The following is a 54,058-nucleotide window of genomic DNA, read 5'->3' as shown; positions in this document are numbered from 1 at the left end:
GGAATCTCAGCTGAAGAATTTCTGCTGAAAAACCCCCCAGGGAGGAGAATCCACCGGATGTTTGTGAAATTATACACAGCAAGGAGGAAAGCTTCCCTCCCTCTCTTGCCACACGAAAACTCGTGGGAATCCCATGAAGGTGGAAGATTCGGGAGAGAAAAGGCAGTCGCCCCTCACACAACGGCAGAGTTAATCTGTGGAACTCCCTCCTACAGGAGGCGGGGAGCCCACCACACCTGGAGGCCATTAGAAGAGGGTTGGACACCTTCATGGGGAATTTGTGGCGAGGGTCTGGCGCATCCAGTCCAGCCTCGTCTTCTCCCAGGGGCTCACGATGGGAAACCTGTAAGCGGGATTCGAACACAGGGGCAGCTTTCTCCGCCTTGGGTTTCCAGCAACTGCAATGCACAGCATTTGCTCCTTCCAACTTTGGAGGCAGAGCACAGGCGAAGGGTGGCAGAACAACAACAACAACAATAATAATAATGGTGGCTAGTCCGTAGCCTTCTCCCTCTCCATGAATTTGTTCCATTGAAGCCATGTTGGTGGAGGAGATGGCAATCAAAGGCTTCTGGCCCGGAGTTGGTCTTGTGTTCGAATCCTGCTCGCTGGTTTCCCAGAAGAGGCACCTGGTCTGTCTGAGAGCAGGCAGGAGGCGGGAACAGAGGGGCCCCCTTTGGCCTGATCCTGTGCTCAGGCTCTTCTGATGTTTGTGTGGCACCTCCAGGGCCAGGGGCAGTCTATCTGGACCCCGAGGTTCTGACTGGACTGGATACGCCACCAGCCGGACCCAGCACAGCCCCCCTCCCCATGAATGCTGCCCTGAGCCCCCCCAGGCAGAACACCCAAGGGTGACACTGGAGAGGGGAGAGGCAAAGCAAGTCTCCCCCCACCCAGGGGGAACACACAGACCCCTCTTCTGGCTGCCCCAGGAAGGAGGGGAGGGAGGCCCCCTGCCCAGAGAGTGGGGCTGGGGGGGGTCGCAATACAGATGAGAGAAAGAAAGAGAAAGAGAAGAAGAGCTTTATAGGAGTCATCAAAGAGTCACAGGGTGAGACAGATGTCCGATTCCTCCAGGGCTGCTCAGGGGCCCCCCTAGAGGGTGCTGGGGGGCAGGGAAAGGGGGCGGAAAGAGGAAGGGGAGGGAACCGGGGCCAGCCCCCCCCCCGCCCCAATATCCCAAATGGTCCCGTGAGGATTGCAGCACCAGCAGTTCCAGCAGGGGGACTGGTACACTGGCGGGGGGGGGGGAGGCTGCATGCACCCCCCACCCTTTGGCCACACCAGACACACGCAGACGCCGGCCCCTTAGGGGGGGCAGAAATCCGTGAAGTAGGGGTGCTGGAGGGCATCCTCTGCCGAGATCCGGTGCACGGGGTTGCACTTCAGCAGGTTCTGGAGAGGCAAAGAAAGCGGGGGAGCTCAGAGTCGTGGCACCCCCAGAGGTCATCCATTCCAGCCCCCTGCAATGCGGGAATCTTGGCTGAAGGATCCCCGAGGGACGGCCGTCCAACTACTGTGGAAAGCCCTAGGTGGAAGGAGAGGCCGGCGCCACCCTCTGAGGAAGCGTGGAATTGGAAAGGGCCCCCCCAAGGTCATCCAGTCCAACCCCCTCAAAGCAGGAGCTCAAGGATCCCTGATGGAGGGCCCTTGGCAGAAAAGCCTGCAAGGAAGGTGAACAGAGATGCCAGTGGGAGAGACCCCCTTCCAGCCCCCTGCAGGGAGCTCCCCTCATGGGGGGGCAAGGGGGGGAGAAGCACTCACCTGGAGCAGGTCCCGTCCAGTTGTGTTCAGCTTGGGAACCACGTTGACAAGGGAAGTCGTCGCAGGATACATGGGGTATGGCTGGGGGGGGGAGAGAAGGTGGGTGAGGTGTGCAAGGGGTGTGTGGACCCCCACCCAGGAGGGCGATGGAGCAGGGGTCTCATTTTGGGAGAGGGGAAGGGTCTTCTCACCTTGTAGTCTGGGAGCTTGGTCATCCCCGGCCACTGCTCCTCAGTCGGAGTCCCCAGCAGCGTGGAGGGAGAAGAGTTAAGGACCCCTTGACAACTGGGAGACCCCTCCGCATCTCCCCCCAGCCAACTCAGCCATGTACCCCTCCCAACGCCAAATCACTGAATGGTAGAACTGGAAGGGACCCAGGGGTCATCTAGTCCAACCCGCTGCAGTGCAGCAACCTCAGCGCAAAGGCCTGCGTGTCCAGCACTCTGCGCTTGCTCAAAGGAAAGGAAGAGGGGCGGGGCTTCTGTTTGACGCGTCCCAGATGGGGGGAGGTTGCAGGGGGTTGGACTAGATGACCCTCGGAGACCCTCCCAACTCCAGGATTCTGCAAAACCCTCCCCTGCTTGCTCCTGAGGCCAAGAAACAGGCGCCCAGGGCAAGAGGGCTGGATCCCAGTAGAGATGGGTCCCCAGCTGGCCAATCACAGCTTTGCTGGGCTTTCCCCTTTATTTTATTTTCCGATCCCTCGTAGCTGAGTAAGATTGTCTTCCATGAACACAGTTTTAACATTGAGTCCACAAGTGACTGTGGAGGCCAATTCTGGATCCACACATCCTTCCACAGTGGGGACATAGATTTCCGGGCGGGAGCTGATCGCGGTTTGGATCTGCCAAGTGTGCCTTCTTCTTAGCACGTTTCTCCCTTGCGTCCTGAGTTCGAGAGTCTTCAAAGTCCATTACACCTTTGGTAAAGGCTGTTCTCCAAATGGAGCGCTTGCAGGCCAGTGTTTTCCAGTTGTTGGTGCTTATACTACATTTTTAAAGATTTGCCTTAAGAGAGTTTTTAAACCTCTTTTGTTGAACACCAACATTACGCTTTCCATTTTGAAGTTTGGGATGGAGTAGTTGTTTTGCGAGACGATAACCAGGCATCTGATCAACATGACCAGTCCAACAAAATTGATGTTGAAGAATTGTTGCTTTGATATTGGTGATCTTTGCTTCTTCCAGGACACTGGCATTACCATATTTTTTGCTCTATAAGACACACCAGACCATAAGACGCACCTAGTTTTTGGAAGAGGAAAAGAAAAAAAATATTATGAATCGCAGAAGCCAGGACAGCCAGGCTGGCTGTCCTGGCTTATAGGATATCCGCGGGCAGCCTCTCCCGGGCAAGAGGAGCCTTCATCCCCTGCCCGGGAGAGGTTGCTCATGGCTGAGGCTCCCTCAAGAGCCGCGCTCCCTTTAAAGAGTGTGCGGAGTGTGTGTGTGGCTCTTGGGGGCTTTTCCCCGAGGAGGGAGAAGGGCTCGGGGGAAACCCCCAAGAGCCACCCCCTCTTTAAAGGGAGCGCTGAGCAGAGCCTCCCACCTGCATTCGCTCCATAAAATGCGCACACATTCCCCTTACTTTTTAGGAGGGGAAAAGTTCGTCTTATAGAGCAAAAAATACAGTAATTCGCCTGTCTTCCCAAGTGATGTGTAAGATTTTTCAGAGACCCTGTTGATGGAATCTTTCAAGGAGTTGGAAATGGCATTTATAAGTGGTCCATGTTTCACAAGCAGAAAGCAAGGTTGGTAGTACAATAGCTTTGTAAACAAGCATTTTGGTTTCCCTGCCAATGTCCCAGTCCTCAAACACTCTGCACTTCAATCGGTAGAAAGCCACACTTGCAGAGCTCAGGTGATGCTGGATTTCAGCCTCAATGTCGGCCCTTATGGAAAGGTATCTGCCCAGGTGGGAGAAGTGATCAACATTTTCCAACGTTACACCATTGAGTTGGATTTGTGGCGCTGCAGAGGGGATATTTTGCACTTGTTGGTGCAGCACTTTGGTTTTTTGGATGCTGAGCGATGGGCCAAGCTTTTCGTAAGCTTCTGCAAAGATATTTAGGGTGGTTTGGAGGCCATCCTCTGAGCGTGCAAACACTACATTGTCATCAGTATACTGAAGCTCTAGGACGGAAGTTACGGTAACCTCACTCTTTGCTTTCAGCCTGCTCAGACTGAAGAGCTTTCCATCTGTTCCATATGTGATTTCTACTCCGGTGGGGAATTTCCGTAATCATAGACCCATAGAATCAGAGTTGGAAGGGATCCCCAGGGGTCATCTAGTCCAACCCCCTGAATTCAGTCCCAACTGGCCCCCCTCCACCCCCCCAATGCCAAGCACCAAGGATATCGGAAGATCCGCTTCAGCTGGTCATCCACGTCATTTCCTGGGAAGAGGGGGCGCCCAGCGTTGGCCAGCTCTGGGTTGTTGGGGGGGGCGGAGAGAGAGAGGAAGAGGTCAGTGGCACCCCAGAGCCCTTGCCCACCCCCTCTGCCCACCCCCAGTGCCAAAGCACCCCCCTTACCTGCAAAGATGCAGCCAGCAGACCACATGTCTATGGAGGTGGAGTAGAGTTTGGCCCCGAAGAGGACGTCTGGGGGGCGGTACCAGAGCGTCACCACCTGTGGGGCAGCAGGGAGAATCAAAGGATTGGAAGGGACCCCCAAGTGACATTTAGTCCAACCCCCTGCAATGCAGGAATCAGGGGTGGAAGGAAAATCAGAGAAGACTGGGAGCGGCCGCTGAGACCACATAACACCAGTCTTGAAAGACCTACATTGGCTCCCAGGACGTTTCCGAGCACAATTCAAAGTGTTGGTGCTGACCTTTAAAGCCCTAAACGGCCTCAAAGGCCCAGTATACCTGAAGGAGCATCTCCACCCCCATCATTCAGCCCAGACACTGAGGTCCAGAGCTGAGGGCCTTCTGGTGGTTCCCTCCCTGCGAGAAGCCAAGTTACAGGGAACCAGGCAGAGGGCCTTCTCGGTGGTGGCGCCCACCCTGTGGAACGCCTTCCCACCAGATGACAAAGGAAATAAAAAACTATCTGACTTTTAGAAGACAGCCCTGTTTAGGGAAGCTTTTAATATCTAAGGACTATTATATTTTAATATTGTGTTGGAAGCCGCCCAAAGTGGCTGGGGAAACCCAGACAGATGGGTGGGGTATAAATAATAAGTTATTATTACTATTACTATTACTATTATTAGGCCGCAGGTTAATTGGTTTCTGCAGGCTGGGTTGGGGAAGAAAGACCAGAGCCATACCTTCCAACATTTCTCTGATGAAAATAGGGACGTCCTATTCCATAATGATAATTTTACTATTTTTACCCCACACTTCTTCCTGGGTTTCTCCAGCCAGTCTGAGCGTCTTCCAACATATATAAAAACATAATAAAACATTAAACACGAAATAAATTTCCCTATACAGGACTGCCTTCAGATGGGGTTAGATAACTCCCTCCCCTCCAACATTTCTCCAATGAAAACATGGGTGTCCTAAGGAAAAGTGGGACATTGTGGGATCAGATCAGAAACCGGGACGGCTTCTCTAAATGAGGGACGTCCCTGGAAAAGAGGGACAGTTGGAGGCTCTGCAGAGCGAGTGGCCCAGAGGAGGGGTGAGGAAGGGAGGGAAGGGGGCAGGTCCCACAGTTCCCTGTGCCCGCCCAGCCCTGCTCCTCACCTCGGCCGAGTAGCAGCGCACGGGGATCCCAAAGGCTCTCGCCAGCCCAAAGTCTGCCAGCTTCAGCTCCCCGTTCTGTTGGCAAAGGCAGGTGGTCAGCGGAGGAAAAAGAGCCAGCCCAGGGGCAACGCTGCCCACGCCCCAGGGAAGGAAGGGGAAATCCCCTTGGTGTCCACACCGACAATGTTCCCTAGACCTGGAGACTCCCTGGAAGTCCCTTGCAGCTTGACGCCCCCCCCCCTACGCTGTGTACCCTGACACCCCCCTAAATCACGTGGGATCGCGGGCAGATCTGGCCCCTTCGCTGCTCATCCCAAACCTCCTATTTTTTATGAACACATTAGAAAGCACCAGTCCTGGGGCTTTTTGCTTTCTTCCCTTGGGAGATGTGGGAAGGGACCCCAGGGGGTCACCTAGCCCAACCCCCTGCCGTGCAGGGAAAACAGCTAAGGTGGCAACCCATAATAAGCAGACCGAGGGAGACCTTTGGGCAATCCAAGGGCACAGCCCCTCCCAGGTCTCCCCCATCTCTGGAAAGGTGAAACAGGCGGGTCTTTGCAGGAGCCACACTGGGTCTTGGCCCCCTAAACTCCCCCCGCCTGCCCAATGTGGCCCCCCAGCACTCACCCGGTTGATCAGGAGGTTCTGGGGCTTGAGGTCCCTGTGCAGGACGTTCCGACTGTGGCAGAACCCCAAACCTTTCAGCAGCTGGTACATGAAGGACTGCGGAGAGGGGGGGGAGGCTGGTGTGAGAACCCCAAGCCTGGCCATGGGGGGTGGGCGGAGCACCAGCTGCCCCCCACAAGGACGCCTGTCCCCACCCCTCCCGCCAGCCCCTCGCCAGGGCCACCCTGTGCCCTCCTCACCTTAACAATCTCGGGGTCCAGATCCCCATTGCAGCTGTCGAAGTACTTCTTCAGGTCCTGGGGGGAGCAGAAAGCAGGAGGGGGAGGCAGGGGGTCAGCAGCAGGGCCAGGAGACCCCCAAAGAGCCTGGTCTCCCAAGAAGAGGCACCCCCACATTTTCAGGATGCAGAGGGGACCCCCAGATGCCCAGGTCCAGCTCCCCCTGCTGCCCCTCTATGGCCACACAGGAGAACCAAGGGAGAGCTCACAGGATCCTGCCCCCTGCCCCCTGCTCCTGGTCTTCCCTGGGGGGCACCTGGCCATCCACTGTGGGAACAGGACGGAGCCAGCCCTGCAGGGCTCCTCCTGCAAAATCTGAGCCCAGCCACCCGCTCCTTCCCTCCTTACCTGGTCACAGAACTCAAAGACCAGAGTGAGCTTCTTGTCACTGTGGAGGACGTCGTGCAACCTGGGGGGGGGGCAGAGAAAACAGGGGCTCCAGTGAATGGTGCGAACTCAGCCGACTCACTTACTCTCAGCCTGGCCTAGCTCACAGGAATGTTGTGGGGGTTAAATGAGGAGGGGGAGCAGAACCACGGAGACCACCTGCAGCTGCTTGGATGAAGAGGGTGGGGAATAAAGGCAGAATGGAGGACACCTGGCTCGTTTTTTGTTTGTTGTTTAGTGGTGTCTGCCTCTTTGTGACCCCCTGGACCAGAGCACGCCAGGCCCTCCTGTCTTCCACTGCCTCCCGCAGTTTGGTCAAACTCATGCTGGTCGCTTCGAGAACACTGTCCCACCATCTCGTCCTCTGTTTTCCCCTTCTCCTTGTGCCCTCCATCTTTCCCAACATCAGGGTCTTTTCCAGGGAATCTTCTCTTCTCATGAGGTGGCCAAAGTCTTGGAGCCTCAGCTTCAGGATCTGTCCTTCCAGTGAGCACTCAGGGCTGATTTCCTTCCGAATGGAGAGGTTGGATCTTCTTGCAGTCCATGGGACTCTCCAGAGTCTCCTCCAGCCCCAGAATTCAAAAGCATCCATTCTTTGGCGATCAGCCTTCTTTATGGTCCAGCTCTCACTTCCATACATCACGACTGGGAAAACCAGAGCTTGAACTATACAGACCTTGACACCTGGCTTATCACCTGTGAAAAGGATCTAGGGGGTCTTAGTGGACCACAAGTTTAACTTGAGTCCACAGTGTGATGCAGCAGCAGCAAAAAAAAACAAACCCTAATGCTATTCTGGGCTGCATCCACAGAAGTCTAGTGTCCAGATCAAGGGAAGTCATAGTCCGGCTCTCTTCTCCCTTGGTCAGGCAAACACCTGGAATCCTGTGTCCAGTTCTGGGCTCACAATTTAAGAAGGATGTTGACCAGCTGGAATGTGGGCAGAGGAGGGAGACTAAGATGATCAAGGGCCTGGAAACTAAGCCTGATGAGGAGTGGTTGAAGGAGCTGGGTATGTTTAGCCTGGAAAAGAGGAGACTGAGAGGAGATATGAGAACCACCTTCAAATATCTCAAGGGCTGTCACAAGGAAGATGGAGCAAGCTTGTTTTCTCCTGCTCTGGAGGGCAGGACTCGAACCCGTGGCTTCAAGTTGCAGGAAAGGAGATTTGGACTAGACATACAGAAAAACCTTCTGACCGTCAGAGCTGTTTGTCAGGGAAATGGTCTCCCTGGGGAAGTGGTGGACTCTGCTTCCTTGGAGGTTTCTAAGCATCTGTCCTCATGGAGGCTTCAGCTGAGAGTCCTGCCTTGCAGGGGGTGGACTAGATGACCCCTGGAGTCCCTTCCAACAATTCAATGCTTCTCTTTGTGACTGGCGTAAGTGACACAGGCAGGATTCCATGTGGGATATGGGTGGGAAATGATCAGCTCACTCCCTCTAAGAGACGCAGCCGGGGTCTCAGGCCCCACGTTCGCCCCCCACCCACCCACCCACAGACACCCAGAACTTCAAGCCCAGAGTTGAGTCAGCCCTGGAAGCTTTTTTCTTCCTAAAAAGTAAGGGGAAATGTCTGTGCGTCTTATGGAGCGAATGTGTGGTCCCTGGTGCCGAATTGCCCAGGGGAGAAAAGCAGATTGTGCTCTTTTTTTTTTTTTTGAAAGAGGGAAGGGGGTGTTGAAACAAAGCCGCTGATCAGCAAGCAATTGGAAGCGAGATAAGGGATGCAAGCAAGAAAGGAGGCTGCCTGGGAGGGGGGAGGGAAAGACAGAAAACTTGCAAGGAGAGGAGTCAGGGAGACTAAATCAATGAGGAGAGAAATTAGAAGAAAAGGAGGAGCAAAAAAACTGCTCCAGCTAAGAAAAAGACACTAAGGCAAACAAGAGGGAAGGGGGTGTTGAAAGGAAGCAGCTGAGCAGCTGGTCAGCAAGCGATCCGGAGGGAGATAAGGGACTCTAGAGATAAAGGAGGCTGCCTGGGAGGGGGGAGGTAAAAGCCCATGGATCCTCAGGATTTTTGCATTGGGCTACCCCAAACTCACCGTCAAATCACATGTCTGTGGCCACAGCATGAACCACAAAAATCATACATGTTTAGTTCAGAATATTTTTTTTCTTGCTTTCCTCCTCTAAAAACTAGGTGCGTCTTATAGTCAGGTGCGTCTTGCGGAGCGAAAAATACAGTAAATGAGCAGGAGATCCATTTGCACCACCCGGGGGCTTTTGGGAGAGGAAAAGGTGGTCTTTAAGTGCGAGGAATAAGCTCTGAAACACCCCCCTGCCCTTCTCCACCCCACGACGTGTCCCAGAGCTGAGCCTCCGCCCCCCAAGCGGCTCACCTGACGATGTTCTTGTGTTTCAGCTCCTTCAGGAGGCAGATCTCCCGCAGGGCAGAGCTGGGGACCCCCTGAAAGAGGAGGAGGGGGAGGGAGGGGAAAGGGTCAGGGGGCCACTGCCAGCCTCAACCCCCACCCCCAATTCATTCACAATGGGCAAGCAAGCGGGGGGGGGGGGAAGGACTCACTGGAAGACAGGGAATCCCCCCACCCACCAGAAGTGGCTGAGGAACATCTTACTTCCCTGTCCTATGGATCCCAACCAGGGGAGTTTGGGAACTAACAAGGGAACAGGGAACTCTTCTCAGAAACCTGCCCCAAACCTGGGAGGGCGAGACTGCTCTGCCAAGGGCAATGTGTGTGGGGTCGCCTGCCAAACAGCAGCAGGCTCTGCCCCCCCCCCAGCCCCACCCCAACATCTTTTCTGGTGAGCATTTGGGATGCTATTGGGGTGCTCAAACGTGACCCCCAAGCCCAGTGCTCTTTGCCTTCTCGGTAGTGGTGCCCGCCCTGTGGAACTCCCTCCCACCAGATGTCAAAGAGAATAACAACTGCCAGACTTTTAGAAGACATCTGAAGGCAGCCCTCTTTAGGGAAGCTCTTAATGTTTGATAGGTTATTGTATTTCAGTGTTCTGTTGGAAGCTGCCCAGAGTGGCTGGGGAATAAATAAATTATTATTATTATTATTATTATTATTATTATTATTATTATTATTATTACTATTATTATTATTATTATTACTGCTCCTGCAAATATTCCGGGGTTCTGCTTCCTTTCCAGTCAAGGAACTTCCTGCAACTTATTGCAGAGGCTCCTTTTTATCCTCCCTTGCCCCCCCCCCCGCTGTCACTGGGCTACGGGGCAAAGCACCACCGAACCACCAGCCAAGCAGAAGGATGTGCGGACAGCCCAGGCTAAACCCACCGCGGAGGCCCCATTATTGCAGAATGCCGCTGCCCAGGAGGGGGTCCCTTGGCATGCAAATCCCAGGAGTCGGGGGCGCTTTGCCCCCCCCCAGCACCCCACTCTCCTTTCGGGGGGGGGACAGCAGCTGCTCGGCATGCAGAAGGACCGAGGCGCCGTCCCCCCCCCCGCCAGCAGCTGCAAGGAGGGCGCAGAGCATCCCCTCCCGAAAGGGGCGGCGGGACTACAACTCCCACAATCCCCCGCCCTTGGCCAGGCGGGCCGGGCATGATGGGAGCTGTGGTCCCGGCTTCCAGGGGCGGCGCAGGCGAGACGGAGCCGGGGGGGGGGGTCGCGGGGGTCCCCACCTCGTCGTCGTCGTCCAGCCGCACCCTCTTCAGCGCCACGATCTCGTGCGTCTCCCGGTTCTTGGCCTTGAACACCGTCCCGTAGGTGCCTTTTTTGGAGGCGGGGGGGGAAGAGAAACACAAAAGGGTCTCGCTGATTCCTGGGTTTTGCAGGGCCCCCCCACCCCTGCCCTGCAGAGGAGTCCCCCTGGCCAGGATGGGGGCGCAGCTGCCACGCCTTCCTGCCGCCGGACCCCCAGCCTGCACCAAACACCCCCCAATTCCCTCCAGGGCTTTTTTTTCGGGGGGGCTGCATTGCATGCGTGCAGAGGCCGCCACCCCCAGGCTCAAAGCAGTCCTCTCCTCGCCCCACCAGCAGCACAGATCGCGGGGTGGGGGGGGAGAAGCAGCCCCCCACCCAAACCTCCAAGGAGAAGCCCCCAGCATCGCCATCTCCTGCTCCCGGTTGCACGCCCCCCCCCTTCCCGCTTGCATGCATGCATGCACCCCCCCCCGGCTGCGCGCCCCCCTGCGCCATTGCGCACCCTCCCCGATCTTCTCCAGCTTCTCGTATTTCTGCATGGCGCTCCGTCTGGGACCCCCGCGGGGCTGGAGGCAGCAGCCGCCCTCCTTCCTCTGAGACTACAGCTCCCAGAATGCCCCCCTGCAAGCGCGCGCCCGCCCGCGCCTCCCCGCTCGTGCCCGCGGACGGACTGCAGTTCCCGCCTGGCGCCGCTCCGTGCGCAAGAGCGCGGGCAGAAAGGCGCCCCCGGGGCGGGAGGGGGGGGAGGCTTGGAAGGGACCCCCGGGGGTCATCTAGCCCAACCCGCTCCTTCGGACAGCAGGACGGGGCGAGCGCAAGAGCAGCTGCCATATCCTGCGCCGGGCAGCAGCGAGTGGGGCTCAGGAGCGGGAAGAGAGTGCCTCTAGGCGCGGGCAAAGTGCTGGACCGCCTTGCCCAACCGGGCGCCCTCCCCCTGCTGCAGATTCCCAACTCCAGGGATGGGGTGGCGGCTGGAGCCCAGCTAGCAGGGGGGCACCTGGCTGGCTCCCCACCCGCAGGGCCAGTGGGGATCGAGGGGTGGCTGAAAAGGCTCCGCACTCTGCACATGCTCCGGAGCCGCCCTTCGCTGGGCCTTGGCATTGTTTCTGGGTTTAAGCTTTTGGTCTTTTCCCAGGTAGGGGGAAGCTGCCAGGTAACGCAGGGCAGGTGTTTCCTGGGGCAGGTGAGTGGATGAGGGTCCTTCTTCTCCCTCTCCAAGCATCCTCAGCCGCCTGCCTGCCCTTGGCACCCAGCTGAACTGGGCACGCCGCTTCCCCCCCTCTGCTTGGCACGAGGAGCTGCTGCCAAGGGGGCCGGGGGGGGAATCTGAAGTTTTTACATGGGTGATTATTCCTGTGGCTGGCATCATTGGATGCCCAAGGAGGCTGAGCTGGTTGCCAGTCTTTCTCTGGACCCAAAATGAATGCCCTCCTCTGGCTGCGCGCCCGGGAGGGAGAGGCGCACGGCTTGGCAAGGGTTAAGAGGAACGGAGCAGCCTTCCTAGAGGGGACAGGAAGTCAAGGCGGGGGGGCAGGTCCTCCAAAGCAACAGCCCCTCCCTTCCAGCCAAGTCCCTTTTTGCAAGGGGGGGGGGGCGGTTGGTTTGTCTCCTCTGCAAAGGAGGCGCCTCCTCCGGGGATCCGGTGAGTCTTCTCTCTGCTCCCCCTTTGGGTGCATTGGGGAGAAGGGAGGGGGGGTCCCAGGGGAAGATGCATGGCGGGGGGGGGGCGTCCATCTCATGGATGGGGAGACCCCCAAGTCAGGGGCAGCAGATCGGCCAGCCTCGTCTGCCTGGGAATCGAGAAAGAGGCTGCTTCTGGCCCCTTGGGGGAGGGATCTTGGGAGGGGGGAGAGGATAACGGCAGGCAAAGGAAGCCCCTTCAGAAATAGGCTGGGCAAACTCAGCCAGATGGGCGGGGGATAAATAAATTATTGTTATTATTATTATTATTATTATTATTATTGGCATCGTCACATTTATGAACGGACATAAAATATATGCAAGAATAAAAGCCCCTGTGCAGTCAGTCGAGAAAGGCTCTTGGAAGATGGAGGGCAGAGAACAGAAAGAGCTTCTTCCTTTAGGGCAGAGTTAAACCTTTGGAACTCCCTCCCACAGGAGGCAGGGAGATGGAGGGGGAAAGGGCGACTTGGGGGTCTGCTAGGCACAAGGGCCAGGCTCTGCCAGGGGATGGGAAGGAAGCGCGTGGGGGGGGAGAGGGGGGCTCTTGCACTCCAGTCCTGCTGGGGGGCTTCCCAGAAGAGGCCCCTGTAAGAACAGGAGGGGGCACGCAAGAGGGGGCCCCTTTGGCCTGATCCTGTAGGGCTCATGTTCTGATGCAGAGTTCCTCCGGTTGTAAGCAAACCCTCCCTTGTCCTCCAGTTAGAAGGAAAGCTTTCCCCACCCCCCACCCCCGTTCATCAGGCAGGGGTCTTATCCAGACTCCTGGCTGACCCAGGTGCGCCCGTTCAGACATGCAGCCTCTCAGGTGTCCAAATGATCTTCTGAGACTGACCAGAAAGCCCTGAACAGAGAACCACCAGAGGTCTCCCCACCCAAGGAATCCAAGACCTGCTGGGAAGGGAGGGAACCTTGGGAGGGATGGGGGTGAAAGAGGCAGCCCCCCCCCCAGTGCTGAGAGTTACTGGGAGACCCTCTTCTCACCAGCTGTAATTCCTGAGTTCCCTGGCAAGGAGGACGGTTGCCTAGCCACTCCAAGGGAACCTCTCCTAGCAGCGCTCAGCACCCTTTACAAACTATGGACTCTTTAAAGGGGTCTCATCCTGCTTTGCAGATGCAGCCCGGGGGGGGGGGCTGGGAGTGTGTGTTGTCCTTTTGGAATAACTTAATTGAGTTTTATTGCAAGGTTCATGGGAATAATGACAAATGAAGGATACAAAGAAATCTTGTCATTTGTACATCACAGAAATAGCACAATAGGTTTATGGGAATATCTGCAACATATAGTCAGTGTCTGAGTTCCTGGTTCATGAATAGGTTTAAGCAAAAGCGGAGAAAGGGCCAACAGGACAGAGCAATTAACAGATAACACTGAGCATTGCATAACCAAACACCTGGGGCTTTATTTATTTTCTTCCATGCTTGAGGCTTTATGTTGTTATTATTATTATTATTGTTTGTTGGTATTTTTACTACTATTACCGCTGTTCCAGAGCAGAGTGCAACCATTTTTAATTATTTTATAAAGTCAAAACAAATAACAATCAGAGGAATAGGCTGGGTCCTCTGTTGTCAGAGGCCTTGGGAAAGAGAGGGAGGTGCCTGTGTGGGGAGGGAATCCCCCAAGGGGGGGGTCTGCCCCCAGGATGCCCTCTCTTGGGCCACCCCCACCCAAGACCCTCGAGGGGGTGACGCTACCAAGAGGGCCCCCTCTGCCAAATTTCACAGCCAAGAGGGTCTGTGGGGAAGAAGGTGGTTCTTCACATATTGGGGGGGGGGCTAAGTGAACCCCTCCTGAAGGCAGCCCTGTTCAGGGCAGTTTTAATGTTTAATGCTGTACTGTGTTTTTAATATTTGGTTGGGAGCCTCCCAGAGGGGCTGGGGAAATCCAGCCAGATGGGTGGGGGGTAAATAATAAATTCCTATTATTATATTATACTCCTGTGAGAACTTTGAATTGGACCTGGAAATGAAGGGACAACCAATGCCGCTGTTTTAAAACAGGAATTACTGTATTTTTCGCACCATAGGATGCACTTTTCCCCTCCTAAAAAGCAAGGGGAAATGTGTGTGCGTCCTATGGAGCGAATGCAGGGGGGAGGCAGGCGGGAAAAGCCCTCAAGAGCCGCACACAAGCTTCGTGCGCTCTTGCGGGCTTTTCTCCAGGAGGGAGAAGGGACTGACTGGCCGCATCAGTCCCTTCTCCCTCCGGGGGGAAAAGCCCCCAAGAGTGGCACCCTCTTTAAAGGCTGCGCGGCTCCTGCGGGCTTTTCTACGAGGTGGGGGAATCCCCCCACCTCCCAGAAAAGCCAGGAGAAGCCGCGCAGCCCCTTTAAAGAGCGCGCGGCTTCTGCGGGAGGTGGAGGAAGCTGCAGCAGATTCCCTCCTCCCGGGCTCCCTTTGAAGCGGCAATGTGGGAGGGGAGCAGCTTACACTCGTGTAAGCAGCTCCTCTCCCACTTTCCTGCTTCAAAGCAACTACAGAGGAGGGAAGGAAGGGGACCATGGATCCTCTGCTGGCAAATGCAGCAGATTCCCTCCTCCCGGGCTCCCTTTGAAGCGGCATTGTGGGAGGGGAGCAGCTTACACTCATGTAAGCAGCTCCTCTCCCACTTTCCTGCTTCAAAGTGGAGGGAATCCACTGCAGTTGCGAGCAGAGGATCCATGGCTCCGCTTCCTTCCCTCGAAGCAGGGTGCGGGGGTGCAGGGGGAAAGAGGGCAGGAAATAGATGCCGGGCAGGAAGACACAACCACACTTTGACCACTGAAAGTCCACCCCAGCCTCCCCAGATTTCCACTGAGACGGCCAGGCTAATCTCGATGGCCATAAGTCAGGCTTAGCAATATTAACTGGACTTAGATAAGCCAAGGTTCCCCTTCCTACCCTCCTCTGAGGCTCAGTTTAAAGCAGCAAAGCGGACAGGAGCCGCCCGCTTTGCTCCTTTAAATAGTTTAGTGCAACATTTGATTCAGAATATTTTTTTCCGTATTTTCCTCCTCTAAAAACTAGGTGCGCCCTATGGTCAGGTGCGCCCTATGGAGCGAAAAATACGGTAAATGTGTTCTCAGGGGTTGTAATGGGGGTGGGATTCAGTGAGGAGGGGGAGACCCATGGGTGCTCCTTGGAGAAAAAGGGGGGAAAGACATGCCCTTCATAAAGAAAGGGAACCCAGCCAAGGGGACTGGCTGGCAAAGGAGCCGGAGTTGGAATGGGCACTTGCAACCCCAGGGGGAATGTGAGCCCCTTATGCGCTCACTTTTTGGCCTGGCCCACGTGGCCCTCGGGGGCTTGTTATCTGGCCCTCAGAGTAGGGATGCCACACCAGTAGTGTGTTTTGAATGTGCTGGAGATTCCCAGGGCTAGAAAATGAGACGGAAGCAGGAAAGAGATGAGCCTTCAAGATCCCCCTGTGGATCTCACCTTCAGAAGCATTGGCAGTTAAGAAAAAGAATATGGAAGGAGAATGGCCCACATACCGGTTGTTATTATTATTAGAAGGACAGCAGGACGAGCCTGCGTTGAAAAAACATGAAGAAATTAAAGGGTATCTGACGAATTGGCTGCAATATTTTCAAATACATCAAAGATTAATCATGGATAAATAAACAGGTCTTACAAAAGAAACATCAAAATTTGAAAAAGAATTGATACCAAGTAAAGGAAGATACATCTCACAGATATATGATCTCCTATTAGAATGGGAGGTAAAGGAAGAACAAGTGAAAGCCGTAATGGTGAGATGGGCACCAGACCTGGGCTATAATATTTACATGGAACAATGGGTAAAATTATAGGGGGGGGGAGATATAAAATTTACGGCCTGTTATAATCTCAGGGAGAATATAACGAAGATGATGTAGAGATGGCACCAAACTCCAGAAAAACTTGCTAAAATGTACAAGAATAGATCACCTATACGTTGGAGATGTAATAGAGAAATTGGGTCTTACATGCATATGTGGTAGAAGTGTACAGACATCTGTGTATTTTGGAATAATATACCGTATTTTTCGCCCTATAGGACGCACTTTTCCCCCTCCAAAAATGAAGGGGAAATGTGTGTGCGTCCTATGGGGTGAATGCAGGCTTTCACTGAAGCCTGGAGAGAGAGAGGGGTTGGTGCGCACCGACCCCTCTCGCTCTCCAGGCTTCAGGAGAGCCCCAGCGCCAGCCCCACAAGGTCGGGGGACAGAGGGAGGTGGAACGCCGCCATCCCGCTGTCTCCCGAAGTGGTTTGGAGGCTGATGGCGGGGAGAAGAGCGCTTCTCCCCGCTGCCTCCCCCACAAGCTCCGGGGACAGCAGGGAGACGCAGCGCGTCTCCAGGCTGTCCCCGGACCTGATCTGAAGGCGGGCGGCGGGGAGAAGAGCGCTTCTCCCTGCTGCCTGCCCCACAAGCGCCTGGGGGGGGGGATAATTTTTTCCCCCTTTATTTCCCCCCCAAAAAACTTGATGCGTCCTATGGGCCGGTACGTCCTATGGGGCGAAAAATACGGTATATGAAGAACTTCGAAAATTATTCAAATTTACATTTTAAAAAATGCCAGAAATATTTCTATTAAGTATTTTGCCAAAAGAAATGGGGAAATCGAAAAGAACTTTGTTCATGTATGGGATAACAGTGGCCAGAATCTTAGTAGCAAGAAATTGGAAGAATACAGCAATACCTAACACGGCGGATTGGCAAATCCTAATGGTAGAATACCTGCAGCTGGCAAAGATGACAGGAAGGGTAAGCGGCCAAACAAAACAAATAGTCTATAAGGATTGGAGAATTTTTAAAGAATACTTAAAAAAATTACGGTATAAAAGGAAACTTCTTGGCAGAATTAGACTGAAGCTTGCATTGTATAAATATAAGTTTGTAGGGAAGTTAACCGAAACTACTGTGCAGTATAAGATAATCAACAGACAAAGTACAGCAAGACTAAAGTCATTTTCAATTTTTTGTTTTACAAGCTTTACAATCGTTCACATCATTAGGAGTACAAAGGATGTTAGTTATAAGAATTGTGTTGTTTCATATATTGCTACTGTCTGTCAATTTATAGTTTGTTTATTTGATTGTATGTTTGATTGTTGGTTTGTTTGCTTTCCTGGCATAAATGCATCTGTTTTAAAACAATAAAGATATTTAAAAGAAAAGAAAAGAAATGAGCCTCCAAGTGGGAGTGGGAGGGAGAGCAGCCCTAGAGGACTCCAGGGTTAGGACCCCCACTCTTGCCCAGTGTCCTGTACATCCTGTACAAATGACTCACTTGTCAATCACAGTTCTGACCTCTTTCATTGACAGAAAACACCGAAAGGCAGGAGCAACCAGGCGGATTCATCGGACAGAAATTCCCTATGTTTGCTGCACATTTTGCATAGTGACTTTCCTTCCAAGAGAGCTAGATGCTGGCTTCTCCCTTTTTAAAAAGGAAAGCTCAGAGTCTGGCTTGTGTTGCAGCCCAGCCCTGGTTCCTAGCGAGACTCATCCACGCTTGCTCAAAGAACCTCTTTTTTCTCCTGACCGTGTTTCAATTTCACATGTATTTGCTTTGTAGGATTTGCAAAGCCCTCTACTTAGGACAGACAGAACTGGGCAGAAGAACAAGGGCTTTCTTCTGATCTCTTGGAGGCTTCCTGAGAGCCAGGATGGGTGAGCAAGACTCAGCCGGCCCTGAAGCAGGAAGAGACCATGTCATCAATACTGGGAGCAGTGAGGGATGCTGGGAAAGCTCTGTGAAGAAGATCCTGGGTGAGGAGGACACCTTCAGCTCAGATGCGCAGAGGCAAAAGTTCAGGCAGTTCTGCTACCAGGAGGCCAAAGGACCCCGAGAGGTTTGCAGCCGCCTCTACTGCCTTGACTGTCAGTGGCTGAAGCCAGAAAGGTATACAAAAGCCGAGATGCTGGACTTGGTGATCTTGGAGCAGTTCCTGGCTGTCCTTCCACTGGAGATGGAGAGCTGGGTGAAGGAATGTGGAGCGGAGACCAGTTCCCAGGCGGTGGCCCTGGCCGAAGGATTCCTCCTGAGTCAGGCAGAGGAGAGGAAGCAGGCAGAGCAGCAGGTGAGAGAAACTTTCCTCAGGATACCCTCAAGGGGCTCTGAACAGAATGGAGAGTATCCTGTGAATATCCCAAAATCCTCTACTAATTTTTGGAAAGCATCCAAGGAATGATACCTGATAACTCTAAAGTGCTTGCCTCTGCCATTCCTTTTTTCATCTTTCTCCCTGTTCTCTGTTTTGCATCCTTGTTTCTCTTTCAGGGAACGGATCTGTTTGCAGAATTGGGCCTGGATTCCTCTGAGGCAGAGAAGACTCCGTTGGACGCCAGAGAGAGGCCACTTGGTAAGGAAGAAGGAGGGTTTTTTTCTCAGTTTGGTCACATTCTGTGGATTTGGAAACTAATCCCTGGATTACTCTTTGGTGAGAAGGCCCTCGGGGCCAAGAGCCCAGAGGAATCCCACAAGATGTACTTTTGCACAACTATAATGTGGATGGCTGGTGCATCTGCTCCCGTTCAGACATGCAGCCTGGCAGGTGTCCAGAGGATCTTCTGAAAGTGAGCAGAAAGCCCCTCTGAGAACCCCTGGAGGCCTCACCATCCAAGGGAGACCCTGGTGGGAAGGAAGCAAAGCTGTACTGCAGGGGGGGGGGAGAGGGGAGAGGCAGCCCCCTCTGCCCAGAGTTCCCTGACAAGGAGGATGGATTGCTCACCCACTCGGGGGGGGGATTTCTCCTGGAGTTGTTTGCATCCTTAGGTAAAGGTAAAGGGACCCCTGACCATTAGCTCCAGTCATGACCAGCTCTGGGGTTGCGGCGCTCATCTCGCTTTATTGGCCAAGGGAGCCGGCGTACAGCTTCCGGGTCATGTGGCCAGCATGACTAAGCCGCTTCTGGTGAACCAGAGCAGCGCACAGAAACGCCATTTACCTTCCCGCTGGAGCGGTACCTATTTATCTACTTGCACTTTGACATGCTTTCGAACTGCTAGATTGGCAGGAGCAGGGACCGAGCAGCGGGAGATTCGAACCACCGACCTTCTGATCGGCAAGCCCAGGAGGCTCAGTGGTTTAGACCACAGCGCCACCTGCGTCCCTTGTTTGCATCCTCAACGAGCTACAATTCCGTGGCTCGTTAAAGCGAGTGGATCCTGTTTTGCAGATGCAGGGCAGATGTGGCCCGGGGGGGTGTCTGTCTTCTTTTTTTCTTTTCAGAAAAAACCCCCACACTTTTTACTGGGTTTTATAAACAAGGGTCATAAGACGAATAAAGCAGACCAATAAATAGACTGAGTCTTCTCGTGTCATTTGTAGATCACTAGAAGAGCATAATAATTTGGTTATTATGCTAAAGCCAATTTGTTTGCCAGTAAAGGAAGGCGACTCCTGATGTACTTGCTTTGGAGCGTTGTCCTTTGGCCCCGCCCACTTGGCCCTCAGGGGGTTGGCCAGATATTGAATATATAGCCCTCAGAATAAAGAAAAAGAGGCCTCACCCCAGTAGTGTACATTGAGAATGTTGGGGATTCCAAGTGCGAGGAAATGAAACGGAAGCAGGAAAGAAATGGTCCTTGGAGTGGGGGGGGGAGGGAGAGCACAATCGGTGCAAATGTCTAACTCGTCAATCACTCGACTTCATTCACTGATTGAAAACACTGAAAGCAGGAGCAACGAGGCTGTGTCACCTCACAGAAATCCCTTCAGTTGCCTCTACGTTTTGCATTATAAATTCCCTTCTAAGTCTCCTCCTCCTCCTCCTCTTCTTCTTCTTGGCTGTGGTGCAGTCCATCCCTGGTCCTTCAAGACTCATCCATTCTTCTTGAGAGAACGCTTTTCTTCTCCTGACCATGTACCGATTTTATAACAGAACAATGTATTTGCTTTGTAGGATTTGGTAGCACATCTCCTTTGGACAAGCAGAACTTGGCAGAAGACGAAAGGGATTCCTTCCGATCTCTTGGAGGCTTCATGGATGAGCAAGACTCAGCTGGCCCTGAAGCAGGAAGAGGCCAGGCCATCCAAAATGGGGGATTCTGGAAAACCTCAGTGCAGAAGATCCTGGATGAGGAGGACACCCACAGCTCAGATTTCCAGAGCCAGCAGTTCAGGCAGTTCTGCTACCAGGAGACTGAAGGACCCCAAGAAGTTTGCAAAAGACTCTACCGCCTTTACCATCAGTGGCTGAAGCCAGAAAGGCACACGAAAGCTGAGATGCTGGATCTTGTGATCTTGGAGCAGTTCCTGGCTGTCCTTCCACCAGAGATGGAGAGCTGGGTGAAGGAATGTGGAGCGGAGACCAGTTCCCAGGCGGTGGCCCTGGCCGAAGGATTCCTCCTGAGTCAGGCAGAGGAGAGGAAGCAGGCAGAGAGAAAGCAGGTGAGAGAGACTTTCCTCTGGATATTCCCAAGGGGCTCCGAACAGGATGGAGAACATCGCAACACTCTCTACTATTGGCTCATCCATTTTTTGGAAAGCATCCAATGAGTGTTATTGGGTACCCCTAAAAGATTTTGCCTCTGCTGTTCCTTTTCTAATCCTTCTCCCCATTCTCTGTTTTGAACCCTTGTTGCTCTTTCAGGGAAAGGACTCATCTGAGGTAGAGAGGACTCCATCTGACGACAGAGAGAGGCCATTGGGTAAGGAGAAATCAGGGTGTCCCAGCCCCCTGGTTTGGTCACATTCTGTGGCTTTTGAAACTAATCCGCGGGTTCTTTTAATCATTTGTGGAAGAAGCTTGGGACCAAGAGCCCAAAGGAGGTGAGAGCTAGTTTTGCCCAACTAAAATATGAAGTGGGTGCAAACCTCACAATGCACTCAACAGGGGAGACTTTTTCTAAGGGGCATCTGAAGTGAGAGAGACACAGATTCAGGGCTCTCCACTTACCTTGCTCTCTCGCAGGTGACAGAAGGATGCCAGCAAGACCTCCAAGTCCGTCTTCTCATGGCAGCAGAGAGGAGGCAGCAGCTGTGGAAACAGATCAGGTAGCGGGAAGGAGCCTTGCGGGGAAAGAGGCCGGGGGGGCTGCCAGGGGGAACGAATCTCTCTCCTCCTCTTGGCTTCTGCCAAAAATGCCCCCAACGAAGGAGGAAAACGCCATTTGAGAAGGTTTCTGTGCTGAGAATAAGGAAGAGAATTGGGATTCCAGATTCCCCTCACGGGGCTTCCCCCGCTATCCTCCCTCTGCCTGTGTCCCCGTGATTCCTTGGAAGTTGGCTTTAGGGAATTGGGAGGGTCCCCCCTTCCAAAAACAGGGGGGATCTTTCTGCCCAGCAATGCTTCCGCAGGCAGAATGATTTGAAGAAGGCAATGGGGAGTTGCACCCATTTACACAAAAGTTAGTAAAGGTAAGGGGACCCCTGACCGTTAGGTCCAGTTGTGACTAACTCTGGGGTTGCAGCACTCATCTCGCTTTACTGGCCGAGGGAGCCAGCGTACAGCTTCCGGGTCATGTGGCCAGCATGACTAAGCCGCTTCTGGCAAACCAGAGCAGCGCACGGAAACGCCGTTTACCTTCCCGCCGGAGTGGTACCTATTTATCTACTTGCACTTTGAGGTGCTTTCGAACTGCTAGGTGGGCAGGAGCAGGGACTGAGCAACGGGAGCTCAGCCTGTCGTGGGGATTCGAACTGCCGACCTTCTGATTGGCAAGCCTTAGGCTCTGTGGTTTAACCCACAGCGCCTCCCGTGTCCCACAAAGGATAATACCCATCATTAAAACACACAGTAAATGAATTCCATTAAGACAGCAAGAGCTGATGGACAGCGGACTGCTCTCCCTCGGGAGGCTTTTCAGCAGAGGTTGGCTGGCCGTCTGTCAATGATGCTTGAGCTGAGATGCCTGCATTGCAGGGGGTGGACTAGATGACCCCTGGGGGTCGCTTCTGACTCTCTGATTTTATAATTCTAAGACAGGGGTCGGCAACATGCAGCCCATGGGCCGGATGCGGCTCATGAAGACCGTTTTACCAGCCCACGAGCCACCCCTAAACGGAGCTGCCTGCTTGGTGAGTCCACCGCACACTGCACTAAACCAGCGCGGCACAGGGACTCGCCAAGCACACTGGAAATTGCGTCTGCGCACGTGTAGATACTAGATATCACATCTGCGCATGTCCAGACGCCGAAAATCACTTCTGTGCAGGCGCAATGTCTGGCGTCATGCGCCAGTCCAGCCCACAGACGATCTCTGTGGGAGTGATCCAGCCCCTGGCCGGTGAACCTTGCCGACCCCTGCCCTAAGACATTGAGCATAATTGAAATGCGAAGCAATCCCATGAAAACAACAGAGCAATGATCAGGCAGAAAACAGCCATATGTAGTCGATAATTGGTGTGCTGCTAAGAGGAAGATCCTTTTCCTTTTCCTCGAAGGGCCCGGTGTGCTTTGAAGACGTAGCTGTCCATTTCACAGAGGAGGAGTGGGCGTTGCTGGATCCTGACCAGAGAGCTCTGCATGAGGAAGTCATGGAGGAACATCATGGGATCCTGGACTCTCTGGGTAAGGCCCCCTCATGGGTCACAATACCCGCTTTGAAATTCCATACATATCTCTAGATGATGAACTCCCCAGATTTTGCTGGAGCTCCACAGTGCCCCCTGTTCGAATCTGGGATGCTGACACCCCCACATCAAACCTTGAATGGAGGGGTATCCACTCTTTGGTCAGTGCAGATTCTTCCTCCAGTTTTGCCTTTTTAAACCATGATCAGGCTGGTCTGTACTGCCCAGGCCTTTTTAAAGATAGGCCTCAGGGCGGGGAGGGAACTTGAAGCAGCTTCTGTCTGGTTTTCTGGGTTTGCTTCTTCTTCTGCCAGTTTTTTGGTTGGCCAAAGACATGACTGATATTGGAGATGGCTTGGATTCCATGACTGGGCCAAACAAAATCCATCCCAGATAAGAGCCAGGCTTTTCAAATCTCAGTTTCCCATAGATATGCCTGTTAATGCCAGTCAACGAAGGCCGTCAACCCTGTAGAAAGACTCTGCATCTAACTCCTTTGTTCTTCCTCTATCACAATTCATGTTAATAAGCATTGTTCAGTGATATGGGGCTCCATGTTTTCCTCTTTTTAAATTGTATTTTTTATAATTTTCATCTTTCGGTTTTTCAAAAATTCACAGACATAGAGATTGTTGTTGAGTCGGTTAGTCGTGTCCGCCTGTTTGTGACCCCCTGGACCAGAGCACACCAGACACTCCCGTCTTCCACCGCCTCCTGCAGTTTGGTCAAACTCATGCTGGTAGCTTCGAGAACACTGTCCCACCATCTTGTCCTCTGTCGTCCCCTTCTCCTTGCGCCCTCCATCTTTCCCAACATCAGGGTCTTTTCCAGGGAGTCTTCTCTTCTCAGGAGTTGGCCAAAGTCTTGGAGCCTCAGCTTCAGGATCTGTCCTTCCAGTGAGCACTCAGGGCTGATTTCCTTCAGAATGGAGAGGTTGGATCTTCTTGCAGTCCATGGGACTCTCAAGAGTCTCCTCCAGCACCAGAATTCAAAAGCATCAATTCTTCGGCAATCAGCCTTCTTTATGGTCCAGCTCTCACTTCCATACATCACTACTGGGAAAAACCATGGCTTGAACTATAACGGACAAAACACAAATCGCATACATTTCCAATATGCATATATTTGACTTCTCTCCTCCCCCTTTGTGGTTCCTTTTTACTTTTAATATTGCATTTTCCACATTACTCCATTTTTTTGTTATTCTTTATTTTCTCCTAATATGTTTAACTGCCTGTATTGCGATAACCCCAATCTTTAATAAAAACCTTGCTATTTTGGCATAATCCATTAATTCAGCCAGCCCCTCTTTCTCGGCTGGCACTTCAGCTTCTTTCCATCTCTGAGCAAAAACCATTCTAGCTGCAGTTGCGACATACAGAAACAATTTTTTTTGGCCTTTGGGAATCTTAGTGCCTACAACCCCTAGAAGCATAGCTGTCAAGTGTCCCTTATTTGAAGGGACAGTCCCTTATTCCAGCGCCATGTCCCGCTGCTGTCCCTTATTGATAGATGTCCCTTAAATGTCCCTTAAATGATGTCCCTTAAATTTCAAAGGAAGCAGCTCCTCTCCCTCCCTCCCTGCCGGCCAGGGAGGAGGGAGGCTTATGTTGCTTGGCTGTGTTGCTTGGCTGTGTTGCTCACCCAATAAGGAATCTAAGAATGACTGGGGGGTGGAGCTTGCATGCCTTGTGTGTGGCTAGTTAATGCAAGCTGAGGGGTTTTTTGAATGCTGGACGGCTGGGGAGCCATGTTAAGTTGAGGCTGCATAGGCCTTGTGGTGCATGTGATTCAGATTCTATTCAGTTGAACCTCTGATTACAAAGTTGGTTGGATAGTGTTCTTGAAGCTACCAGGATGAGTTTGACCAGACTGCAGGAGGACAGGAAGACTGGAGTGCCTGGAACGAGTGAGACTGCAGGTCCCTTATTTTGGCTGCTGGTTCCTTATTTTCAAGGCTGCTGGTCCCTTATTTTCAAGGCTACTGGTCCCTTATTTTCAAATCTGTAAGTTGACAGCTGTGCCTAGAAGAAAAGCAGCTGGGTTTTTATTAAAAGTTATCTTAAACATTTTTTTCAATTTAAGCTTTTACTCTCTTACAAGACCCCCACATATGGTAAAAGTACCTTCATTTTCTTTACTTTTCCAGCATGAGTTTTTGTATTTATACATCTTTGCCAATCTACTAGGAGTTAAATGGAAGATTTACCGCTGCCGCATAGAGCTCAAGGCTGGAGTTTTGGAGTTTTGGTGCTGCCTTGTGTCTGCGGCTCGATCTCAGCCCACCCCCGGCTTCTTTCGGAACTGAGAAACAGGAGAGAGAGCTTGCATCCAATGCTGGACCCTTCGGAACCCAAATAAATCCTTTGGGTGATTATGGGATGCCCAGTGCCCCAGTGCGTTTCCCAACACTCTCGCGGCAAGTGAGCTGCTTAGGAGAAAGCAAAAGCGCCATCCATCGCCATTACGCGGTAAACCGGAAGTTCAGGGCTCCTTGTCTTCCTGAGGTTTTAATCCATTTCTCTCTTCGTTGCAGGTGGTGATGAATTAGAAATTAAGAACGAGGAAGACGATGACAAAGTCCACACAGTGGAGGAGACATATCAATATTCAGAGTGTGAAGTCAGCTTCAGTCAGAGCTCTGATTCCACTTCCCATCAAAATCTCATTGAGGATAAACCCTACCAGTGCTTCGAATGTGGAAAGAGCTTCAGTCACAGCCACCATCTCACTTCCCATCAAAGAATTCATACCGGGGAGAAACCATATCAGTGCGTGGAATGTGGAAAGAGCTTTGGCCAGTGTGCCCACCTCGCTGCCCATCAAAGAATTCATACGGGGGAGAAATCGTATCAGTGCTTGGCATGTGGAAAGAACTTCAGTCAGAGTTCCCATCTCACTGCCCATCAAAGAATTCATACAGGAGAGAGACCGTATCAGTGCCTGGAATGTGGAAAGAGCTTCAGTCACAGCACCCATCTCACTGCCCATCAGATAATTCATACAGGGGAGAAACCGTATCATTGCTTGGTATGTGGAAAGAGCTTCAGTCAAAGCGGCCATCTCACTGCCCATCAAAGAATTCATACTGGGGAGAAACCATATCAGTGCTTGGAATGTGGGAAGAACTTTGGTCAGAAAGCCCATCTTCTTTCCCACCAAAGAATCCATACAGGGGGAAAACCATATCAGTGCGTGGAATGTGGGAAGAGCTTCGGTCAGAGGTCCAATCTCGCTGCGCATCAGATAATCCATACAGGGGAGAAACCCTACAAGTGCTTGGAATGTGGGAAGAGCTTCAATCGGAGCGCCACTCTCTCTGACCATCAAAGAACTCACAGCAAGGAAGAATTGTATAAATGCTTGGAATGTGGAAGGACCTTCACCTGGAAGCAAAGTCTCATTACCCATCAGAGAATTCATACAGGAGAGAAACCGTATCAGTGCTTGGAATGTGGAAAGAGCTTCAGTCACAGCACCGGACTCTCTTTCCACCAAAGAATTCATACCGGGGAGAAACCCTATCAGTGCTCAGTTTGCGAAAAGAGCTTCAGTCAGAGCAGCCATCTCACTTCCCATCAAAGAATTCATACAGGGGGGAGACCCTACCAGTGCTCCGTTTGTGAAAAGAGCTTCAGTCAGAGCAGCCAACTCACTTCCCATCAAAGAATTCATACAGGGGAGAAGCCCTATCAGTGCTCAGAATGTGGAAAGAGCTTCAATCGCAGTCACCATCTTGCTTGCCATCAAACCATTCATACCGGAGAGAAACCATATCAATGCCTCGAATGTGGAAAGAGCTTTAATACAAGCACGGGCTTCAATAGTCATCAACGTATTCATGGCGGGGAGAAACCATTTCAGTGCCAAGAGTGTGGAAAGAGATTCGCCTGGAAGCAAAGTCTCATGGCCCATCAAAAAATTCATACAGGGGAGAAACCGTACCAGTGCTTGGAATGTGGAAAGAGCTTCCGTCGGACGTCGCATCTCACTGCTCACCAGATAACTCACAGCAGGGAGAAAACCAACGATGCCTGTGAATGAAATTAAGTCTAAGAAATTTTCATTAGTATGCAGTTGAGGATTGCAGCAGTGTTCTTGTCCTTCGGCAAATAAGTCAGCTTTGGCTCAGTACCAGGGAGCCCACCTTCAGTGCCAATATTTCTTCATACTATATACGCAAGGTACAAGTCATTGGCATAGATGTTGAATAGCTTTTCCATGACACGTCTGGGAGGAGGGTCAATAGCAATTTGGGAACCGTGATGAGGTTGCTATTGATGCTGGGAAGACATTGGCAAGCAATTCATATACTTCCATTTCAAAAGCCTCCAAGTTGCAAATTGGTGGTGCTCCTTGTTTTCTCTTGCTCCACAGGGTTTGACCCAAAGATATAAGAAAGGAGATTTTGACACCAGGAAGAACTTTCTTGTAACTTGAAGCCATTGGTTTGAGTCCTACCCTCTAGAGCAGGAGAAAACAAGCTTGTTCCCTTTCCCATTAGATAGCCCTGTAGATATTGGAAGATGGCTATCATATCTACTCTCACTCTCCTCTTTTCCAGGCTAAACATACCGAGTTTCTTCAAGCATTCCTCGTAAGACTTAGTTCCAAACCGTTCATCATCTTGGTTGCCCTCTGCACGCCTTCCAGTTTGTTAACATCCTTCTTAAATCATGGTGCCCAGAATTGAACACAATATTCCAGGTGTGGTCTGACCAAGGCAGAATGGAGTGGGGCTTTCCTTGATCTGGACAGTAGATCTTGACTGATGGCAGTGTAGAATAGCGTTAATCTTTTTTGCTGCTGCATCACCCTGTTGACTCACATTAAGCTTGTGGTTCACCAAGAACCCTAGATCCTGGACTGCTTGTAAGCCAGGGGTCCCCCGTCTTATATTTCTGCATCTGGTTCTTCCTGCCGAAGTACAGAAACTTACATTGATCCTTCTTGAATTTTTTTTTGTTAGCTTAGTCCCAATTCTCCAATCTGTTAAGGTCATTTTGAATCCGAGTACTGTCTTCTGTGTTATCAGCTTGTTGTTGTTGTTTAGTCGTTTAGTCGTGTCCGCCTCTTCGTGACCCCCTGGACCAGAGCACGCCAGGCCCTCCTGTCTTCCACTGCCTCCCTCATGCTGGTAGCTTCGAGAACACTGTCCAACCATCTCATCGTCTGTCATCCCCTTCTCCTTGTGCCCTCCATCTTTCCCAACATCAGGGTCTTTTCCAGGGAGTCTTCTTTTCTCATGAGGTAGCCAAAGTACTGGAGCCTCAGCTTCAGGATCTGTCCTTCCAGTGAGCACTCAGGGCTGATTTCCTTCAGAATGGAGAGGTTTGATCTTCTTGCAGTCCATGGGACTCTCAAGAGTCTCCTCCAGCACCAGAATTCAAAAGCATCAATTCTTCGGCGATCAGCCTTCTTTACATCACTTCCATACATCACTACTGGGAAAACCATAGCTTTAACTATACGGACCTTTGTTGGCAAGGTGATGTCTCTGCTTTTTAAGATGCTGTCTAGGTTTGCCATCACCTTTCTCCCAAGGAGCAGGCGTCTTTTAATTTCGTGACTGCTGTCACCTTCTGGTGTTACCAGCTATCACTCGCAATTTGGTATCATCAGCAAATTTCATAAGCATCTCCTCAGTTTCTTCATCCAAGCTATTTAAAAAGACATTGAACAACAACAGGCCTAGGACAGAAGCCTGTGTTACCCCACCAGTCACTCTTTTCCAGGATGATGAGGAACCATTAGCGAGAACTCTGTGGGTTCGGTCAGTCAACCAACTACAAATCCACCTAACAGTTACCTCGTTCAACCCATATTTTAACAGTTCGCTCGCAATAATATCATGGGGGACTTTGTCAAAAACCTTCCTGAAATCAAGATACACTATGTCCACAGCATTTCCCTGATCCACCAAGTTTGTAACTCTTTATCAAAAAGAAAGAAAAGAGATTCATCTGGCATGACTTATTTTTTGAGAAAGCCGTGCTGGGTCTTAATATTTTCTAAGTGTTCAAAGACTGACTGTTTAATTATATTTTCCAGGGCCTTTCCAGGCATCAGTGTCAAGCTCACCAGTCTGAGCTTCACCCTTGAACTGCTGGCTACTCATCTATACACCTCCTTTGTGATTTTCCCTTTATTCCCTTTATTATGTATGCCCTTTTTAAATATCAGCTCCTTATGCAATCACACCAGTTTCCTGAGATGCCTCCCACTTTTCTTTCTGGTTGGAATTGTCTGCATTTGGGCCTTCAGTATTTCTCCTTTTAGAAACTCCCATCCATCTTGGACACCCTTCCCTGAATATTTCTGACAATGGGATCTCACCCAGTATCCTGGGCTTTTTGAAATTGGCATTCTTAAAGTCCAGAGTGCATGGACTACTGCAATGCGCTCTCCATGGGGCTACCTTTGAAGGTTTCCTATTAACTGCAACTAATCCAGAATGCGACAACTAGACGGGGGACTGGGAGTGGCTGCTGAGACCATATTACACCGGTCCTGAAAGACCTACATTGGTTCCCTGTACATTTCCGAACACAATTCAAAGTGTTGGTGCTGACCTTTAAAGCCCTAAACGGCCTTGGTCCAGTAGACCTGAAGGAGCATCTCCACCGCCACCGTTCTGCCCGGACACTGAGGTCCAGCACCGAGGGCCTTCTGGCAGTTCCCTCACTGTGAGAAACCAAGTTACAGGGACCCAGGCAGAGGGCCTTCTCGGTGGTGGTCCCTGCCCTGTAGAACGCCCTCCCATCAGATGTCAAGGAGATAAAGAACTACAGAACTTTTAGAAGACATCTGAACGCAGCCCTGATTAGGGAAGTTTTGATGTTTGATGTTTGATTGCTTTTTATTAATATTCTGCTGAGAGCTGCCCAGAGTGGCTGGGGAAACCCAGACAGATGGACGGGGTATAAAAAATGATGATGATGTCTGACTACACTCCGCTTTCCCTTGCCTCTGTATCATGAAACTCAGGAGATGATCACTTTCTCCCAAGTTTCCAAGTACTTCGGCTTCATCAATCAGTTCCTTACTATTGATGAGGAACAGGTCCAAGAAAGATTACCCCCTTGTTGCTTCTTCCACCGTCTCGGAAATGAAATCATCAGCAAGGCAATAGAGGAATTTGTCAGACCTTCCATTCATGGCCAGATTTGAGTTCCAACAGATGACTACTGTATCTTTTTCAAATGTGGTAATCTTCTATTGCAGGGCATCATCCAAGTCTTCAGTCTGGCTTGGAGGTCTATAGGAGACCCTCACAGTAAGGTCACTGTTGTATCTCCTACAATTTTTACCCATTGTCACAAGGCTGACAGGGAAATGCCGTGTCTCCGCAGGTCAGGAAAAGGCTGGAGGCTAGGAATGCAATTGACTTTGATTCACAGAAAGTAACAGCGGGGTCTCCCTGGCTTGACTCCTTCAGCTTGAGATGTTCCTGGAAACTGACCTCTGGTCGTGCCTTCCCCCTCCAGCCTCTCACTCTGGAGCCCTCCCCAACAGATGGAGACTGTGACGTGGGGGTGAGCTCCTTTTCTGGACCTGTCTGGCCTTTTGCTGAGCAACATGAAGGACTCTCCGGGAGTGAGGTGTGAGAGGAGGAGAGCCAGCAGGACTGAGAATCTGATTCCTCCCCATCTGCGATTTATCTGGCAGGGGAAGAAGCCAATAATTAAATATAAAAAACTGATGGATAGTAAAGATGCGGATTCGCACTACCAGACCTTAGATTATATTATGAAGCCTCCTGTTTGTGTTGGCTAACAGAATGGGTAACATCTAAAAATGTCAGACTATTAGATTTGGAAGGATACAGTAGGCAATTTGGATGACATGCGTAACTGGCATGCTGAAATAAAAGTTTATAAAGACTTTGAATCATAGTATAAGAAAGAGTCTATATCAGGGGTCAGCAAACTTTTTCAGCAGGGGGCCAGTCCACTGTCCCTCAGACCTTGTGCGGGACTATATTTTGAAGGGGAAAAAAAACTTAATTCCTATGCCCCACAGATAACTCAAGAGATGCATTTTAAATAAAAGCACACATTCTACTCGTGTAAAAACACCAGGCACGCCCCACAAATAACCCAGAGATGCATTTTCAATAAAAGGACACATTCTACTCATCTAAAAACACACTGATTCCCGGATCGTCTGCAGGCTGGATTTAGAAGGCAATTGGGCTGGATCCGGCCCCCGGGCCTTAGTTTGCCTACCCATGGTCTCTCTGGTGTTTGGGTGAGAATTTGTTGGGAAGGAAAACACTGTCATGGCTCCCCCCATCAAAGCAAGTACCCAAAAGGAAACTCATATGGAAAGGAAATGGGGTACCTATAGAGATATATTGACTTTTGCTGATGCTGGTTTTAAACTCAAAAAACCAGAAGATATCAAGGACTGAGTACAAGACTGCTTCCAATATTATCAAGCTAACAAAATATTTAAGAAAGGTATCGTGAATGGCTTGGAAGGAGTCCATTGGAAGATAATGAGAAGTTAATTTCAAAAATGTATAAATACTTTTAGAATGGGAATCAAAGGATGACTTGGTTAAAGCAGTAATGATACATTGGGCAAGAGACTTAAGACGTAATATAGAACTGGCTTTGTGGGAAATTCACAGCTTGCTATACTTCTAAGAGAAAATGATATGAAGATTTATAGATGGTATACAACAGCAAATAAATTAGCCAAAATGTATAAAACAAAGTCAAGTGTGTGTTGGAAATGTAAAACAACAGAAAGAACATTCCATATGTGGTGGACTTGTAAAAAAGCTTTTCTTTTAGGGATTATAGAAACTGTTAGGATATACCAAAACAATTGATAAATTTGTTTATGTATGCAATGACATACATTTTTATGCTCAAAAATGGAAAGAGAAAGTTGTTCCAACAAAGGAAGAACGGCTTATTAGAATGATGGGAGTGTGCAGAACTGGCAAAGCCAACAGCAAAACTTAAAAGATAAAAATGATGAAACAGTCTTTGAGGATGGGAAATCTTTCATAGAATAGCTAAAGAACCATTATAATTGCATGAAAACGTGAGTAGGATTTGAAATATGAGCAACAGTAGAAAGACATTAAGGCTAATAACTCAGGATGTACATGAGGAGTGTTGTAAGTTAAAATATGCAGCATTAAAGGATAAATGTGGAACTTCATGGAGGAGGGGAGAGCAGGTCAATGGATAAATTAAAAGTATTGTTGATAGTAAAGTATGTAACCTTTTGAAAACTAAATAAAACAAAATTTAATGGACAGCTGGCCAATCACATGTGAGATCTGCCTACAGAAGAGTGGCCACGACTGGAGAAGATTAATTCTATCAGGCTCTGCAACCGTTGCATCTGCAAAACCTGAGCTCGGACCTTGCAAATCCCAGGCAAGTGGCTCCCCACTGAGGTGATAATTGCCGCCATGGCCTAAAGCGAACTAAGGGAAAATACCAGTTCACAATATCACCCAATACTGTACAAGATTAGTCTACAGGGAAATTGAATAAATTAACACAAAAACCCGTTTGACCGATTCACCTCATTCCAATGGCGGAGGGGACAAGAACCATGACATGGGCAGCTTACAGTTTGCCATAATCTCTGAGATGGACCACCGCATACTCAGGATACGCCTCCCAGTTACCAAACCAGGTGTCCTGGTCCCAACAGAGGGACCAGATTACACTTTGTCGAAGGGATACTTCCCACTTGAGTAGAAATCATATATCAAACAGATGGAAAGCTCTTTAATCTGAGCAGGCTGAACGCCCTCCCATCAGATGTCAAAGAAATAAATTTACCTGATTTTTTCAAGGCAGCCCTGTTTAGGGAAGTTTTTAATGTTTGATCTATTATTATTATTATTATTATTATTATTATTATTATTATTTTGGGAGTCACCCAGAGTAGCTTGGGAAACCCAGCCAGATGGGTGGGGTATAATTATAATTATTATCATTATCATTAACTTCCATCATGGAGCTTCAGGATGCGGAGAACAACGTAGTGTGCGCACACTTAAAGGATGACCTCCAAACCATCCTAAATATCTTCGCAGAAGCTTACGAAAAGCTTGGCCTATCGCTCAACATCCAAAAAACCAAAGTGCTGCACCAACAAGTACAAAGCATCCCCTCTTCAGCGCCACAAATTCAACTCAATGGTGTAACACTGGAAAATGTCAATCACTTCTCCTACTTGGCAGTTATCTTTCCACAAGGGCCAACATTGAGGCTGAAATCCAGCACCACCTGAGCTCTGCAAGTGTGGCTTTCTACCGATTGAAGTGCAGAGTGTTTGAGGACCGGGACATTCGCTGGGAAACCAAAACGCTTGTTTACAAAGCTATTGTACTGCCAACCTTACTGTCTGCTTGTGAAACGTAGACCACTTGCAAATGCCATCTCCAACTCTGAAAGATTCCATCAACGGTGTCTCTGAAAAATGTTACACATCACTTGGGAAGACAGGCGAAGTAATGTCAGTGTACTGGAAGAAGCAAAGATCACCAGTGTCAAAGCAATAATTCAACATCAACTTTGTTGGACTGGTCATGTTGATCAGATGCCTGGTTACTGTCTTCCAAAGCACTCCTCTATTCTGAGCTTAAAAATGGAAAGTGTAATGCTGGTGGTTAACAAAAGAGGTTTAAAGACTCTCTCAAGGCAGGTAGGGAGCTGTGTTGGTCTGCCATAGTCAAAACAAAATAAAAAAATTCCTTCCAGTAGCACCTTAGAGACCAACTAAGTTTGTTATTGATATGAGCTTTCGTGCGCATGCACACTTCTTCCAAGTTTGAAGGTCAAAGGGACATGTAAGTTAGAGCTGCCATATGTCCAAAATTTATTGGAGATAGCCAGAATTGGCATTTGGTAACAGCGTCCGGGCAGAAATTGCTAAAATGTCCAGGAAAATTTGGACATATGGCAACCCGTGTCAGTAGTGTAGATTTTGGCAAATTTCCTTAAAAATAGCTCACAACTTCCATTTTTTGAGATTTTGCAGAACAAACTCAACAGCTTTTGCGTCCGGATTTTTACTTATTGAGATATGGCAATCCTAATGTAAATACTTTAATTTGTCTTTGTGAGATACATGTTGTAACAATGTATGATTGAGAAGGGCATGTCTGGATCTCAGATTTCTGCCTGACATCACTCCTCTTCTGTGACATATCCATGATGTTTTGATGACACTGTGTGAAATGTATTATGGGAAATTGGGGGAACTTAAAAGCCTCATGTAATCTTTGTTTTGGGCTTCTTCTTTGCTCGCCTTCAAGGTTGAGACCTTTGTTGCAACAAATAAAGGCTTAGGCCTTTGGCTGCAGATCTGCTCCATCGGCTTGGTTGAAATCTCTTGTTTTCTGACCGATCCAGGAATCTGCAGGTCTAGACTCTGGCAAAGTTGGGAAATGCTTTAAGTAGCAGACCCCAAGATTTGTCCTCTTCAGAGGGCAATTTCCCAGCTGAGCCCAAAGAGCAGGAAGCCAAACCAGAGTCGTCCTGTCCTGTTCCCACCCCAACAAAGGCAGAGGGTGCTCTACCACCGTAGCTCTATGGGTCAGAAATTTCCAATCAGGCTAAATCAGCATCTCAAGAAATGGGAGGTTTTAGGAAAGGAACGGGAATAGCGATCAAGGGGAGAGGATCATGGGGTCTAGATGCCATGTGGTGATCAGAAGGGCAAGGGGGAAGGAAAGGGAAATAGACCCCACACCACACAAAGAGCTCCTTTGTGTTGGGACCCATTGGCAGGGGTCTGGCTCCATGCAATCCAGCTGCAAGGGCCCCCCCAAGACCAGTAGGGTTTCCATGGTGTCATCTGCCCTCATCTCTGCACACACCAATCTTTGTCCTCTGAGGACCAAGAGAATCTCAGCTTCCCTGCACTCCTTTTTTTAGGCCCCCACCCCCGTGGTTCCATGGTGCATCAAGCACTGGACGACCTTCAAGGCGATTCATAAACTTCACCAGAAAGAGACCGTATTTTTCGCTCCATAAGACGCACCTAGTTTTTAGAGGGGGAATGCAAGAAAAAAAAAATCCTTTAAAGGGAGCGCTGAGCAGAGCCTGTCTGCATCCCAGGCTCTGCCCAGCGCTCCCTTTCACGAGCCGCGTGGAGCGTGTGTGCGGCTCTTGGGGGCTTTTCCCCGAGGAGGGAGAAGGGAAAAGCCCCTAAGAGCCGCACACACGCTCCACGCGGCTCGTGAAAGGGAGCACAGCTCTTGGGGGCTTTTCCGGGAGGTGGGGGAAGGGACTGAGGGACTAAGCCAGAAGCTAGAACAGCGAGAGGGATCACTGCTTTCACGATTCCTCTTGCTGTTCTCGCTTCTGGGATAGATGCACAGCCTGAATTCACTCCATAAGACGCACACACATTTCCCCTTACTTTTTAGGAGGGAAAAAGTGCGTCTTATAGAGCAAAAAATATGGTGCCATATAATGCTTCTTTCCCCATCTGCCAGGAGCCTAAGCTCTATTTGGGGTTCCCCATTCTGCACCCCCAGGTTCCTCAAAGGTCTTGGGGAAGGAAACTGAGGCAGGCTTAGCCATTGTGGCAGGAAGAGCTTATGAGGTTTTTCTTTCAAGGGCCCTGCAGGAGATGGGGGGGGGCTGTCTCTTCCTCAGGCCATTGCAGCACCCAGCAAGCCTAAAAAGGAAAGAAAACACCGTCATTCACTCCCTCTTCCAAGAGCTCCCTCTATATCTTGTCTGGATTGGACTAGAAGGACCCCAGTTCAGCCAGTTCCCCAGTGTCCCCCCACTGGGCTGCAGTGGCCCCTGAGACCTGGAGGGATTACATACCCTCCAACATTTCTCCGATGAAAATAGGGGTGTCCCATTTCCTAATGATAACTTTACTATTTATACCCCACCTATTTTACTGGGTTGCTGCAGCCACTCTGGGTGGCTTCCAACATCTATAAAAGCAATAAAGCATAAAACATTTTAAAAATTCCCTGTACAGGATTCTGATGCTTAGGCAATCTCCAGCAATATCTCTTGAGCTTTGAGGAGAAGAAATCACTATGATTATGATCATTATAAGTGGAAGACGGTTCAAGACCTCAATAACTTTCTAGCCTCTTGTCTGGCTCAAGCAGCGGGTGCAGAGCTGGAGAAAAACATGTTTGCAGTATGTTTCTCCAAAGTTTGGCATAGGTCAATGTTTGTGGGGTGGGGGAGTTTGAACATTGCTCACAAGTACCTAAGGAGAGCCCTGCAGCTGTTATCGGACCAAGGGTCCAACTAGAACAGCAGTTCTCCACCTGTGGGTCCCCAGATGTTGTTGGACTACAACTCCCATCATCCCTGAGCTCTGGCGTGGCTAGCTAGGGGTGATGGGAGTTGTAGTTCAACAACAACTGGGGACCCACAGGTGGAGAAAGGCTGAACTAGAACAACAGTGCACCTCACAGTTGCAAATGTGGCAAGCAGGACAGGAGCCTCCCCAGAGCTGCTCACAATTTCTCACGGAGCTGGGGGGTTGTTAAAGCTTTAAAAGGCTACTAGCCAGGATGGCTGTGCTCTGCCTCCCCAGGGGAGAAGTCCGCTGCGCTCAGGTCCAGCCAGGACTTTCAGTTGAGGCATCGGTTGGCCACTGTGAGCACAGGGTGCAGGATGATGATGAAGAAGAGGAGTTTGGATTTGATATCCCGCTCTATCACTACCCGAAGGAGTCTCAAAGCGGCTCACATTCTCCTTTCCCTTCCTCCCCCACAACAAACACTCTGTGAGGTGAGTGGGGCTGAGAGACTTCAGAGAAGTGTGACTGGCCCAAGGTCACCCAGCAGCTGCATGCGGAGGAGTGGGGAAGCGAACCTGGTTCACCAGATTACGAGTCTACCGCTCTTAACCACTACACCACACTGGTAGGACTCCACTGCCTTGAGGTAGGACTTCTAGCAAGAGATGGGCTGCACCTCACAGCAGTTGGCAAGAATGTGTTTGCTAAGAGTCTTGCAGACCTGTTCAGGAAAGGTTCCAACTAGAACTTGAGGCGGAGGGAGACCTCACGGATAGAAGAGCACCTGGCACAGGGGATAATAGCTGCATTGATGCACAGGAAACTGAGGAGGTGCTCCAGGAACGTGCCAAAGGGCAGGAAATGTCAGGCATCCGAGGTTCCAATCCCCCACGGTAGGTTGCCAGAAACGAATAAGTGGAAGTTCTTTCCAATGCTTTTTATTCAATAATTCACACAGAGAGGCTTAGAAATGCAGCTGCTTGGAGTAATGGCCTTGCTCCGAATGAGTCTCCACCCCCTCCCCAATCTCCCGCAATGCATCATCACTACGGTTGCTGAGTTGTGTCCTCTGTCTCTGAGCTCTCTGCTCTCCTACTTTCAATGCCTGCCGGGTTCTGGGAGGGGGCCTTTCTAAAGACACTGTGTCTGTTAGCTGCCCCCCCCTCTTCTTCTTCTTCCTTCTCTCCCATTATTTCCCAACTTTCCCCCCATCTGCCTCTGAGGTGTGATCTTCCTCAAACCCTTCTTGTAATCCTGAACTGTCTTCTTCTTCTCTGGAAGGCTCAGTCTGAGGAGTCGGTCTCCACCATCCCTCCCCGCCCCACCCAGTCCCTGACACACTCTTAAAAAAAAGTTGAGTGTTTTGCGGACCTTGAGCCTTCTCTGCAACTCTTTCAGCTGCTCTAGACCAGGAGACAAGAGAAAGAACCTGAGAGGCTGGAACTGAAGCAAGCAGGACTTTCTGTAACCACAAAGCTCACCCCATGTAGAGCTCACACAGTTCTGTACTCTGGATTCTCTGGAACATGTAGCTCTAGAACACCCAGTATTGAGACATCCGGTCCTGGAACATTCGGATCTGGAACATTCGGATCTGGGCCCATAACCTTGCTGGTGCGTGAGCATCTACTCTTGGGTTTTCATTTCTGCAGGAGAGTTCCTTTTACAGAAATTGTTTTCTGCATCTTTTACTTCTTTACAGCAGCAGCAGCAGCAGCATTCCAGCTATGTTTTAGTGAAATTCTCATTACAGGAATAGACACCATTTGGTTCTGTTTCTCAGAGTCTTTTCTATTTACACTGGTGACTAATAAATAAAAACAAATAAAGCAACATAATCTTTTCTTCTTTTAGCCATCCAGCTAGAGACCTAATGCTGACCTATTCACTTGCTCATTTACACTGACCCAGACCCACATGTCTAATAAGGACAACAGTTGTTGGGGAAATTTTCCATTGCCTAGCAAGTTGTTTAAGACTGTTTTCATGTTTCTTCTAGAATATTCCAACATTGGCCTCACTCTTCCCACCTTCCTGATTTAAGTCCAAGGAGCTTGTAGTCATAGCAGTTATTATAGGTTCATTTTCATCATTCATGATTTATGCAAAATGAAGAGAGATTTATATCGATGGAGCGTTAATCCAAAAACTACTATGTGCGTTTCCTTTCTGCAGTGCTGGGTAGAATCAACATGGAATACTGTAAGAATCCAATGCCATCTTAAGTCCTTGTGGTCAGGTGCTCCTTTGTATTCAGATCAGGCCTCAGCAGAATAACGTAGCACTTTGGGAGGAAGATGCAGCCCAGGAGCCCAGCACTGGAGGCCAACATAGAGAAGATCTGCACGGCCACCATGTACTTCCCCTTGGTGCTCAGGTAGGTGGGCACAAAAGACACCCAAACACTGCAGAAGACCAGCATGCTGAAGGTGATCAGCTTGGCTTCGTTGAAGGAGCCAGGCAGCTTCCTGGCTAGGAAAGCCACCGTGAAGCAGATGGCAGCCAGGAAGCCCAGGTAGCCAAGGGCAACATAAAACATGGCCACAGAGCCTTCGTTGCATTGCAAGATGATCTCTTCCGCCTGGGAGTGCATGTCGGACTCTGGGAATGGGGGAGAAGAGCCCAGCCAGATGGTGCAGATGAGAACTTGCACACCAGAACAGGAGATGACAATGGAGGTGGCCAGACTCTTCCCTAGCCATCTCCTCACCCTGTTCCCTGGCCTTGTGGCCAGGAAGGCCAGCACCACCGTGATGGTCTTGGCCAAGACAGAAGAAACAGCAACGGAGAAGATGATGCTGAAGGCCGTTTGTCGGAGGAGGCAGGTCGCTATTCTTGGTTGCCCAATGAAGAGGAAGGAGGACAAACAGGAAAGCAGAAGGGAGGCGAGCAGGATGTAGGAGAGGTCCCGGTTGTTGGCTTTGACTATTGGGGTTTCTTTGTCTTTAATGAAGATTCCTAACACAATGCCTGCTGTAGAAGATAAGAAGAGGACAATGGAAGCTAAGGTGATCCCCAGATGTTCTTCATAAGCCAGGAAGGTGATAATCTTGGAGACACATTGATCTCTGTCGTTGCTTGGATGCTGATCTTCTGGGCATTTGGTGCAACGTTCTGCATCTGAGGAAGAGGAAAAGAGTGGCTTCAGCATCCCTTACATCTATGACCACCTGTGCTCCGGAAATAAGAATGTGTAAAGAGGTAAAGAGTGACAAGCAATTCTTTGTTCCTTTTTTGCAAAGGGCAAAAATGTTCCCTCTCTTGTAATCCTTCTCACCCACCTTTTTGGTTGGACATGGTTCCTTCCGCACATGGATGACAAGCATAGCAGCAAACAGGCTTTCCTTCTGGAACCACCTTTGCAAATCCAGGTTGACATATTTTGCTGCACCTGGAAGGAGGCACGGCCTAACCATGAAGATAAGAAGGTGCATGGAGAATCAATAAAAATGATACAGGGAGAGGGAAAGTAGGTGCATTAGGGGTATTTGTGTGTCTGGATTTCACCCACATAGTTTGGTAATCACCCAACAGGATTTCTTGTCCCCCTGACCTCATCCACTTTTTGCATAGAAGCACCATTCTCCAGCCCTGACCCTGAGTTCCAGCTCCGAGGGCCTTCTGACGGTTCCTTCCCTGTGAGAAGTGAGGTTACAAGGAACCAGGCAGAGGGCCTTCTCATTGGTGGCACCCTCCCTGTGGAACAACCTCCCATAAGATGTCAGGGAAATAAATAACTAGCTGACATTTAGAAGGCAGTATTAAATATTTGAGGTTTTATTGTACCAATTGGCTGTTTAGATCTCTAATGTGGTTTTGCCAAACTTCGGATTCTCCCACATGTCAAATCTCAGGGTGCACATGCCTGGGTGTAAGATTTGGGGAGTTACAAAAAAACAGCCTCCTTTGATGCTGGGGTGTGTGGAAGGTGTGAGAAGGAGAGAGAGAGAGAGAGAGAGAGAGAGAGAGAGAGAGAAGAAGAAGAAGAAGAGAGAAGAGAAGAGAAGAGAAGAGAAGAGAAGAGAAGAGAAGAGAAGACGACTGGGTGCTGCTTTCTTTCCTCCCCAGGTGGACTGAGAGGGACCTGGCTGGGAAACATAGTCTGCCTTTTCTCAGGATGCCTGGGCGCTGGCGCATTCTTGAGCCTCCAGATTCCTCTCCCCTCTCAGCTGCTGTGGCAAGAAGGAGCAGCGCTGGCAGCTGAAACTGGGTGGAAAGGACACCATTGGTCCCCCTTTTGCAGGAGTGGCTCCAGGAAGAGCATGAGCAGGATCTCCTAGCCTTCTTCCTCGGTAACATCCCCTACCTTGTGAAACTTCTCAGGCCACTCAATGGCTTCTGGGTTGATGGTGAACTTGATGCCAGTAGATGCCTCTCTCCTTGCACTGCCAATCTTCACTAGAGCACGAGACTCATTGGGAAACATCACCCAATTCAGAATATCAAAGTCAGGAGGCAGCTCCCAATTCTCATCCAAACATATTGTGCCCCTGGAGGTATTCAAACACTGGATTTCTTTTAAGAAAAGGTGGAGCTGGAATGACAGGGAAAACAGCAGCATTTCATTGTTCCTCACTTGGAGCAAGGAGCTGTACAAAATTAGATTAATACAAACGACAATAAAATCACCTGCCATGGCTGAAGCCTTCCCTGTTCCCATTGGGCTCCTTCTCCCACCATCAGCATCCGTCGTGGTCTAGATGAAAACGCAGCATTTAAGGCCTGGGCTGCCGCTTGAACATTGATGTAAGTGCCATAGCTGTCTGCAGACAGGACTCTCTCAATCTCCCCTTGGGGCAAAGACTCCCGTTCCTTCTTCTCTCTGCATCTTATCCAGCCTTTTGAGGATAAAACATGCTTTGCATATGAACAGTTAAATACTTCATCCAAAAAATGGATAAGAAGACTGGACAGTGATTCATCGTAACCACGTTTGGTGCTCCTTATTCTGGTCTTAATTGCAAAAGAGAGAGAGCCATGAATGTGCTGGAAGAGTGTAGGAGGCAATATCAAGCCAGAGCTGATGCCCAGAAAAGCTGTTGTGATCCAGACTTTTGCCCCTATTTCCTTCTCATAATACGTACATATTTCTATTATTAATAATATTCCCACTGTATCAGTTACATAGCAAACAAATACCCCTACTTGTCTCTCTCTTAAAAAAGATTCACTTGGATTCTTCAGTGGAATTAAATCCTCTTCTGCCAATATTTTTGACAAGGCAACACAGATGCCTCTTCTGATCATCAGAGGTGTCATAGTCCTCACAAACCTTTCTCCACTGTCATAGTCTGCAGCTAAGAGGCCAACCCACGTCCATCCGAAATGGAGGAGCAACTCAACGATCCCCTGGAACAGACTTTCTTCTTTGGGGAGCATCTGGTAGACGAAAGGGAACTGTGTTTTATCTTCAAGATCCTGGGCTGTGAAGCCATAACTGAGCTGGTGAGGAAAGGAAAGAGTAATTGTTTAGCTTTCAGGAAGGGAGTAGATATTTAGTAATCTAAAATGATTGATATAAGTTGTGCTGGTGGGGCCAATGGGCATTTTATTCCGAAACATCTGGTGGTGTCAGGAACTGTTCAGATGAGAAGAAGAGGTGGAGACCCCCAAGGGAGGGGGCAGAGGAAGACAGCAAGGAGCCAGGTTTGTGGTGGTGGGAAAAGGACACAGCCCAGAAGGAGAAAAGAGCTGGGGAATGTTGGAAGGTGAGGAAGAAGGGCAAGGTAGCAGATTCACCAGCCCTGAAGAGATACAGGAGTCTGATGCAGTGGAGACAAGATCTGAGCCAGTTGAGACTAGGTCCCTTGGGAGCCTGCTAGATCTTCCTCCTTTCTCTAAAACCAGGCGTTTCACCCACATCACAGAGCAGAAAACGACCCAGAGGCAGAAGGGGTCCCTTGGCCGCCACCGTAGGCAGCAGGAGGGGTCTGATATGCAGACAGCAAGCTGGTGCAAGGGGGAGTGGGCACACTGGGCAACAGCTCCAGCCTGGAGGGAACATACTTTGTGGTTCTCTGTCTGTTTCGTTTGATACTAAGAAGTGAAGGGATAAAGACACTCTCTGCCTGCCCGTACTTTGCCTGTACTTTGCCTGTCAGCTCCCTCCCTGTCAGGTGGGGGCCAAGTAGGAAAAGGCTCAGTACATTAAAAAAAGAATATGGTTTTCACTCCATTTATTATATTTCTGTGTTGCTTTTCATTCACAAAAATCACAAAGCAGCTCATGAACAGCAAAAACGTAATAGAACATCACAAATACAACATAATTCATACAGAATAATTTACAAATCCTCAGTAAAACAATTATGTTCTATAAGACACTCTTAACAAAACAACAGTACAATTCCAACAAAAGTAACATTATTTGATTAACAAAATAGCACAGTATGTATAATCTATGGAACAATATTAATACCCTCAATAAACCAGCAACCAGAAATGAACCGAGCACTCTTGAATTCATGCACCCAGTCTCCCCACCGCAGGACTCATGATCTTCTGATTCAGTTCACTAAAAGACACATGCAGATCATGTCCATGGCAGCAGCTCAGGGCTGGAAGGTGGGGCAAGGCAGGTGGGAGAAGCCTTGGCCGGATGGCCAGCACATAGCTCAGGGTTTTCCCACTTAACTCCCCCCAGGAGAAAGTAGAGTTTCCTTCTGTGTCCCTTCATGCCCTCTGTCCCATTCATACATGTGGGATTTTGTAGATGCCTGACATGGTGGAAATCTCCTTTGAGATGTCAGAATCACTCCTTCCAAGAACAGCCAGAAGGGGATTCTCTTCTCCGCAGTGATAATTGGGAATGTTTCTTCCGCTGCCTGCAAGCAGCTCTAGCATGGCATCTGAAGTCATCCTGGCATCAAAATAGTTCTCATAGAGGTTGTAGCCAAGGGTGGTGTTGGGTAGGAGCCTGAGATCCCGTTTGATCTCCTGGATGGTGAACAGGAAGGAGAAGATGTGCCAGTAGAACGCAAATGTGTCGCTGCAATGAATGGACCAATTTAAAAGACTGAAACCCTCTTCACAGGTGAATGATAACAAAATATTATCCACAAAGATTAGTCTCTATTAAATTATCTTATTGCATTTATATCCATTCATTTTCTACCCATTATACAATAAAGATTTGGAGATTTGTTCTCCAATCCAGGAGTGTAGACAGAGTAAGGGGGGGTGTACACATTTCCCAGCTCTTATTCAGAAGGAAAAATGGGGGTCAAGTAGGGGGGCGTGTTTTGTCCAGGGTGACCAGTGGCTTAGTCCAGGATATGAGACCAGGATCTCAAAACATCTTTACTTAGAAATGAGGATGAGAGAATGAGAGACAAGAAGAAGGAGAAGTAGGAGGAGAAGGAGAATGAGAAGAAGAGAAGAAGAAGAAGAAGAAGAAGAAGAAGAAGAAGAAGAAGAAGAATTGCACATGTTTAAAAGATCTGACTCCATAGCAAGGGAGTCTCCTGGCTTTTATTGTTTTTTGTAGAAAGCATACCTTTCTCTCTCTTCAGCCAACAAACGTCACCCAGAGGATCTTAACATTTCATTCTCAAAACTGCTGCATCTCTTAAAGGCAATTCTGACTAGGCAGTTTATAAATTGTACCAATAGAATAGTAATAAATCTAATCTTGGAACCTTGGAAACTGCCTGAGTTTCATGCCTTCTCACCTCCCTCCTGCAGGTGGGCTAATTCAGGGGATCCCTTTGATCCCTGACCAGATTCTCTTGCATTCTTGTGTCACCAGCCTCCAAAAGCAACCCAGGAGCAGGAGAAGGAGAGTATTTTACTTGGGAAGATGCAAGGAACTGGGAGAGGCTTTGGGGGAAATCTTTTCCTGGACTCCAACTCCCATCAGCCCCAACCATCAAGGCCAAGGGTCGGTCAGGCAAGAGGGGAGTTGTAATCCAGCGATCTCTGGAGGACCCCAGACTCCCCAGCCTTGAGAAAGGGGCTCTCTCCTTCAGAGATAGGGACCAGGGATGCTTAAGGATTTTGACATCCCTCTGTAAAGAATTACTTACCCCACGATCCTGGTGAAGGGTGTCTGGGAAAAGACATAGGGATCATATTTTACAAAATATTGTGGAGATACGATTCCACCAATGAGAAAGTCTCCAGGCCGGTAGTAACTGCGAGCATCAATTTTATCTCTGATCAGATTCAAGGGGCATTTTGCCTTCTGATTCACACAGACTCCTTGGGAGCAAATTAGCAGCAGGAGCAGCAGGGATCTCATCCTGGCTCTGCCTCCTTCACATCTGCTACGAGTGGCTCCTCTTATTTCCTGACCCAGCCAAGCAGGAGAATCACAAGACTCTCGCAAGACCAAAGCTGCAGTGGCTTTCCTGGGGTGGGTGGGGCTCAGCTCTGGCTTCCCTCTTCCCCCCAGCCCTTCACCTGCTCCAAATCCTGACTCTCACTGTCTCCAACACAGGATCTATCATCTGCAACAACTTTTTCTTTTCCAGTCCTGGTACAATTTATAATGTCATGTTGTTGGTGCTTCTGATGCAATCTCCAGAAATATCTCTTGGGCTTTGAGGAGAAGAAATCACTATGATTTTGATAATTATAAGTGGAAGAAATTTCACCTAGATAACTTTCTGGCATCTTGAATCCTCAAGCGGAAACTGCAGAGCTGGAGGAAAACATGTTTGCAATGCTGCTCTAACATTTGGCATAAATCAAGGGGGGGCAGAGTTTGGCCTGAAATTTGTTCACAGGACCTCCGGAGAGAGACCTGCACCTGGATCCGACCAAAGGCCCAACTAGTCCAACACCCTGTAGCTCACAGTGGGAAACTAGAGAAGCAGGACCGGAGGGTCCCAAGGGAACTGCTCACACCATCTCAAAGGATTGGGGTGCTACAATAAAGGGGTCTGAGTCCAATACAAGAATACAAGAAAGAACTGAACAAGATTGTTAAGGAGCTACCGCCACACATCCAAGAACAGATCCTCACCAACACACCAACAGAACCTCGACCAGGAACTTTCTATCTTCTACCTAAAATACACAAACCAGGAAATCCAGGACGCTGGGCTCTTCTTCCCACTGAAGACGGGATCCCCTGTGGGTTTGCTACTGTGCGGGAGAAAGAAATTCTGGAGGGGAACGGAGGAAGAGAATCCGCTGGACTACCAGGCACGTCCAGATCCCAATAGACTCAATCTACTCACAGTATTTAAAAAACCTGGCAGTGATCTACCCATTGTAAAACAAACAAACAAACAAACAAACTGGCAGTGATCTACCCATTGTTAAAAAAAATACTGGGAGTGATCTACCCATTGTAAAACAAGCAAGCAAGCAAACAAACAAACAAACAAACTGGCAGCGATCTACCCATTAAAAAAACTGGCAGTGATCTACCCATTGTAAAACAAACAAACAAACAAACAAACTGGCAGTGATCTACCTTTTTTTGGGAAGCGAAAGTTGTTGGGCTTTTTTTTGGAAAGGCAAAGTTGTAGAGCTTTTTAAAGGAAGCCAGAGTTGTTGAGATAATTTTCGGAAGCTGAAGTTGTTGAGCTTTTTTTTTTTATAAAACATTTTTGAAAAAAGATCGCTGAGGGGCCAGAGATCGTCCTGGATCTACCCGGAGTACCCCGAGATCTACCAGTAGATCGCACTCTGCCTGTTGGACATGCCTGATCCTTGGGGTCCCTTCCAGCTCTGCCGTTCTCTGATCCCTTTCAGGAGCTCAGCTTGAGTGATCCACCCGCAGGAGAGCCTTTTCCCTGCCCCAGGCAGATCCCTGGCCAGCCAGGACGGTGACCCAAGGGCCCTTCCGGCTCCAGACTCACAAAAAGCATTTCTTCACCTCACGTGGAACCGCAGAGGACCGCAAAACTATCATTTCCCCAAACGAGTAATCAGACAAAAATAAAACTTGTGAAGCTTATTTGGGAGTAAATTTACACGCCAAAACTCCTTGAAAGGGTTTGCACAGAACAAAGAGTGATGGGTGGCAAAAAGCCTCAGAGAGGGGGGGGGACCATTTTAAAAGGAGACCAGAGGGTCTTGGCTGATCTGAGGGAAATGGCGTCTTTTAAGGATCCCGTGACCAATTAAATCCCCTTTGAAACCTGACCTCAGAGAGACTTTTACTGCCCCTGGAAGTTCTCCTTTGGAGAAACATTTTGCTTTGCCTGGAAGGGAGGCTCACGTCCCCTTTGCTCCTAGGCTTCCTTTGCACTCAGATGATATATGTCCTTTTTACGCCCTTGACGGATAAACGTGTTGCAGGGTGTTTGTTTGTGTATGTTTGGGCACAAAGACGCACCCCGGGGTTGCGCATCTGGGCCTTGGACCCTGGGGACAGAAAGCCCCCTTTCGGCCCTGGCTTGCCTTGACTCTGGTGGGGCGAAGGAAGCTGGCCTGGGGGTCAAACTCCCCTGAGGGAACCCTCCGCCTCCGAGGAGAAAAAGGCCCCATTATTATTATTATTATTATTATTATTATTCCTCTTGGGCCTCAGAGAGGGCCTTTCCCTCCTTGCTGCCCCAGGCCTGGCATCTCCAAGGGTCTCGGCCTCCTCCGTTGTGCCAACATGGCGAGGAGAGAGGTGCCCCCTGAGGCAAAGCCACCCTGGGCACAGATGCCAAGGACACCCCAGGAGCGCTGGCACCCAAAGGGGCCGCCACCATTCAGCCGGGAGGAGAGAGCACAGAGGAGCCACGAGACCCGCAGGGGCCGCCATCACATCTCTAGAGGAAACAAAATGGCGTTTCCCGCCTTTTTCGGAAAAGGGTGGGAAAGGCCACCTCCTGGCCCTGCCGCCTCCCTGGGCTCCTCCTGGGCCGGCCTGGCCATGGGGGGGGGGGAATCCAGCTGCCCCCAAACAAGGAGGGGAAAGAGAAAGAGGGAGGGAAGGAAGGAAGGAAGGAAGGAAGGAAGGAAGGAAGGAAGGAAGGAAGGAGAAATGAAGGAGAAGCTGGGAGGAAGGGAGCAGCCAAGAGGGAAACTCCCTCAGGAAACCGGGCGAAGGAGAGGCCCAGGCCCAGGGGAGTGTTGGAATTCCTGCTCCATGTTTGCAGTCATGGGATTGTTGCCTTTCCCATGACATTATATGTTTTGACTCCACAGAGTGGGATGTGACGGAAACAGTGTGTTTGTGTTCCTGTGTTCCGTGAAGTGGACTGTTGTCCTTTGATGCTAGAGAGAGGGGGGGAGCCATCTTGCAGCGCTCCCTGTGTGTTCATATGTAGATAAAGTAGATTAGCCAAAGTGCTGAGTTGCTGAGGTCTGCCATGCGCATGATGCGCAAACTCTGCAGATCCCTGAGTGTGCCAGTGTCTGTTGGCATCGGTCGCTGTGATGCTCGGGCAGAAGAAAGCTTTTGAAGGGAGGGAGGGAACATGCCAGTCGGGCAGGTGTCTCTGCCAGGGTCCTACTCGAGTGTAGGCCGAACTCCTGTCAGGGAGCTCCTCACCAAACTGGCCCCCCAGGAAGGCTTTCTCCTTCTGAGACAGAGAGAGACACAAAGACCCCGCCAGGTGGGAGAGCCTGCCCGCCCCCCTCAGGAATGGCGGACACCTGGCATTGGACCGGGCAAATCTTCCAGAGACAACGTTGGCGAGATCTCTCAGAGTTGGAGATGGCCTTCAGAAGTGGCTCACGTTTCACAAGCAGACACTCAGGTTGGTAGTAGAATAGCTTGGTAAAGGTGCATTGCGGTTTCCCTGCAAATGTCCTCAAACGCTCTGCGCTTCAGTCAGGGCCAGATTGAGGCTGGATGCGGCCCTCAGGAGCTCCTGAAGGGAAGGGGGCCCTTTCCATGTCAAGCTGTCCTTTGCCCACAACAAATTGCCGCTGTTTTTGTGTGTTGAATATATGCTAGATGGTCATTGATGGACCTAATGCATGGGGAGGCAACCTAAGGCCCGGGGGCCGGATCCGGCCCAATCGCCTTCTCAGTCCGGCCCACAGACAGTCCAGGAATCAGCGTGTTTTTACATGAGTAGAATGTTTCCTTTTATTGAAAATGCATCTCTGGTTTATTTGTGGGGCAGAGGAATTCGTTCATTCCCCCCACCCAAAAAAATTTATTGTCCGGCCCCCCACAAGGTCTGAGGGAAAGTGGACTGGCCCCCTGCTGAAAAAGGTTGCTGACCCCTGGCCTAATGGGTATCTAAAGCACATCACAAAACATGTATTTTATCAAAGTCATTGTTGAACTGAAATACAACTAAGAAGTATATTAAGAGTGAACTACAATTAAGAAGTATATTAAGAGTCAAATAATTATGAAGCTCTAACTTAAAATGTTTTTTTTTAATTCATAACAAACTTAATAATGCAAACACATTGGCATTTGGCAATAACAAAAGTTCCTTTAGAAACACCATTTACAAAGACTCATCGTCTAGTCTCTAGAACAGGCATGCCCAATCTTCGGCCCTCCAGATGTTTTGGACTCCAGTTCCCATCATCCCTGACCACTGGTCCTGCTAGCTAGGGATCATGGGAGTTGTAGGCCAAAACATCTGGAGGGCCAAAGGTTGGGGATGCCTGCTCTAGAAATTTGCTATATCATGAAACGATCATATGATGCAAACTACTAATAATTATAAAGAGCAGAATGTAGGCACCCTATATCTAGAAAGGAGCAAACCAGTGATATTTTAGGGAGCAGGCGGAGCCCAGGACTTACCATATTTTTTGCTCTGTAAGACTCACTTTTTCCCTCCTAAAAAGTAAGGGAAAATGTGTCTGCGTCCTACGGAGCGAATGCAGGCTGTGCAGCTATCCCAGAAGCCAGAACAGCAAGAGGGATCCCTCTTGCTGTTCTGGCTTCTGGGATTCAGAATATTTTTTTTCCTTGTTTTCCTCCTCCAAAAACTAGGTGCGTCTTATAGAGCGAAAAATATGGTGCATCATAGGAGCCTACACAACACCCAACACTGTGGCTGTATGTAGGTTTTATTACATTTGTTTTTTATCTTATATTTTGGAAATGTACATCCAGGTTTTTTCCTTTAAATTTTTTGAGTGGGGCCCTAAGCTATAGGTTGTGTATCTTATATGTAAATCCAGCACTGACTTCTATCGGGAGAAAGCTGCACTCGCAGAGCTCAGGCGATGCTGGATTTTGGCAACCGTGTCGGCCCTTGTGGAAAGGTATCTGCCCAGCTGGGAGAAGTGATCAACATTTCCCAACGTTACACCACTGAGTTGGATTTGTGGTGCTGCAGAGATGTTATTTTGTACTTGTTGGTGCAGCACTTTGGTTTTTTGGATGTTGAGCGATAGGCCAAGCTTTTCATAAGCTTCTGCAAAGATATTTAGGATGGTTTGGAGGTCATCCTCTGAGCGTGCGCACACTACATTGTCCTTCGCATCCTGAAGCTCTAGGACGGAAGTTACTTTGCTTTCTGCCTGCTCAGATTGAAGAGCTTTCCATCTGTTCCACATATGATTTCTACTCCAGTGGGGAGTTTCCCTTCGACAAAGTGCAGGATCATGGCAATGAAAATAGTAAATACAGTTGGGGCGATAACACAACCCTGTTTAACACCTGATCCCACTTCGAATGGTTCACTTTGAGAGCCATTGTTATCTGCGATTGTTGCTGTCATGTTATCATGGGGGAGCCGAATGATGTCCACAATTTATCTGGGCAGCCAGTTTTCAGAAGGACAGTCCACAGGGCATTACGCTTTACAGTGTCAAAAGCCTTACTCAGGTCAATAAACGCCATATACTTGGGTTGGTTTTGCTCTCTGCATTTTTCTTGAAGCTGTCGAGCAGTAAAAATCATGTCCACTGTCCCCCTAGAAGGCCGAAAACCATTTTGGGGTTCAGCAAGGCTTGCCTCGGGTATTGTTAAGATACTGTTTGCTAAGATCCTTGCAAGAATTTTGCCGGCCGCAGCTAATAGAGAGATGCCTAGATAGTTTCCACAATCACTTCTGTCACCTTTTAAAAAGAGATTGAGAATTTTGGCATCCCTGAAATCTGCTGGGATCTTCTCTCTCCCAGATTTTTTCGATGAGCTTGTGAAGTTGTTGTGCAAGTTCAATTCCACCCACTTTGAAGACCTCAGCAGGTATCCCATCAGGTCCACTGATGTTGTTGTTTTTCATTTGGTTAATAGCTGTGCACAACTCTCCCAGATTTGGAGATATTGCAAGCTCATCTCTAACTTGTTTTTGTGGAATTTGTGAGTGGACCTCAGCAGCTGTGGGGGAATTGCAGTTACGGAGATGTTGGTAATGTTCTTTCCAGCACAGTGCAATAGCTTCTTTATCTTTATCCCAGGAGTAATAAATGATGCAAATATATAGACCACATCTTCTCATGCCATTTCTGCATCCCAAAAAGAGCACAATAAGTTTGCGGGAATATCTGCAACATATTGTTCCTTATTAGTGGTCAGAATACGAGTTATTGGTTTGTGAATTGGCTTAAAGAGAAACCAAGGAGGAACAGGAAAGAGCAGAGTTAGCGTATCAGTCAGAGTCCTTGTCCCTCTTCGGTTACCAAGGGAAGCATAGAAAGTGTGGGTCTGTGGATGGACATGGGGGGGGGCGTTCAAAGCAAAGGTCATCGTTGGTCTTTGGATTCAAATGTAGATCCACCAGATTGAGCCCAATGCTGCTGGTGGGGCTAGCAGGTGGGAGTTCTGGAGGCTTATTTCTTCTCTCACCCTGCTGTAAAGTGTATGCTCTTAGTTATGCCAAAATCTCAAGGGGGGGTGGGGGGAGTGCCAGTACCAACAGGCTCCTCCTACCCTTTAATGAGGCTCCCCCCCACGCTTGAGGCTTTGTGTTATTACATATTTAATTTGTATACTGCACTTCATCCGAGGCTTGACAACCATATGTCAGGAGTGCTCTGATGGTGTTTCCTGCTTGGCAGGGGGTTGGACTCGATGGCCCTTGTGGTCTCTTCCAACTCTATGATTCTATGATTCTATGATTCATCCGAAGATCGCAGGGCATAACATAACATAAAAATATGAAACATAAAAATATGAGCCAACAGTGTGACGCGGCAGCTAAAAAAGCCAATGCAATTCTGGGCTGCATCAATAGGAGTATAGCATCTAGATCAAGGGAAGTAATAGTGCCACTGTATTCTGCTCTGGTCAGACCACACCTGGAGTACTGTGTCCAGTTCTGGGCACCACAATTCAAGAAGGACACTGACAAACTGGAACGTGTCCAGAGGAGGGCAACCAAAATGGTCAAAGGCCTGGAAACGATGCCTTATGAAGAACGGCTAAGGGAGCTGGGCATGTTTAGCCTGGAGAAGAGGAGGTTAAGGGGTGATATGATAGCCATGTTCAAATATATAAAAGGATGTCACATAGAGGAGGGAGAAAGGTTGCTCTCTGCTGCTCCAGAGAAGCGGACACGGAGCAATGGATCCAAACTACAAGAAAGAAGATTCCACCTAAACATTAGGAAGAACTTCCTGACAGTAAGAGCTGTTTGACAGTGGAATTTGCTGCCAAGGAGTGTGGTGGAGTCTCCTACTTTGGAGGTCTTTAAGCAGAGGCTTTGCAACCATATGTCAGGAGTGCTCTGATGGTGTTTCCTGCTTGGCAGGGGGTTGGACTCGATGGCCCTTGTGGTCTCTTCCAACTCTAGGATTCTAGGATTCTATGAAATCATAAGAAAACCAGACCCGTAACCCCACTCCCACAAACACAGGTGACAGCAAAAGTTGCAAGGTTTTTAGCTGGGGCAATTAGAATAAGATCCACTTTATGACTGTTGATTCAAAACCCCACAATGTATTTTATATAATCAACTTTTTATTTTTATTTCTATTCTTTGTATGTCGTATTGTTGTTTTATTGCTATGGCCGATGGCTGATGCAAATGAAGATTCATTCATTCATTCATTCATTCAGCCTCATTCTGCCCCTCCCACAAACACGTTAAAGAGGCCAGAGAAAGTAAATCAGCCAAGGCCTGGTTAGAGAGGAACATTTTTGTTGTGGATGTGGGGTTTGTGCGAACAAAACCAATCTCCTGGCAAACTGGGAATATTCCCTCGCCCACCCAAGTTTAGGGTGTCCCACACCTTTCCTCAGCGGTTTCTTTTTCTTTGAGAAAAATAAGTGACTCGTGCAAATGTAAGCTAATCTTTAAAATAAAGAAAACTGTAACAATATAGTCGAAACAAAAAATTAAAAAAATCCTTCCAGTAGCACCTTAGTCTGTTTCAGTGTATCTGAAGAAGTGTGCATGCACACAAAAGCTCATACCAAGAACAAACTTAGTTGGTCTCTAAGGTGCTACTGGAAGGAATTTTTTTATTTTGTTTTGACTACGGCAGACTAACACGGCTTCCTACCTGTAGCTGTAACAATATAGCATACAGAGAGAAACTAAATACAACAGGAAGCCAGTCTGAGGCAAGAAGCAAGTGGCTGCTGGTCCCTCTTAATGGACATTTTTAAGGGAACAGACCCTGAAGGGAGAGGCTGATCCTGGAGCAAAACACACAAGCCCCACCCACAGGGATCTTCTGGATCCTCAAGTGCAGGAAAGTTGTTGTCTGCCAGGGGAATCTCAGAGATCCCAGGTGCCCTTTCCAGCAAGCGAGAACCATCCGTTGTCCTCTCCTTAACTCCCCCAAAGAAAAAGTAGAGTTTCCTGCTGTGTCCCTCCATGGCCTCTGTCCAGTTAATACCATTTTGTAGATGCCTGACATGGTGCAAATCTCCTCTGAGGTGTCAGAATCACTCCTTCCAGCCAGAGGAGGATTTTCTTCTCCACAGTGGTAATTGGGAATGTTCCTTCCACTGCCTGCAGGCAGCTCTCTGTAAACAAACAATAACCGTCCATAAAAATGGCAAAAGTAGTTCTTTCCCAAATATGTTTAATCTTAATTGCAAACGCAGTAATAAAGAGTCCACTTGTTGTTCATTGTTTTAAATTATTTTTATTAATTTCCCAAATTAATACAAATCAAACCACATTAAATTAATACAATTTCTTAAAATCAGGTTTCCGGCTCCTGTTCCAAACATATGATCATCATCATTTCCTCACATTGCTGCATCCTTTCTTATTTAGAGTCGTATTGAAATCCTTCACTTGCTGTTACACCATTCTTCCAGCTGGCTGCTTTTCCCACCATCTTATAAATGGCCAATGCATTTTGCATGTATAGTCCTTGATGTACACTGTTGTTCCAGACCTAGTCTGCTGGGAGAGATCATTATGATCTTCCATTGCTCAGTTCTTTGCAGTGTTTATCTGGACGGCACAAGGTCACATTCCGTTCCTTCTGCTGTTTACTGACTAGGGCAGTGTTTTTCAACCTTTTTTGAGCAAAGGCACACTTGTTTCATGAAAAAAATCACGAGGCACACCACCATTAGAAAATGTTAAAAAATTTAACTCTGTGCCTATATTGACTATATATAAAGTAATTCTCTTGAATAGGAATCAAATAAACACAAAGAAAGTATTTTATAATTATTTTATTATGAAATAGTAAGTAAACAGAAATATGAAAAATTATAAAATACTTTATTCAGTGTGCAACCTGGGCCTGTTTGGCTGAACACAAAGCTGATATTCTGGCTGGAATCGAACGTTGCGGACCGTTCTCTGCTCAGCGGGGATTGATCCGCTGATCCCTGCTGAGCCGGCGGATGACAGCTCCGTCTCTGCACTGTGTGCGGAGAGGGAGATGTCAGAGCCCCACTGCTCTCTATGGGGAATCGGATGAGAGCGAAAATTTGACATTTTTTTTTTAAAAAAAAACTTTCGAATTTTTCAATTTTCCCCACGGCACACCAGGCAACATCTCGCGGCACACTAGTGTGCCGCGGAACATTGGTTGAAAAACACTGGACTAGGGTATGAGCTGCAGCCATAAATAACTCACAGAATGCATATCCATACTCCGCCATTAAAATTCCTCTCTGGAGTTCTTCCTCGGCACACAGTTAAAGAGAAGATCTGTTCTCAAATTCAGCCTCTTTGCCAGATACATTCAGAGCAGGTCCTTCTTTTTTCAGTGCACCAACAGCATTCCTAGTCTAGTCCAGGAATAATTTTAAATAAAGTCCATTCAGCCTTGGTCAAGGGGGGAGAGCAAAGTAAATTCAATTCCTTGTTGATCATAAATCAAAAGCCTCCCTCCTCTTTTCCGAAGTAGCAAACAGAAAAACAACAACAGCTACACACGTCTCTTTCATTTTGAGGGGAGGGCAAGAAGAAAGAAGAGCATTTGAAAACCACAAAAGAGCACAAAGCACCTTGCCGCCGCCCCCCGCCTTC

General features: G+C 49.2%; 3 protein-coding genes across 4 annotated transcripts; 1 reads left to right on the top strand and 2 right to left on the bottom strand.

Annotated features, from left to right (window-relative positions):
• Positions 1-1,007: 1,007 nt before the first annotated feature.
• CDK5 (cyclin dependent kinase 5) lies at positions 1,008-10,996 on the bottom strand. Its single transcript, XM_082192612.1, has 12 exons — positions 10,885-10,996; positions 10,361-10,449; positions 9,091-9,158; positions 6,714-6,774; positions 6,327-6,383; positions 6,088-6,183; positions 5,461-5,535; positions 4,298-4,394; positions 4,123-4,192; positions 1,956-2,016; positions 1,765-1,845; positions 1,008-1,395 (listed from the first exon to the last, which is right to left on the bottom strand). Exons 1-12 carry the CDS (start codon positions 10,919-10,921, stop codon positions 1,309-1,311), a joined length of 879 nt encoding a protein of 292 aa, XP_082048738.1. The 5' UTR covers positions 10,922-10,996; the 3' UTR covers positions 1,008-1,308.
• An 880-nt stretch (positions 10,997-11,876) lies between these two features.
• On the top strand, positions 11,877-27,845 carry LOC309514846 (uncharacterized protein). Of its 2 annotated transcripts, XM_082192235.1 has the most exons (8): positions 11,877-12,024; positions 17,607-18,111; positions 18,312-18,393; positions 19,936-20,423; positions 20,626-20,683; positions 20,947-21,029; positions 22,419-22,545; positions 25,084-27,845. In XM_082192235.1, the coding sequence occupies exons 2-8, from the start codon at positions 17,698-17,700 to the stop codon at positions 26,589-26,591; spliced, it is 2,760 nt and encodes a 919-aa protein (XP_082048361.1). In that variant the 5' UTR covers positions 11,877-12,024; positions 17,607-17,697; the 3' UTR covers positions 26,592-27,845. The 2 variants fall into 2 exon arrangements, with proteins under 2 accessions (XP_082048361.1, XP_082048362.1); XM_082192236.1 differs by lacking the exons at positions 11,877-12,024; positions 18,312-18,393; positions 19,936-20,423 and having other exon boundaries at positions 16,972-18,111; positions 25,084-27,841.
• A 9,727-nt stretch (positions 27,846-37,572) lies between these two features.
• On the bottom strand, positions 37,573-38,990 carry LOC309515017 (vomeronasal type-2 receptor 26-like). Its single transcript, XM_082192604.1, has one exon. It carries the CDS (start codon positions 38,956-38,958, stop codon positions 38,029-38,031), a length of 930 nt encoding a protein of 309 aa, XP_082048730.1. The 5' UTR covers positions 38,959-38,990; the 3' UTR covers positions 37,573-38,028.
• Positions 38,991-54,058: the final 15,068 nt, after the last annotated feature.

This window comes from Podarcis vaucheri (assembly GCF_965113315.1).
Source record: "Podarcis vaucheri genome assembly, chromosome: 12".
Taxonomy (NCBI): Eukaryota; Metazoa; Chordata; class Lepidosauria; order Squamata; family Lacertidae; genus Podarcis; species Podarcis vaucheri.
The sequence above is the reverse complement of the archived record's forward strand: the minus strand, read 5'-3'. Positions and strand labels throughout refer to the sequence as shown.

Excerpts from the sequence above, each read along its gene's own strand:
- CDK5 (XM_082192612.1), bottom strand. The coding sequence starts at position 10,921 with ATGCAGAAATACGAGAAGCTGGAGAAGATCGGGGAGG. Across the intron at positions 4,395-5,460 it reads TGCGCTGCTACTCGGCCGAG|GTGGTGACGCTCTGGTACCG; the intron begins GTGAGGAGCAGG and ends GCTGCCCCACAG. Across the intron at positions 2,017-4,122 it reads CAGCTGAAGCGGATCTTCCG|GCTGCTGGGGACTCCGACTG; the intron begins ATATCCTTGGTG and ends TTCTCCCTCCAC.
- LOC309514846 (XM_082192235.1), top strand. The coding sequence starts at position 17,698 with ATGGGTGAGCAAGACTCAGCCGGCCCTGAAGCAGGAAGAGACCATGTC. Across the intron at positions 18,112-18,311 it reads GGAAGCAGGCAGAGCAGCAG|GGAACGGATCTGTTTGCAGA; the intron begins GTGAGAGAAACT and ends TTTCTCTTTCAG. Across the intron at positions 18,394-19,935 it reads CGCCAGAGAGAGGCCACTTG|GATTTGGTAGCACATCTCCT; the intron begins GTAAGGAAGAAG and ends TTTGCTTTGTAG.
- LOC309515017 (XM_082192604.1), bottom strand. The coding sequence starts at position 38,958 with ATGCTGAAGCCACTCTTTTCCTCTTCCTCAGATGCAGAACGTTGCACC.